Source organism: Hydractinia symbiolongicarpus, chromosome 14 (genome assembly GCF_029227915.1).
Source record: "Hydractinia symbiolongicarpus strain clone_291-10 chromosome 14, HSymV2.1, whole genome shotgun sequence".
In the NCBI taxonomy this organism is placed as follows: Eukaryota; Metazoa; Cnidaria; class Hydrozoa; order Anthoathecata; family Hydractiniidae; genus Hydractinia; species Hydractinia symbiolongicarpus.
The window spans coordinates 20,683,631-20,755,719 of NC_079888.1; positions in this window are offsets into that span (position 1 = coordinate 20,683,631).

Here is a 72,089-nt window from a genome sequence, read left to right on the forward strand (position 1 = left end):
GCATCGCTTTTAACTATGAAACGATTGACTGTGGGACTTAATTGAGCTAACTTTGGACTGTCACATGAAAAATGTGATAAATGAGACAATTGGACTCCAAGAAAAAACATTCTTCTTAATTTGACATGATTGCCGGAACTCAGCGATTACACTGGGCTTTGTGGTAGCGCTTCATTTAAGAATTAAGATAAAAAAGTCATTTTTTTAATGTGGGACCAATCCTACCCGTTATCGCGCGTTGAAGAAATAGCGACAGTTTCAAAAACTACATTTCATTGACTTTCTAACGGTGTCAGTCCGTTTGGGTTACAACGGTTGGGTAACATATTCGTACCAACATGTATTTAGCGATATTTTTCTGATATTACTAGGTTGCATGGCTTTTAACAATGAAACGATTGACTGTGGGACTTAATTGAGCTAACTTTGGACTGTCACCTGATAAATGTGATAAATGAGACAATTGGACTCCAAGAAAAAACATTCTTCTTAATTTGAAATGATTGCCGGAACTCAGCGATTACACTGGGCTCTGTGGTAGCGCTTCATTTAAGAATTAAGATAAAAAAGTCATTTTTTTATTGTGGGACCAATCCTACCCGTTATCGCGCGCTGAAGAAATAGCGACAGTTTCAAAAACTACATTTCATTGACTTTCTAACGGTGTCAGTCCGTTTGAGTTACAACGGTTGGGTCACACATTCGTACCAACATGTAGTTAGCGATATTTTTCTGATATTACCAGGTTGCATCGCTTTTAACTATGAAACGATTAACTGTGGGACTTAATTGAGCTAACTTTGGACTGTCACCTGATAAATGTGATAAATGAGACAATTGGACTCCAAGAAAAAACATTCTTCTTAATTTGACATGATTGCCGAAACTCAGCGATTACACTGGGCTCTGTGGTAGCGCTTCATTTAAGAATTATAATAAAAAAGTCATTTTTTTATTGTGGGACCAATCCTAGCCATTATTCTGCGCAGAGGAAATAGCGACAGCTTCAAAAACTACATTTCATTGACTTTCTCACGGGGTCAGTCCGTTTGAGTTTTAACGGTTGTGTCACATATTCGTACCAACATGTATTTAGCGATATTTTTTTGATATTACTAGGTTGCATCGCTTTTAACAATGAAACGTTGACTGTGGGACTTAATTGAACTAACTTTGGACTGTGACCTGATAAATGTGATAAATGAGACAATTGGACTCCAAGAAATAACATTCTTGTTAATTTGACGTGATTGCCGGAACTCAGCGATTACACTGGGCACTGTGGTAGCAGTTCATTTAAAAATTAAGCAAAAAAAAGTCATTTTTTTACTGTGGGACCTATCCTAGCCGTTAGCGCGCGTTGAAGAAAAAGCGACAGTTTCAAAAACTACATTTCATTGACTTTCTAACGGTGCCAGTCCGTTTGAGTTACAATGGTTGGGTCACATATTCGTACCAACATTTATTTAGCGATATTTTTTCTGATATTACCAGGTTGCATCGTTTTTAACTATGAAACGTTGACTGTGGGACTTAATTGAACTAACTTTGGACTGTGACCTGATAAATGTGATAAATGAGACAATTGGACACCAAGAAATAACATTCTTCTTAATTTGACATGATTGCCGAAACTCAGCGATTACACTGGGCTCTGTGGTAGCGCTTCATTTAAGAATTAAGTTAAAAAAAGTCGTTTTTTTATTGTGCAACCAATCTTAGACGTTATCGCGCGCTGAGGAAATAGCGACAGTTTCAAAAACTACATTTCATTGTCTTTCTAACGGTGTCAGTCCGTTTGAGTTTCAACGGTTGTGTCACATATTCGTACCAACATGTATTTAGCGATATTTTTTTTATATTACTAGGTTGCATCGCTTTAAACAATGAAACAATTGACTGTGGGACTTAATTGAACTAACTTTGGACTGTGACCTGATAAATGTGAAAAATGAGATAATTGGACTCCAAGAAATAACATTCTTCATAATTTGACGTGATTGCCGGAACTCAGCGAATACACTGGCCGCTGGGGTAGCGCTTCATTTAAGGGTTTAGATAAATAAGTCATTTTTTACTGTGGGACCAATCCTATCCGTTTTCGCGCGCTGAAGAAATAGCTACAGTTTCAAAAACTACATTTCATTGACTTTCTAACGGTGTCAGTCTCTTTCACTTACAACGGTTTGGTCACAAATACGTACCAACATGTATTTAGCGATATTTTTCTGATATTACTAGGTTGCGTCGCTTTTAGCTATGAAACGATTGACTGTGGGACTTAATTGAACTAACTTTGGATTGTGACCTGATAAATGTGATAAATGAGACAATTGGACTCCAAGAAATACCATTCTTGTTAATTTGACGTGATTGCCGGAACTCAGCGATTACATTGGGCACTGTGGTAGCACTTCATTTAAAAATTAAGCAAAAAAAGTCATTTTTTTACTGTGGGACCTATCCTAGCCGTTAGCGCGCGTTGAAGAAAAAGCGACAGTTTCAAAAACTACATTTCATTGACTTTCTAACGGTGTCAGTCCGTTTGAGTTACAACGGTTGGGTCACATATTCGTACCAACATGTATTTAGCGATATTTTTCTAATATTACCAGGTTGCATCGTTTTTAACTATGAAACGTTGACTGTGGGACTTAATTGAACTAACTTTGGACTGTGACCTGATAAATGTGAAAAATGAGATAATTCGACTCCAAGAAATAACATTCTTCTTAATTTGACGTGATTGCCGGAACTCAGCGATTACACTGGCCGCTGGGGTAGCGCTTCATTTAAGGGTTTAGATAAATAAGTCATTTTTTACTGTGGGACCAATCCTATCCGTTTTCGCGCGCTGAAGAAATAGCGACAGTTTCAAAAACTACATTTCATTGACTTTCTAACGGTGTCAGTCTCTTTCACTTACAACGGTTTGGTCACAAATACGCACCAACATGTATTTAGCGATATTTTTCTGATATTACTAGGTTGCGTCGCTTTTAGCTATGAAACGATTGACTGTGGGACGTAATTGAACTAACTTTGGACTGTCTCCTGATAAATGTGATAAGGGAGACAATTGGACTCCAAGAAATAACATTCTTGTTAACTTGACATGATTGCCAAAACTCAGCGATTACACTGGGCTCTGTGGTAGCGCTTCATTTAAGAATTAAGATAAAAAAAGTCATTTTTTTATTGTGGGACCAATCCTAGCCGTTATCGCGCGCTAAAGAAATAGCGACAGTTTCAAGAACTACATTTCATTGACTTTCTAACGGTGTCAGTCCGTTTGAGTTACAACGGTTGGGTCACATATTCGTACCAACATGTATTTAGCGATATTTTTCTGATATTACCAGGTTGCATCGCTTTTAACTATGAAACGATTGACTGTGGGACTTAATTGAGCTAACTTTGGACTGTCACATGAAAAATGTGATAAATGAGACAATTGGACTCCAAGAAAAAACATTCTTCTTAATTTGACATGATTGCCGGAACTCAGCGATTACACTGGTCTTTGTGGTAGCGCTTCATTTAAGAATTAAGATAAAAAAGTCATTTTTTTAATGTGGGACCAATCCTACCCGTTATCGCGCGTTGAAGAAATAGCGACAGTTTCAAAAACTACATTTCATTGACTTTCTAACGGTGTCAGTCCGTTTGGGTTACAACGGTTGGGTAACATATTCGTACCAACATGTATTTAGCGATATTTTTCTGATATTACTAAGTTGCATGGCTTTTAACAATGAAACGATTGACTGTGGGACTTAATTGAGCTAACTTTGGACTGTCACCTGATAAATGTGATAAATGAGACAATTGGACTCCAAGAAAAAACATTCTTCTTAATTTGAAATGATTGCCGGAACTCAGCGATTACACTGGGCTCTGTGGTAGCGCTTCATTTAAGAATTAAGATAAAAAAGTCATTTTTTTATTGTGGGACCAATCCTACCCGTTATCGCGCGCTGAAGAAATAGCGACAGTTTCAAAAACTACATTTCATTGACTTTCTAACGGTGTCAGTCCGTTTGAGTTACAACGGTTGGGTCACACATTCGTACCAACATGTAGTTAGCGATATTTTTCTGATATTACCAGGTTGCATCGCTTTTAACTATGAAACGATTAACTGTGGGACTTAATTGAGCTAACTTTGGACTGTCACCTGATAAATGTGATAAATGAGACAATTGGACTCCAAGAAAAAACATTCTTCTTAATTTGAAATGATTGCCGGAACTCAGCGATTACACTGGGCTCTGTGGTAGCGCTTCATTTAAGAATTAAGATAAAAAAGTCATTTTTTTATTGTGGGACCAATCCTACCCGTTATCGCGCGCTGAAGAAATAGCGACAGTTTCAAAAACTACATTTCATTGACTTTCTAACGGTGTCAGTCCGTTTGGGTTACAACGGTTGGGTCACATATTCGTACCAACATGTATTTAGCGATATTTTTCTGATATTACTAGGTTGCATGGCTTTTAACAATGGAACGATTGACTGTGGGACTTAATTGAGCTATCTTTAGACTGTGACCTGATAAATGTGATAAATGAGACAATTGCACTCCAAAAAATAACATTCTTGTTAACTTGACGTGATTGCCGGAACTCAGCGATTACACTGGGCACTGTGGTAGCGTTTCATTTAAAAATTAAGCTAAAAAAAGTCATTTTTTTATTGTGGGACCAATCCTAGCCATTATCGCGCGCTGAAGAAATAGCGACAGTTTCAAAAACTACATTTCATTGACTTTCTAACGGTGTCAGTCCGTTTGGGTTACAACGGTGGGGTAACATATTGGTGCCAACATGTATTTAGCGATATTTTTCTGATATTACTAGGTTGCATGGCTTTTAACAATGAAACGATTGACTGTGGGACTTAATTGAGCTAACTTTAGACTGTGACCTGATAAATGTGATAAATAAGACAATTGGACTCCAAGAAATAACATTCTTCTTAATTTGACGTGATTGCCGGAACTCAGCGATTACATTGGGCACTGTGGTAGCACTTCATTTAAAAATTAAGCAAAAAAAGTCATTTTTTTACTGTGGGACCTATCCTAGCCGTTAGCGCGCGTTGAAGAAAAAGCGACAGTTTCAAAAACTACATTTCATTGACTTTCTAACGGTGTCAGTCCGTTTGAGTTACAACGGTTGGGTCACATATTCGTACCAACATGTATTTAGCGATATTTTTCTAATATTACCAGGTTGCATCGTTTTTAACTATGAAACGTTGACTGTGGGACTTAATTGAACTAAATTTGGACTGTGACCTGATAAATGTGAAAAATGAGATAATTCGACTCCAAGAAATAACATTCTTCTTAATTTGACGTGATTGCCGGAACTCAGCGATTACACTGGCCGCTGGGGTAGCGCTTCATTTAAGGGTTTAGATAAATAAGTCATTTTTTACTGTGGGACCAATCCTATCCGTTTTCGCGCGCTGAAGAAATAGCGACAGTTTCAAAAACTACATTTCATTGACTTTCTAACGGTGTCAGTCTCTTTCACTTACAACGGTTTGGTCACAAATACGTACCAACATGTATTTAGCGATATTTTTCTGATATTACTAGGTTGCGTCGCTTTTAGCTATGAAACGATTGACTGTGGGACGTAATTGAACTAACTTTGGACTGTCTCCTGATAAATGTGATAAGGGAGACAATTGGACTCCAAGAAATAACATTCTTGTTAACTTGACATGATTGCCAAAACTCAGCGATTACACTGGGCTCTGTGGTAGCGCTTCATTTAAGAATTAAGATAAAAAAAGTCATTTTTTTATTGTGGGACCAATCCTAGCCGTTATCGCGCGCTAAAGAAATAGCGACAGTTTCAAGAAATACATTTCATTGACTTTCTAACGGTGTCAGTCCGTTTGAGTTACAACGGTTGGGTCACATATTCGTACCAACATGTATTTAGCGATATTTTTCTGATATTACCAGGTTGCATCGCTTTTAACTATGAAACGATTGACTGTGGGACTTAATTGAGCTAACTTTGGACTGTCACATGAAAAATGTGATAAATGAGACAATTGGACTCCAAGAAAAAACATTCTTCTAAATTTGACATGATTGCCGGAACTCAGCGATTACACTGGGCTTTGTGGTAGCGCTTCATTTAAGAATTAAGATAAAAAAGTCATTTTTTTAATGTGGGACCAATCCTACCCGTTATCGCGCGTTGAAGAAATAGCGACAGTTTCAAAAACTACATTTCATTGACTTTCTAACGGTGTCAGTCCGTTTGGGTTACAACGGTTGGGTAACATATTCGTACCAACATGTATTTAGCGATATTTTTCTGATATTACTAGGTTGCATGGCTTTTAACAATGAAACGATTGACTGTGGGACTTAATTGAGCTAACTTTGGACTGTCACCTGATAAATGTGATAAATGAGACAATTGGACTCCAAGAAAAAACATTCTTCTTAATTTGAAATGATTGCCGGAACTCAGCGATTACACTGGGCTCTGTGGTAGCGCTTCATTTAAGAATTAAGATAAAAAAGTCATTTTTTTATTGTGGGACCAATCCTACCCGTTATCGCGCGCTGAAGAAATAGCGACAGTTTCAAAAACTACATTTCATTGACTTTCTAACGGTGTCAGTCCGTTTGAGTTACAACGGTTGGGTCACACATTCGTACCAACATGTAGTTAGCGATATTTTTCTGATATTACCAGGTTGCATCGCTTTTAACTATGAAACGATTAACTGTGGGACTTAATTGAGCTAACTTTGGACTGTCACCTGATAAATGTGATAAATGAGACAATTGGACTCCAAGAAAAAACATTCTTCTTAATTTGAAATGATTGCCGGAACTCAGCGATTACACTGGGCTCTGTGGTAGCGCTTCATTTAAGAATTAAGATAAAAAAGTCATTTTTTTAATGTGGGACCAATCCTACCCGTTATCGCGCGCTGAAGAAATAGCGACAGTTTCAAAAACTACATTTCATTGACTTTCTAACTGTGTCAGTCCGTTTGGGTTACAACGGTTGGGTCACATATTCGTACCAACATGTATTTAGCGATATTTTTCTGATATTACTAGGTTGCATGGCTTTTAACAATGGAACGATTGACTGTGGGACTTAATTGAGCTATCTTTAGACTGTGACCTGATAAATGTGATAAATGAGACAATTGCACTCCAAAAAATAACATTCTTGTTAACTTGACGTGATTGCCGGAACTCAGCGATTACACTGGGCACTGTGGTAGCGTTTCATTTAAAAATTAAGCTAAAAAAAGTCATTTTTTTATTGTGGGACCAATCCTAGCCGTTATCGCGCGCTGAAGAAATAGCGACAGTTTTAAAAACTACATTTCATTGACTTTCTAACGGTGTCAGTCCGTTTGGGTTACAACGGTGGGGTAACATATTGGTGCCAACATGTATTTAGCGATATTTTTCTGATATTACTAGGTTGCATGGCTTTTAACAATGAAACGATTGACTGTGGGACTTAATTGAGCTAACTTTAGACTGTGACCTGATAAATGTGATAAATAAGACAATTGGACTCCAAGAAATAACATTCTTCTTAATTTGACGTGATTGCCGGAACTCAGCGATTACACTGGGCTCTGTGGTAGCGCTTCATTTAAGAATTAAGATAAAAAAGTCATTTTTTTATTGCGGGACCAATCCTAGCAATTATCTCGCGCTGAAGAAATAGCGGCAGTTTCAAAAACTACATTTCATTGACTTTCTAACGGTGTCAGTCCGTTTGGGTTACAACGGTGGGGTAACATATTTGTACCAACATGTATTTAGCGATATTTTTCTGATATTACTAGGTTGCGTCGCTTTTAGCTATGAAACGATTGACTGTGGGACTTAATTGAGCTAACTTTGGACTGTCACCTGATAAATGTGATAAATGAGACAATTGGACTCCAAGAAAGAACATTCTTCTTAATTTGACATGATTGCCGAAACTCAGCGATTACACTGGGCTCTGTGGTAGCGCTTCATTTAAGAATTAAGTTAAAAAAAGTCGTTTTTTTATTGTGGGACCAATCCTAGACGTTATCGCGCGCTGAGGAAATAGCGACAGTTTCAAAAACTACATTTCATTGACTTTCTAACGGTGTCAGTCTCTTTCACTTACAACGGTTTGGTCACAAATACGTACCAACATGTATTTAGCGATATTTTTCTGATATTACTAGGTTGCGTCGCTTTTAGCTATGAAACGATTGACTGTGGGACTTAATTGAGCTAACTTTGGACTGTCACCTGATAAATGTGATAAATGAGACAATTGGACTCCAAGAAAGAACATTCTTCATAATTTGACGTGATTGCCGGAACTCAGCGATTACACTGGCCGCTGGGGTAGCGCTTCATTTAAGGGTTTAGATAAATAAGTCATTTTTTACTATGGGACCAATCCTATCCGTTTTCGCGCGCTGAAGAAATAGCGACAGTTTCAAAAACTACATTTCATTGACTTTCTAACGGTGTCAGTCTCTTTCACTTACAACGGTTTGGTCACAAATACGTACCAACATGTATTTAGCGATATTTTTCTGATATTACTAGGTTGCGTCGCTTTTAGCTATGAAACGATTGACTGTGGGACTTAATTGAGCTAACTTTGGACTGTCACCTGATAAATGTGATAAATGAGACAATTGGACTCCAAGAAAGAACATTCTTCTTAATTTGACATGATTGCCGAAACTCAGCGATTACACTGGGCTCTGTGGTAGCGCTTCATTTAAGAATTAAGTTAAAAAAGTCGTTTTTTTATTGTGGGACCAATCCTAGACGTTATCGCGCGCTGAGGAAATAGCGACAGTTTCAAAAACTACATTTCATTGTCTTTCTAACGGTGTCAGTCCGTTTGAGTTTCAACGGTTGTGTCACATATTCGTACCAACATGTATTGAGCGATATTTTTTTTATATTACTAGGTTGCATCGCTTTTAACAATGAAACAATTGACTGTGGGACTTAATTGAACTAACTTTGGACTGTGACCTGATAAATGTGAAAAATGAGATAATTGGACTCCAAGAAATAACATTCTTCATAATTTGACGTGATTGCCGGAACTCAGCGATTACACTGGCCGCTGGGGTAGCGCTTCATTTAAGGGTTTAGATAAATAAGTCATTTTTTACTGTGGGACCAATCCTATCCGTTTTCGCGCGCTGAAGAAATAGCTACAGTTTCAAAAACTACATTTCATTGACTTTCTAACGGTGTCAGTCTCTTTCACTTACAACGGTTTGGTCACAAATACGTACCAACATGTATTTAGCGATATTTTTCTGATATTACTAGGTTGCGTCGCTTTTAGCTATGAAACGATTGACTGTGGGACTTAATTGAACTAACTTTGGACTGTGACCTGATAAATGTGATAAGGGAGACAATTGGACTCCAAGAAATAACATTCTTCATAATTTGACGTGATTGCCGGAACTCAGCGATTACACTGGCCGCTGGGGTAGCGCTTCCTTTAAGGGTTTAGATAAATAAGTCATTTTTTACTGTGGGACCAATCATATCCGTTTTCGCGCGCTGAAGAAATAGCGACAGTTTCAAAAACTACATTTCATTGACTTTCTAACGGTGTCAGTCCGTTTGGGTTACAACGGTGGGGTAACATATTTGTACCAACATGTATTTAGCGATATTTTTCTGATATTACCAGGTTGCATCGCTTTTAACTATGAAACGATTGACTGTGGGACTTAATTGAGCTAACTTTGGACTGTCACCTGATAAATGTGATAAATGAGACAATTGGACTCCAAGAAAGAACATTCTTCTTAATTTGACATGATTGCCGAAACTCAGCGATTACACTGGGCTCTGTGGTAGCGTTTCATTTAAGAATTAAGTTAAAAAAAGTCGTTTTTTTATTGTGGGACCAATCCTAGACGTTATCGCGCGCTGAGGAAATAGCGACAGTTTCAAAAACTACATTTCATTGTCTTTCTAACGGTGTCAGTCCGTTTGAGTTTCAACGGTTGTGTCACATATTCGTACCAACATGTATTTAGCGATATTTTTTTTATATTACTAGGTTGCATCGCTTTTAACAATGAAACAATTGACTGTGGGACTTAATTGAACTAACTTTGGACTGTGACCTGATAAATGTGAAAAATGAGATAATTGGACTCCAAGAAATAACATTCTTCATAATTTGACGTGATTCCCAGAACTCAGCGATTACACTGGCCGCTGGAGTAGCGCTTCATTTAAGGGTTTAGATAAATAAGTCATTTTTTACTGTGGGACCAATCCTATCCACTTTCGCGCGCTGAAGAAATAGCTACAGTTTCAAAAACTACATTTCATTGACTTTCTAACGGTGTCAGTCTCTTTCACTTACAACGGTTTGGTCACAAATACGTACCAACATGTATTTAGCGATATTTTTCTGATATTACTAGGTTGCGTCGCTTTTAGCTATGAAACGATTGACTGTGGGACTTAATTGAACTAATTTTGGACTGTGACCTGATAAATGTGATAAATGAGACAATTGGACTCCAAGAAATAACATTCTTGTTAATTTGACGTGATTGCCGGAACTCAGCGATTACATTGGGCACTGTGGTAGCACTTCATTTAAAAATTAAGCAAAAAAAGTCATTTTTTTACTGTGGGACCTATCCTAGCTTAAAAATTAAGCTAAAAAAAGTCATTTTTTTACTGTCGGACCTATCCTAGCCGTTAGCGCGCGTTGTAGAAAAAGCGACAGTTTCAAAAACTGCATTTCATTGACTTTCTAACGGTGTAAGTCCGTTTGAGTTACAACGGTTGGGTCACATATTCGTACCAACATGTATTTAGCGATATTTTTCTGATATTACTAGGTTGCATCGCTTTTAACTATGAAACGAATGACTGTGGGACTTATTTGAGCTAACTTTGGACTGTCACCTGATAAATGTGATAAAGGAGACAATTGGACTCCAAGAAAAAACATTCTTCTTAATTTGACATGATTGCCGAAACTCAGCGATTACACTCGGCTCTGTGGTAGCGCTTCATTTAGAAATTATGATAAAAAAGTCATTTTTTTATTGTGGGACCAATCCTAGCCATTATCGCGCCCTGAGGAAATAGCGACAGTTTCAAAAACTACCTTTCATTGACTTTCTAACGGTGTCAGTCCGTTTGAGTTACAACGGTTGTGTCACATATTCGTACCAACATGTATTTAGCGATATTTTCTGGATATTACTAGGTTGCATCGCTTTTAACAATGAAACGTTGACTGTGGGACTTAATTGAACTAACTTTGGACTGTGACCTGATAAATGTGATAAATGAGACAATTGGACTCCAAGAAATAACATTCTTCTTAATTTGACGTGGTTGCCGGAACTCAGCGATTACACTGGGCTCTGTGGTAGCGCTTCATTTAAGAATTAAGATAAAAAGTCATTTTTTTATTGTGGGACCATTTCTAGCCAATATCTCGCGCTGAAGAAATAGCGACAGTTTCAAAAACTACATTTCATTGACTTTCTAACAGTGTCAGTCCGTTTGAGTAACAACGGTTGGGTCACATATTAGTACCAACATGTATTTAGCGATATTTTTTTGATATTACTAGGTTGCATCGCTTTTAACAATGAAACGTTGACTGTGGGACTTAATTGAACTAACTTTGGACTGTGACCTGATAAATGTGATAAATGAGACAATTGGACTCCAAGAAATAACATTCTTGTTAATTTGACGTGATTGCCGGAACTCAGCGATTACACTGGGCACTGTGGTAGCAGTTCATTTAAAAATTAAGCAAAAAAAAGTCATTTTTTTACTGTGGGACCTATCCTAGCCGTTAGCGCGCGTTGAAGAAAAAGCGACAGTTTCAAAAACTACATTTCATTGACTTTCTAACGGTGCCAGTCCGTTTGAGTTACAACGGTTGGGTCACATATTCGTACCAACATTTATTTAGCGATATTTTTTCTGATATTACCAGGTTGCATCGTTTTTAACTATGAAACGTTGACTGTGGGACTTAATTGAACTAACTTTGGACTGTGACCGGATAAATGTGATAAATGAGACAATTGGACACCAAGAAATAACATTCTTGTTAATTTGACGTGATTGCCGGAACTCAGCGATTACATTGGGCACTGTGGTAGCACTTCATTTAAAAATTAAGCAAAAAAAGTCATTTTTTTACTGTGGGACCTATCCTAGCTTAAAAATTAAGCTAAAAAAAGTCATTTTTTTACTGTCGGACCTATCCTAGCCGTTAGCGCGCGTTGTAGAAAAAGCGACAGTTTCAAAAACTGCATTTCATTGACTTTCTAACGGTGTCAGTCCGTTTGAGTTACAACGGTTGAGTCACATATTCGTACCAACATGTATTTAGCGATATTTTTCTGATATTACTAGGTTGCATCGCTTTTAACTATGAAACGAATGACTGTGGGACTTATTTGAGCTAACTTTGGACTGTCACCTGATAAATGTGATAAAGGAGACAATTGGACTTCAAGAAAAAACATTCTTCTTAATTTGACATGATTGCCGAAACTCAGCGATTACACTCGGCTCTGTGGTAGCGCTTCATTTAGAAATTATGATAAAAAAGTCATTTTTTTATTGTGGGACCAATCCTAGCCATTATCGCGCGCTGAGGAAATAGCGACAGTTTCAAAAACTACCTTTCATTGACTTTCTAACGGTGTCAGTCCGTTTGAGTTACAACGGTTGTGTCACATATTCGTACCAACATGTATTTAGCGATATTTTCTGGATATTACTAGGTTGCATCGCTTTTAACAATGAAACGTTGACTGTGGGACTTAATTGAACTAACTTTGGACTGTGACCTGATAAATGTGATAAATGAGACAATTGGACTCCAAGAAATAACATTCTTCTTAATTTGACGTGATTGCCGGAACTCAGCGATTACACTGGGCTCTGTGGTAGCGCTTCATTTAAGAATTAAGATAAAAAGTCATTTTTTTATTGTGGGACCATTTCTAGCCAATATCTCGCGCTGAAGAAATAGCGACAGTTTCAAAAACTACATTTCATTGACTTTCTAACAGTGTCAGTCCGTTTGAGTAACAACGGTTGGGTCACATATTAGTACCAACATGTATTTAGCGATATTTTTTTGATATTACTAGGTTGCATCGCTTTTAACAATGAAACGTTGACTGTGGGACTTAATTGAACTAACTTTGGACTGTGACCTGATAAATGTGATAAATGAGACAATTGGACTCCAAGAAATAACATTCTTGTTAATTTGACGTGATTGCCGGAACTCAGCGATTACACTGGGCACTGTGGTAGCAGTTCATTTAAAAATTAAGCAAAAAAAAGTCATTTTTTTACTGTGGGACCTATCCTAGCCGTTAGCGCGCGTTGAAGAAAAAGCGACAGTTTCAAAAACTACATTTCATTGACTTTCTAACGGTGCCAGTCCGTTTGAGTTACAACGGTTGGGTCACATATTCGTACCAACATTTATTTAGCGATATTTTTTCTGATATTACCAGGTTGCATCGTTTTTAACTATGAAACGTTGACTGTGGGACTTAATTGAAATAACTTTGGACTGTGACCGGATAAATGTGATAAATGAGACAATTGGACACCAAGAAATAACATTCTTCTTAATTTGACATGATTGACGAAACTCAGCGATTACACTGGGCTCTGTGGTAGCGCTTCATTTAAGAATTAAGTTAAAAAAAGTCGTTTTTTTATTGTGGGACCAATCCTAGACGTTATCGCGCGCTGAGGAAATAGCGACAGTTTCAAAAACTACATTTCATTGTCTTTCTAACGGTGTCAGTCCGTTTGAGTTTCAACGGTTGTGTCACATATTCGTACCAACATGTATTTAGCGATTTTCTTTTTATATTACTAGGTTGCATCGCTTTTAACAATGAAACAATTGACTGTGGGACTTAATTGAACTAACTTTGGACTGTGACCTGATAAATGTGAAAAATGAGATAATTGGACTCCAAGAAATAACATTCTTCATAATTTGACGTGATTGCCGGAACTCAGCGATTACACTGGCCGCTGGGGTAGCGCTTCATTTAAGGGTTTAGATAAATAAGTCATTTTTTACTGTGGGACCAATCCTATCCGTTTTCGCGCGCTGAAGAAATAGCTACAGTTTCAAAAACTACATTTCATTGACTTTCTAACGGTGTCAGTCTCTTTCACTTACAACGGTTTGGTCACAAATACGTACCAACATGTATTTAGCGATATTTTTCTGATATTACTAGGTTGCGTCACTTTTAGCTATGAAACGATTGACTGTGGGACTTAATTGAACTAACTTTGGACTGTGACCTGATAAATGTGATAAATGAGACAATTGGACTCCAAGAAATACCATTCTTGTTAATTTGACGTGATTGCCGGAACTCAGCGATTACATTGGGCACTGTGGTAGCACTTCATTTAAAAATTAAGCAAAAAAAGTCATTTCTTTACTGTGGGACCTATCCTAGCCGTTAGCGCGCGTTGAAGAAAAAGCGACAGTTTCAAAAACTACATTTCATTGACTTTCTAACGGTGTCAGTCCGTTTGAGTTACAACGGTTGGGTCACATATTCGTACCAACATGTATTTAGCGATATTTTTCTGATATTACCAGGTTGCATCGTTTTTTACTATGAAACGTGACTGTGGGACTTAATTGAACTAACTTTGGACTGTGACCTGATAAATGTGAAAAATGAGATAATTCGACTCCAAGAAATAACGTTCTTCTTAATTTGACGTGATTGCCGGAACTCAGCGATTACACTGGCCGCTGGGGTAGCGCTTCATTTAAGGGTTTAGATAAATAAGTCATTTTTTACTGTGGGACCAATCCTATCCGTTTTCGCGCGCTGAAGAAATAGCGACAGTTTCAAAAACTACATTTCATTGACTTTCTAACGGTGTCAGTCTCTTTCACTTACAACGGTTTGGTCACAAATACGTACCAACATGTATTTAGCGATATTTTTCTGATATTACTAGGTTGCGTCGCTTTTAGCTATGAAACGATTGACTGTGGGACTTAATTGAGCTAACTTTGGACTGTCACCTGATAAATGTGATAAATGAGACAATTGGACTCCAAGAAAGAACATTCTTCTTAATTTGACATGATTGCCGAAACTCAGCGATTACACTGGGCTCTGTGGTAGCGCTTCATTTAAGAATTAAGTTAAAAAAAGTCGTTTTTTTATTGTGGGACCAATCCTAGACGTTATCGCGCGCTGAGGAAATAGCGACAGTTTCAAAAACTACATTTCATTGTCTTTCTAACGGTGTCAGTCCGTTTGAGTTTCAACGGTTGTGTCACATATTCGTACCAACATGTATTTAGCGATATTTTTTTTATATTACTAGGTTGCATCGCTTTTAACAATGAAACAATTGACTGTGGGACTTAATTGAACTAACTTTGGACTGTGACCTGATAAATGTGAAAAATGAGATAATTGGACTCCAAGAAATAACATTCTTCATAATTTGACGTGATTGCCGGAACTCAGCGATTACACTGGCCGCTGGGGTAGCGCTTCATTTAAGGGTTTAGATAAATAAGTCATTTTTTACTGTGGGACCAATCCTATCCGTTTTCGCGCGCTGAAGAAATAGCTACAGTTTCAAAAACTACATTTCATTGACTTTCTAACGGTGTCAGTCTCTTTAACTTACAACGGTTTGGTCACAAATACGTACCAACATGTATTTAGCGATATTTTTCTGATATTACTAGGTTGCGTCGCTTTTAGCTATGAAACGATTGACTGTGGGACTTAATTGAACTAACTTTGGACTGTGACCTGATAAATGTGATAAGGGAGACAATTGGACTCCAAGAAATAACATTCTTCATAATTTGACGTGATTGCCGGAACTCAGCGATTACACTGGCCGCTGGGGTAGCGCTTCATTTAAGGGTTTAGATAAATAAGTCATTTTTTACTGTGGGACCAATCCTATCCGTTTTCGCGCGCTGAAGAAATAGCGACAGTTTCAAAAACTACAATTCATTGACTTTCTAACGGTGTCAGTCTCTTTCACTTACAACGGTTTGGTCACAAATACGTACCAAGATGTATTTAGCGATATTTTTCTGATATTACTAGGTTGCGTCGCTTTTAGCTATGAAACGATTGACTGTGGGACGTAATTGAACTAACTTTGGACTGTCTCCTGATAAATGTGATAAGGGAGACAATTGGACTCCAAGAAATAACATTCTTGTTAACTTGACATGATTGCCGAAACTCAGCGATTACACTGGGCTCTGTGGTAGCGCTTCATTTAAGAATTAAGTTAAAAAAAGTCATTTTTTTATTGTGGGACCAATCCTAGCCGTTATCGCGCGCTAAAGAAATAGCGACAGTTTCAAGAACTACATTTCATTGACTTTCTAACGGTGTCAGTCCGTTTGAGTTACAACGGTTGGGTCACATATTCGTACCAACATGTATTTAGCGATATTTTTCTGATATTACCAGGTTGCATCGCTTTTAACTATGAAACGATTGACTGTGGGACTTAATTGAGCTAACTTTAGACTGTGACCTGATAAATGTGATAAATGAGACAATTGGACTCCAAAAAATAACATTCTTGTTAACTTGACGTGATTGCCGGAACTCAGCGATTACACTGGGCACTGTGGTAGCGCTTCATTTAAAAATTAAGCTAAAAAAAGTCATTTTTTTATTGTGGGACCAATCCTAGCCATTATCGCGCGCTGAAGAAATAGCGACAGTTTCAAAAACTACATTTCATTGACTTTCTAACGGTGTCAGTCCTTTTGGGTTACAACGGTGGGGTAACATATTTGTACCAACATGTATTTAGCGATATTGTTCTGATATTACTAGGTTGCATGGCTTTTAACAATGAAACGATTGGCTGTGGGACTTAATTGAGCTAACTTTAGACTGTGACCTGATAAATGTGATAAATGAGACAATTGGACTCCAAGAATTAACATTCTTCTTAATTTAACGTGATTGCCGGAACTCAGCGATTACACTGGGCTCTGTGGTAGCGCTTCATTTAAGAATTAAGATAAAAAAGTCATTTTTTTATTGCGGGACCAATCCTAGCAATTATCTCGCGCTGAAGAAATAGCGGCAGTTTCAAAAACTACATTTCGTTGACTTTCTAACGGTGTCAGTCCGTTTGAGTTACAACGGTTGGGTCACATATTCGTACCAACATGTATTTAGCGATATTTTTCTGATATTACCACGTTGCATCGCTTTTAACTATGAAACGATTGACTGTGGGACTTAATTGAGCTAACTTTAGACTGTGACCTGATAAATGTGATAAATGAGACAATTGGACTCCAAGAAAGAACATTCTTTTTAATTTGACATGATTGCCGAAACTCAGCGATTACACTGGGCTCTGTGGTAGCGCTTCATTTAAGAATTAAGTTAAAAATAGTTGTTTTTTTATTGTGGGACCAATCCTAGACGTTATCGCGCGCTCAGAAAATAGCGACAGTTTCAAAAACTACATTTCATTGTCTTTCTAACGGTGTCAGTCAGTTTGAGTTTCAACGGTTGTGTCACACATTCGTACCAACATGTATTTAGCGATATTTTTCTGATATTACTAGGTTGCATCGCTTTTAACAATGAAACAATTGACTGTGGGACTTAATTGAGCTAACTTTGGAATGTCACCTGATAAATGTGATAAATGAGACAATTGGACTCCAAGAAATAACATTCTTGTTAACTTGACATGATTGCCGAAACTCAGCGATTACACTGGGCTCTGTGGTAGCGCTTCATTTAAGAATTAAGTTAAAAAAAGTCATTTTTTTATTGTGGGACCAATCCTAGCCGTTATCGCGCGCTAAAGAAATAGCGACAGTTTCAAGAACTACATTTCATTGACTTTCTAACGGTGTCAGTCCGTTTGAGTTACAACGGTTGGGTCACATATTCGTACCAACATGTATTTAGCGATATTTTTCTGATATTACCAGGTTGCATCGCTTTTAACTATGAAACGATTGACTGTGGGACTTAATTGAGCTAACTTTAGACTGTGACCTGATAAATGTGATAAATGAGACAATTGGACTCCAAAAAATAACATTCTTGTTAACTTGACGTGATTGCCGGAACTCAGCGATTACACTGGGCACTGTGGTAGCGCTTCATTTAAAAATTAAGCTAAAAAAAGTCATTTTTTTATTGTGGGACCAATCCTAGCCATTATCGCGCGCTGAAGAAATAGCGACAGTTTCAAAAACTACATTTTATTGACTTTCTAACGGTGTCAGTCCGTTTGGGTTACAACGGTGGGGTAACATATTTGTACCAACATGTATTTAGCGATATTTTTCTGATATTACTAGGTTGCATGGCTTTTAACAATGAAACGATTGGCTGTGGGACTTAATTGAGCTAACTTTAGACTGTGACCTGATAAATGTGATAAATGAGACAATTGGACTCCAAGAATTAACATTCTTCTTAATTTAACGTGATTGCCGGAACTCAGCGATTACACTGGGCTCTGTGGTAGCGCTTCATTTAAGAATTAAGATAAAAAAGTCATTTTTTTATTGCGGGACCAATCCTAGCAATTATCTCGCGCTGAAGAAATAGCGGCAGTTTCAAAAACTACATTTCGTTGACTTTCTAACGGTGTCAGCCCATTTGAGTTACAACGGTTGGGTCACATATTCGTACCAACATGTATTTAGCGATATTTTTCTGATATTACCACGTTGCATCGCTTTTAACTATGAAACGATTGACTGTGGGACTTAATTGAGCTAACTTTAGACTGTGACCTGATAAATGTGATAAATGAGACAATTGGACTCCAAGAAAGAACATTCTTTTTAATTTGACATGATTGCCGAAACTCAGCGATTACACTGGGCTCTGTGGTAGCGCTTCATTTAAGAATTAAGTTAAAAATAGTCGTTTTTTTATTGTGGGACCAATCCTAGACGTTATCGCGCGCTGAGAAAATAGCGACAGTTTCAAAAACTACATTTCATTGTCTTTCTAACGGTGTCAGTCCGTTTGAGTTTCAACGGTTGTGTCACATATTCGTACCAACATGTATTTAGCGATATTTTTCTGATATTACTAGGTTGCATCGCTTTTAACAATGAAACAATTGACTGTGGGACTTAATTGAACTAACTTTGGACTGTGACCTGATAAATGTGAAAAATAAGATAATTGGACTCCAAGAAATAACATTCTTCATAATTTGACGTGATTCCCGGAACTCAGCGATTACACTGGCCGCTGGGGTAGCGCTTCATTTAAGGGTTTAGATAAATAAGTCATTTTTTACTGTGGGACCAATCCTATCCGCTTTCGCGCGCTGAAGAAATAGCTACAGTTTCAAAAACTACATTTCATTGACTTTCTAACGGTGTCAGTCTCTTTCACTTACAACGGTTTGGTCACAAATACGTACCAACATGTATTTAGCGATATTTTTCTGATATTACTAGGTTGCGTCGCTTTTAGCTATGAAACGATTGACTGTGGGACTTAATTGAACTAACTTTGGACTGTGACCTGATAAATGTGATAAATGAGACAATTGGACTCCAAGAAATAACATTCTTGTTAATTTGACGTGATTGCCGGAACTCAGCGATTACATTGGGAACTGTGGTAGCACTTCATTTAAAAATTAAGCAAAAAAAGTCATTTTTTTACTGTGGGACCTATCCTAGCTTAAAAATTAAGCTAAAAAAAGTCATTTTTTTACTGTCGGACCTATCCTAGCCGTTAGCGCGCGTTGTAGAAAAAGCGACAGTTTCAAAAACTGCATTTCATTGACTTTCTAACGGTGTCAGTCCGTTTGAGTTACAACGGTTGGGTCACATATTCGTACCAACATGTATTTAGCGATATTTTTCTGATATTACTAGGTTGCATCGCTTTTAACTATGAAACGAATGACTGTGGGACTTATTTGAGCTAACTTTGGACTGTCACCTGATAAATGTGATAAAGGAGACAATTGGACTCCAAGAAAAAACATTCTTCTTAATTTGACATGATTGCCGAAACTCAGCGATTACACTCGGCTCTGTGGTAGCGCTTCATTTAGAAATTATGATAAAAAAGTCATTTTTTTATTGCGGGACCAATCCTAGCCATTATCGCGCGCTGAGGAAATAGCGACAGTTTCAAAAACTACCTTTCATTGACTTTCTAACGGTGTCAGTCCGTTTGAGTTACAACGGTTGTGTCACATATTCGTACCAACATGTATTTTGCGATATTTTCTGGATATTACTAGGTTGCATCGCTTTTAACAATGAAACGTTGACTGTGGGACTTAATTGAACTAACTTTGGACTGTGACCTGATAAATGTGATAAATGAGACAATTGCACTCCAAGAAATAACATTCTTCTTAATTTGACGTGATTGCTGGAACTCAGCGATTACACTGGGCTCTGTGGTAGCGCTTCATTTAAGAATTAAGATAAAAAGTCATTTTTTTATTGTGGGACCATTTCTAGCCAATATCTCGCGCTGAAGAAATAGCGACAGTTTCAAAAACTACATCTCATTGACTTTCTAACAGTGTCAGTCCGTTTGAGTAACAACGGTTGGGTCACATATTAGTACCAACATGTATTTAGCGATATTTTTTTGATATTACTAGGTTGCATCGCTTTTAACAATGAAACGTTGACTGTGGGACTTAATTGAACTAACTTTGGACTGTGACCTGATAAATGTGATAAATGAGACAATTGGACTCCAAGAAATAACATTCTTGTTAATTTGACGTGATTGCCGGAACTCAGCGATTACACTGGGCACTGTGGTAGCAGTTCATTTAAAAATTAGGCAAAAAAAAGTCATTTTTTTACTGTGGGACCTATCCTAGCCATTATCGCGCGCTGAGGAAAGAGCGACAGTTTCAAAAACTACCTTTCATTGACTTTCTAACGGTGTCAGTCCGTTTGAGTTACAACGGTTGTGTCACATATTCGTACCAACATGTATTTAGCGATATTTTCTGGATATTACTAGGTTGCATCGCTTTTAACAATGAAACGTTGACTGTGGGACTTAATTGAACTAACTTTGGACTGTGACCTGATAAATGTGATAAATGAGACAATTGGACTCCAAGAAATAACATTCTTCTTAATTTGACGTGATTGCCGGAACTCAGCGATTACACTGGGCTCTGTGGTAGCGCTTCATTTAAGAATTAAGATAAAAAGTCATTTTTTTATTGTGGGACCATTTCTAGCCAATATCTCGCGCTGAAGAAATAGCGACAGTTTTAAAAACTACATTTCATTGACTTTCTAACAGTGTCAGTCCGTTTGAGTAACAACGGTTGGGTCACATATTAGTACCAACATGTATTTAGCGATATTTTTTTGATATTACTAGGTTGCATCGCTTTTAACAATGAAACGTTGACTGTGGGACTTAATTAAACTAACTTTGGACTGTGACCTGATAAATGTGATAAATGAGACAATTGGACTCCAAGAAATAACATTCTTGTTAATTTGACGTGATTGCCGGAACTCAGCGATTACACTGGGCACTGTGGTAGCAGTTCATTTAAAAATTAAGCAAAAAAAAGTCATTTTTTTACTGTGGAACCTATCCTAGCCGTTAGCGCGCGTTGAAGAAAAAGCGACAGTTTCAAAAACTACATTTCATTGACTTTCTAACGGTGCCAGTCCGTTTGAGTTACAACGGTTGGGTCACATATTCGTACCAACATTTATTTAGCGATATTTTTTCTGATATTACCAGGTTGCATCGTTTTTAACTATGAAACGTTGACTGTGGGACTTAATTGAACTAACTTTGGACTGTGACCTGATAAATGTGATAAATGAGACAATTGGACACCAAGAAATAACTTTCTTCTTAATTTGACATGATTGACGAAACTCAGCGATTACACTGGGCTCTGTGGTAGCGCTTCATTTAAGAATTAAGTTAAAAAAAGTCGTTTTTTTATTGTGGGACCAATCCTAGACGTTATCGCGCGCTGAGGAAATAGCGACAGTTTCAAAAACTACATTTCATTGTCTTTCTAACGGTGTCCGTCCGTTTGAGTTTCAACGGTTGTGTCACATATTCGTACCAACATGTATTTAGCGATTTTCTTTTTATATTACTAGGTTGCATCGCTTTTAACAATGAAACAATTGACTGTGGGACTTAATTGAACTAACTTTGGACTGTGACCTGATAAATGTGAAAAAAGAGATAATTGGACTCCAAGAAATAACATTCTTCATAATTTGACGTGATTGCCGGAACTCAGCGATTACACTGGCCGCTGGGGTAGCGCTTCATTTAAGGGTTTAGATAAATAAGTCATTTTTTACTGTGGGACCAATCCTATCCGTTTTCGCGCGCTGAAGAAATAGCTACAGTTTCAAAAACTACATTTCATTGACTTTCTAACGGTGTCAGTCTCTTTCACTTACAACGGTTTGGTCACAAATACGTACCAACATGTATTTAGCGATATTTTTCTGATATTACTAGGTTGCGTCACTTTTAGCTATGAAACGATTGACTGTGGGACTTAATTGAACTAACTTTGGACTGTGACCTGATAAATGTGATAAATGAGACAATTGGACTCCAAGAAATACCATTCTTGTTAATTTGACGTGATTGCCGGAACTCAGCGATTACATTGGGCACTGTGGTAGCACTTCATTTAAAAATTAAGCAAAAAAAGTCATTTCTTTACTGTGGGACCTATCCTAGCCGTTAGCGCGCGTTGAAGAAAAAGCAACAGTTTCAAAAACTACATTTCATTGACTTTCTAACGGTGTCAGTCCGTTTGAGTTACAACGGTTGGGTCACATATTCTTACCAACATGTATTTAGCGATATTTTTCTGATATTACCAGGTTGCATCGTTTTTTACTATGAAACGTGACTGTGGGACTTAATTGAACTAACTTTGGACTGTGACCTGATAAATGTGAAAAATGAGATAATTCGACTCCAAGAAATTGCGTTCTTCTTAATTTGACGTGATTGCCGGAACTCAGCGATTACACTGGGCTCTGTGGTAGCGCTTCATTTAAGAATTAAGTTAAAAAAAGTCGTTTTTTTATTGTGGGACTAATCCTAGACGTTATCGCACGCTGAGGAAATAGCGACAGTTTCAAAAACTACATTTCATTGTCTTTCTAACGGTGTCCGTCCGTTTGAGTTTCAACGGTTGTGTCACATATTCGTACCAACATGTATTTAGAGATTTTCTTTTTATATTACTAGGTTGCATCGCTTTTAACAATGAAACAATTGACTGTGGGACTTAATTGAACTAACTTTGGACTGTGACCTGATAAATGTGAAAAAAGAGATAATTGGACTCCAAGAAATAACATTCTTCATAATTTGACGTGATTGCCGGAAGTCAGCGATTACACTGGCCGCTGGGGTAGCGCTTCATTTAAGGGTTTAGATAAATAAGTCATTTTTTACTGTGGGACCAATCCTATCCGTTTTCGCGCGCTGAAGAAATAGCGACAGTTTCAAAAACTACATTTCATTGACTTTCTAACGGTGTCAGTCTTTTTCACTTACAACGGTTTGGTCACAAATACCTACCAACATGTATTTAGCGATATTTTTCTGATATTACTAGGTTGCGTCGCTTTTAGCTATGAAACGATTGACTGTGGGACGTAATTGAACTAACTTTGGACTGTCTCCTGATAAATGTGATAAGGGAGACAATTGGACTCCAAGAAATAACATTCTTGTTAACTTGACATGATTGCCGAAACTCAGTGATTACACTGGGCTCTGTGGTAGCGCTTCATTTAAGAATTAAGATAAAAAAAAGTCATTTTTTTATTGTGGGACCAATCCTAGCCGTTATCGCGCGCTAAAGAAATAGCGACAGTTTCAAGAACTACATTTCATTGACTTTCTAACGGTGTCAGTCCGTTTGAGTTACAACGGTTGGGTCACATATTCGTACAAACATGTATTTAGCGATATTTTTCTGATATTACCAGGTTGCATCGCTTTTAACTATGAAACGATTGACTGTGGGACTTAATTGAGCTAACTTTGGACTGTCACATGAAAAATGTGATAAATGAGACAATTGGACTCCAAGAAAAAACATTCTTCTTAATTTGACATGATTGCCGGAACTCAGCGATTACACTGGGCTTTGTGGTAGCGCTTCATTTAAGAATTAAGATAAAAAAGTCATTTTTTTAATGTGGGACCAATCCTACCCGTTAGCGCGCGTTGAAGAAGAAGCGACAGTTTCAAAAACTACATTTCATTGACTTTCTAACGGTGTCAGTCCGTTTGAGTTACAACGGTTGGGTCACATATTCGTACCAACATGTATTTAGCGATATTTTTCTGATATTACTAGGTTGCATTGCTTTTAACTATGAAAAGATTGACTGTCGGACTTAATTGAGCTAACTTTGGACTGTCACCTGATAAATGTGATAAAAGAGACAATTGGACTCCAAGAAAAAACATTCTTCTTAATTTGAAATGATTGCCGGAACTCAGCGATTACACTGGGCTCTGTGGTAGCGCTTCATTTAAGAATTAAGATAAAAAAGTCATTTTTTTATTGTGGGACCAATCCTACCCGTTATCGCGCGCTGAAGAAATAGCGACAGTTTCAAAAACTACATTTCATTGACTTTCTAACGGTGTCAGTCCGTTTGGGTTACAACGGTTGCGTCACATATTCGTACCAACATGTATTTAGCGATATTTTTCTGATATTACTAGGTTTCATGGCTTTTAACAATGAAACGAGTGACTGTGGGACTTAATTGAGCTAACTTTAGACTGTGACCTGATAAATGTGATAAATGAGACAATTGGACTCCAAAAAATAACATTCTTGTTAACTTGACGTGATTGCCGGAACTCAGCGATTACACTGGGCACTGTGGTAGCGCTTCATTAAAAAATTAAGCTAAAAAAAGTCATTTTTTTACTGTGGGACTTATCCTAGCCGTAACGCGCGTTGAAGAAAAAGCGACAGTTTCAAAAACTACATTTCATGGACTTTCTAACGGTGTCAGTCCGTTTGAGTTACAACGGTTTGGTCACATATTCGTACCAACATGTATTTAGCGATATTTTTCTGATATTACTAGGTTGCTTTGCTTTTAACTATGAAAAGATTGACTGTGGGACTTAATTGAGCTAACTTTGGACTGTCACCTGATAAATGTGATAAAAGAGACAATTGACTCCAAGAAAAAACATTCTTCTTAATTTGACATTATTGCCGAAACTCAGCGATTACACTAGGCTCTGTGGTAGCGCTTCATTTAAGAATTATGATAAAAAAAGTCATTTTTTTATTGTGGGACCAATCCTAGCCGTTATCGCGCGCTGAAGAAATAGCGACAGTTTCAAAAACTACATTTCATTGACTTTCTAACGGTGTCAGTCCGTTTGGGTTACAGCGGTGGGGTAACATATTTGTACCAACATGTATTTAGCGATATTTTTCTGATATTACTAGGTTGCATGGCTTTTAACAATGAAACGATTGACTGTGGGACTTAATTGAGCTAACTTTAGACTGTGACCTGATAAATGTGATAAATGAGACAATTGGACTCCAAGAAATAACATTCTTCTTAATTTGACGTGATTGCCGGAACTCAGCGAATACACTGGGCTCTGTGGTAGCGCTTCATTTAAGAATTAAGATAAAAAAGTCATTTTTTTATTGCGGGAGCAATCCTAGCAATTATCTCGCGCTGAAGAAATAGCGGCAGTTTCAAAAACTACATTTCGTTGACTTTCTAACGGTGTCAGCCCGTTTGAGTTACAACGGTTGGGTCACATATTCGTACCAACATGTATTTAGCGATATTTTTGTGATATTACCAGGTTGCATCGCTTTTAACTATGAAACGATTGACTGTGGGACTTAATTGAGCTAACTTTGGACTGTCACCTGATAAATGTGATAAATGAGACAATTGGACTCCAAGAAAAAACATTCTTCTTAATTTGACATGATTGCCGGAACTCAGCGATTACACTGGGCTCTGTGGTAGCGCTTCATTTAAGAATTAAGATAAAAAAGTCATTTTTTTATTGTGGGACCAATCCTACCCGTTATCGCGCGCTGAAGAAATAGCGAGAGTTTCAAAAACTACATTTCATTGACTTTCTAACGGTGTTAGTCCGTTTGGGTTACAACGGTTGGGTAACATATTTGTACCAACATGTATTTAGCGATATTTTTCTGATAATACTAGGTTGCATGGCTTTTAACAATGAAAAGATTGACTGTGGGACTTTATTGAGCTAACTTTGGACTGTCACCTGATAAATGTGATAAAAGAGACAATTGGACTCCAAGAAAAAACATTCTTCTTAATTTGACATTATTGCCAAAACTCAGCGATTACACTGGGCTCTGTGGTAGCGCTTCATTTAAGAATTATAATAAAAAAAGTCATTTTTTTATTGTGGGACCAATCCTAGCCATTATCCTGCGCTGAGGAAATAGCGACAGTTTCAAAAACTACATTTCATTGACTTTCTGACGGTGTCAGTCCGTTTGAGTTTCAACGGTTGTGTCACATATTCGTACCAATATGTATTTAGCGATATTTTTCTGATGTTACTAGGTTGCATCGCTTTTAACAATGAAACGATTGACTGTGGGACTTAATTGAGCTAACTTTGGACTGTCACCTGATAAATGTGATAAATGAGACAATTGGACTCCAAGAAATAGCATTCTTCTTAATTTGACGTGATTGCCGGAACTCAGCGATTACACTGGGCACTACGGTAGCGCTTCATTTAAGAATTATGATAAAAAAAGTCATTTTTTTATTGTGGGACCAATCCTAGCCGTTATCGCGCGCTAAAGAAATAGCGACAGTTTCAAGAGCTACATTTCATTGACTTTCTAACGGTGTCAGTCCGTTTGAGTTACAACGGTTGGGTCACATATTCGTACCAACATGTATTTAGCGATATTTTTTTGATATTACTAGGTTGCATCGCTTTTAACAATGAAACGTTGACTGTGGAACTTAATTGAACTAACTTTGGACTGTCACCTGATAAATGTGATAAAGGAGACAATTGGACTCCAAGAAATAACATTCTTCTTAATTTGACATGATTGCCAGAACTCAGCGAAACCACTGGGCTCTGTGGTAGCGCTTCATTTAAGAATTAAGATAAAAAAAGTCATTTTTTTATTGTGGGACCAATCCTAGACGTTATCGCGCGCTGAGGAAATAGCGACAGTTTCAAAAACTACATTTCATAGACATTCTAAAAGTATCAATCCGTTTGAGTTACAACGGTTGGGTCACATAATCGTACCAACATGTATTTAGCGATAATTTTCTGATATTACTAGGTTGCATCGCTTTTAACTATGAAAAGATTGACTGTGGGACTTAATTGAGCTAACTTTGGACTGTCACCTGATAAATGTGATAAAAGAGACAATTGGACTCCAAGAAAAAACATTCTTCTTAATTTGACATTATTGCCGAAACTCAGCGATTACACTGGGCTCTGTGGTAGCGCTTCATTTAAGAATTATGATAAAAAAAGTCATTTTTTTATTGTGGGACCAATCCTAGCCATTATCCTGCGCTGAGGAAATAGCGACAGTTTCAAAAACTACATTTCAATGACTTTCTAACGGTGTCAGTCCGTTTGAGTTTCAACGGTTGTGTCACATATTCGTACCAATATGTATTTAGCGATATTTTTCTGATGTTACTAGGTTGCATCGCTATTAACAATGAAACGATTGACTGTGGGACTTAATTGAGCTAACTTTGGACTGTCACCTGATAAATGTGATAAATGAGACAATTGGACTCCAAGAAATAGCATTCTTCTTAATTTGACGTGATTGCCGGAACTCAGCGATTACACTGGGCACTGTGGTAGCGCTTCATTTAAGAATTATGATAAAAAAAGTCATTTTTTTATTGTGGGACCAATCCTAGCCGTTATCGCGCGCTAAAGAAATAGCGACAGTTTCAAGAGCTACATTTCATTGACTTTCTAACGGTGTCAGTCCGTTTGAGTTACAACGGTTGGGTCACTTATTCGTACCAACATGTATTTAGCGATATTTTTTTGATATTACTAGGTTGCATCGCTTTTAACAATGAAACGTTGACTGTGGAACTTAATTGAACTAACTTTGGACTGTGACCTGATAAATGTGATAAATGAGACAATTGGACTCCAAGAAATAACATTCTTCTTAATTTGACGTGATTGCCAGAACTCAGCGATACCACTGGGCTCTGTGGTAGCGCTTCATTTAAGAATTAAGATAAAAAGTCATTTTTTTATTGTGGGACCAATCCTACCCGTTATTGCGCGCTGAAGAAATAGCGACAGTTTCAAAAACTACATTTCATTGACTTTCTAACGGTGTCAGTCCGTTTGAGTTTCAACGGTTGTGTCACATATTCGTACCAACATGTATTTAGCGATATTTTTTTGATATTACTAGGTTGCATCGCTTTTAACAATGAAACGTTGACTGTGGGACTTAATTGAACTAACTTTGGACTGTGACCTGATAAATGTGATAAATGAGACAATTGGACTCCAACAAATAACATTCTTCTTAATTTGACGTGATTGCCGGAACTCAGCGATTACACTGGGCACTGTGGTAGCGCTTCATTTAAGAATTATGATAAAAAAAGTCATTTTTTTATTGTGGGACCAATCCTAGCCGTTATCGCGCGCTAAAGAAATAGCGACAGTTTCAAGAGCTACATTTTATTGACTTTCTAACGGTGTCAGTCCGTTTGAGTTACAACGGTTGGGTCACATATTCGTACCAACATGTATTTAGCGATATTTTTTTGATATTACTAGGTTGCATCGCTTTTAACAATGAAACGTTGACTGTGGAACTTAATTGAACTAACTTTGGACTGTGACCTGATAAATGTGATAAATGAGACAATTGGACTCCAAGAAATAACATTCTTCTTAATTTGACGTGATTGCCGGAACTCAGCGATACCACTGGGCTCTGTGGTAGCGCTTCATTTAAGAATTAAGATAAAAAAGTCATTTTTTTATTGTGGGACCAATTCTACCCGTTATCGCGCGCTGAAGAAATAGCGACAGTTTCAAAAACTACATTTCATTGACTTTCTAACGGTGTCAGTCCGTTTGGGTTACAACGGTTGGGTAACATATTCGTACCAACATGTATTTAGCGATATTTAACTGATATTACTAGGTTGCATCGCTTTTAACGGTGAAACGATTGACTGTGGGACTTAATTGAACTAACTTTGGACTGGACCTGATAAATGTGATAATTGAGACAATTGGACTCCAAGAAATAACATACTTCTTAATTTGACGTGATTGCCGGAACTCAGCTATTACACTGGGTGCTGTGGTAGCGCTTCATTTAAGAGTTTAGATAAATAAGTCATTTTTTACTGTGGGACCAATCCTATCCGTTATCGCGCGCTGAAGAAGTGGCGATAATTTCAAAAACTACATTTCATTGACTTTCTAACGGTGTCAGCACATTTGAGTTACAACGGTTGGGTCACATATTCGTACCAACATGTATTTAGCGATATTTTTCTATTATTACTAGGTTGCATCGCTTTTAACTATGAAACAATTGACTGTGGGACTTAATTGAGCTAACTTTGGACTGTCACCTGATAAATGTGATAAAAGAGACAATTGGACTCCAAGAAAAAACATTCTTCTTAATTTGACATTATTGCCGAAACTCAGCGATTACACTGGGCTCTGTGGTAGCGTTTCATTTAAGAATTATGATAAAATAAGTCATTTTTTTATTGTGGGACCAATCCTAGCCATTATCCTGCGCTGAGGAAATAGCGACAGTTTCAAAAACTACATTTCATTGACTTTCTAACGGTGTCAGTCCGTTTGAGTTTCAACGGTTGTGTCACATATTCGTACCAACATGTATTTAGCGATATTTTTTTGATATTACTAGGTTGCATCGCTTTTAACAATGAAACGTTGACTGTGGGACTTAATTGAACAAACTTTGGACTGTGACCTGATAAATGTGATAAATGAGACAATTGGACTCCAAGAAATAACATTCTTCTTAATTTGACGTGATTGCCGGAACTCAGCGATTACACTGGGCTCTGTGGTAGCGCTTCATTTAAGAATTAAGAAAAAAAAGTCATTTTTTTATTGTGGGACCAACCTACCCGTTACCGCGCACTGAAGAAATAGCGACAGTTTCAAAAACTACATTTCATTGACTTTCTAACGGTGTCAGTCCGTTTGGGTTACAACGGTTGGGTAACATATTCGTACCAACATGTATTTAGCGATATTTAACTGATATTACTAGGTTGCATCGCTTTTAACGGTGAAACGATTGACTGTGGGACTTAATTGAACTAACTTTGGACTGTGACCTGATAAATGTGATAATTGAGACAATTGGACTCCAAGAAATAACATACTTCTTAATTTGACGTGATTGCCGGAACTCAGCTATTACACTGGGTGCTGTGGTAGCGCTTCATTTAAGAGTTTAGATAAATAAGTCATTTTTTACTGTGGGACCAATCCTATCCGTTATCGCGCGCTGAAGAAGTGGCGATAATTTCAAAAACTACATTTCATTGACTTTCTAACGGTGTCAGCACATTTGAGTTACAACGGTTGGGTCACATATTCGTACCAACATGTATTTAGCGATATTTTTCTATTATTACTAGGTTGCATCGCTTTTAACTATGAAACAATTGACTGTGGGACTTAATTGAGCTAACTTTGGACTGTCACCTGATAAATGTGATAAAAGAGACAATTGGACTCCAAGAAAAAACATTCTTCTTAATTTGACATTATTGCCGAAACTCAGCGATTACACTGGGCTCTGTGGTAGCGTTTCATTTAAGAATTATGATAAAATAAGTCATTTTTTTATTGTGGGACCAATCCTAGCCATTATCCTGCGCTGAGGAAATAGCGACAGTTTCAAAAACTACATTTCATTGACTTTCTAACGGTGTCAGTCCGTTTGAGTTTCAACGGTTGTGTCACATATTCGTACCAACATGTATTTAGCGATATTTTTTTGATATTACTAGGTTGCATCGCTTTTAACAATGAAACGTTGACTGTGGGACTTAATTGAACAAACTTTGGACTGTGACCTGATAAATGTGATAAATGAGACAATTGGACTCCAAGAAATAACATTCTTCTTAATTTGACGTGATTGCCGGAACTCAGCGATTACACTGGGCTCTGTGGTAGCGCTTCATTTAAGAATTAAGAAAAAAAAGTCATTTTTTTATTGTGGGACCAACCTACCCGTTACCGCGCGCTGAAGAAATAGCGACAGTTTCAAAAACTACATTTCATTGACTTTCTAACGGTGTCAGTCCGTTTGGGTTAAAACGGTTGGGTAACATATTCGTACCAACATGTATTTAGCGATATTTAACTGATATTACTAGGTTGCATCGCTTTTAACGGTGAAACGATTGACTGTGGGACTTAATTGAACTAACTTTGGACTGTGACCTGATAAATGTGATAACTGAGACAATTGGACTCCAAGAAATAACATACTTCTTAATTTGACGTGATTGCCGGAACTCAGCGATTACACTGGGCGCTGTGGTAGCGCTTCATTTAAGAGTTTAGATAAATAAGTCATTTTTTACTGAGGGACCAATCCTATCCGTTATCGCGCGCTGAAGAAGTGGCGATAATTTCAAAAACTACATTTCATTGACTTTCTAACGGTGTCAGCTCATTTGAGTTACAACGGTTGGGTCACATATTCGTACCAACATGTATTTAGCAATATTTTTCTATTATTACTAGGTTGCATCGCTTTTAACTATGAAACAATTGACTGTGGGACTTAATTGAACCAATTTGGACTGTCACCTGATAAATGTGATAAAGGAGACAATTGAACACCAAGAAATAACATTCTTCTTAATTTGACATGATTGCCGAAACTCAGCGATTATACTTGGCTCTGTGGTAGCGCTTCATTTCAGAATTAAGATAAAAAAAGTCATTTTTTTATTGTGGGACCAATCCTAGACATTATCGCGCGCTGAGGAAATAGCGACAGTTTCAAAAACTACATTTCATAGCCATTCTAAAAGTATCAATCCGTTTGAGTTACAACGGTTGGGTCACATATTCGTACCAACATGTATTTAGCGATATTTTTCTGATATTACTAGGTTGCATCGCTTTTAACTATGAAAAGATTGACTGTGGGACTTAATTGAACTAACTTTGGACTGTGACCTGATAAATGTGATAAATGAGACAATTGGACTCCAAGAAATAACATTCTTCTTAATTTGACGTGATTGCCGGAACTCAGCGATTATACTGGGCTCTGTGGTAGCGCTTCATTTAAGAATTAAGATAAAAAAGTCATTTTTTTATTGCGGGACCAATCCTAGCCATTATCTCGCGCTGAAGAAATAGCGATAATTTCAAAAACTACATTTCATTGACTTTCTAACGGTGTCAGTCCGTTTGAGTTACAACGGTTGGGTCACATATTCGTACCAACATGTATTTAGCGATATTTTTCTGATATTACTAGGTTGCATCGCTTTTAACAATGAAACGATTGACTGTGGGACTTAATTAAGCTAACTTTGGACTGTCACCTGATAATTGTGATAAATGAGACAATTGGACTCCAAGAAATAGCATTCTTCTTAATTTGACGTGATTGCCGGAACTCAGCGATTACACTGGGCACTGTGGTAGCGCTTCATTTAAGAATTGTGATAAAAAAAGTCATTTTTTTATTGTGGGACCAATCCTAGCCGTTATCGCGCGCTAAAGAATTAGCGACAGTTTCAAGAGCTACATTTCATTGACTTTCTAACGGTGTCAGTCCGTTTGAGTTACAACGGTTGGGTCACATATTCGTACCAACATGTATTTAGCGATATTTTTCTGATATTACTAGGTTGCATAGCTTTTAACAATGAAAAGATTGACTGTGGGACTTAATTGAACTAACTTTGGACTGTGACCTGATAAATGTGATAAATGAGTCAATTGGACTCCAATTTGACGTGATTGCCGGAACTCAGCGATTACACTGGGCTCTGTGGTAGCGCTTCATTTAAGAATTAAGATAAAAAAGTCATTTTTTTATTGCGGGACCAATCCTACCCGTTATCTCGCGCTGAAGAAATAGCGGCAGTTTCAAAAACTACATTTCGTTGACTTTCTAACGGTGTCAGTCCGTTTTAGTTACAACGGTTGGGTCACATATTCGTACCAACATGTATTTAGCGATATTTTTTTGATATTACTAGGTTGCATCGCTTTTAACAATGAAACGATTGACTGTGGGACTTAATTAAGCTAACTTTGGACTGTCACCTGATAAATGTGGTAAATGAGACAATTGGACTCCAAGAAATAGCATTCTTCTTAATTTGACGTGATTGCCGGAACTCAGCGATTACACTGGGCACTGTGGTAGCGCTTCATTTAAGAATTGTGATAAAAAAAGTCATTTTTTTATTGAGGGACCAATCCTAGCCGTTATCGCGCGCTAAAGAAATAGCGACAGTTTCAAAAACTACATTTCATTGACTTTCTAACGGTGTCAGTCCGTTTGAGTTACAACGGTTGGGTCACATATTCGTACCAACATGTATTTAGCGATATTTTTTGATATTACTAGGTTGCATCGCTTTTAACGGTGAAACGATTGACTGTGGGACTTAATTGAACTAACTTTGGACTGTGACCTGATAAATGTAATAATTGAGACAATTGGACTCCAAGAAATAAGCTACTTCTTAATTTGACGTGATTGCCGGAACTCAGCGATTACACTAGGTGCTGTGGTAGCGCTTCTTTTAAGAGTTTAGATAAATAAGTAATTTTTTACTGTGGGACCAATCCTATCCGTTTTCGCGCGCTGAAGAAATAGCGATAATTTCAAAAACTACATTTCATTGAATTTCTAACGGTGTCAGCCCATTTGAGTTACAACGGTTGGGTCACATATTCGTACCAACATGTATTTAGCGATATTTTTCTATTATTACTAGGTTGCATCGCTTTTAACTATGAAACGATTGACTGTGGGACTTAATTGAACTAATTTGGATTGTCACCTGATAAATGTGATAAAGGAGACAATTGGACTCCAAGAAATAACATTCTTCTTAATTTGACATGATTGCCGAAACTCAGCGATTACACTGGGCTGTGTGGTAGCGCTTCATTTAAGAATTAAGATAAAAAAAGTCATTTTTTTATTGTGGGATCAATCCTAGACGTTATCGCGCGCTGAGGAAATAGCGACAGTTTCAAAAACTACCTTTCATAGACATTCTAAAAGTATCAATCCGTTTGAGTTACAACGGTTGAGTCACATATTCGTACCAACATGCATTTGGCGATAATTTTCTGATATTACTAGGTTGCATCGCTATTAATTATGAAACGATTGACTATGGGACTTAATTTAACTAACTTTGGACTGCCACCTGATAAATGTGATAAAGGAGACAATTGGTCTCCAAGAAAAAACAATCTTGTTAATTTGACATGATTGCCGAAACTTAGCGATTACACTGGGCTCTGTGGTAGCGCTTCATTTAAAAATTAAGATACAAAAAGTCATTTTTTTATTGTGGGACCAATCCTAGCCGTTATCGCGCGCTAAAGAAATAGTGACAGTTTCAAGAACTACATTTCATTGACTTTCTAACTGTGTCAGCCCATTTGAGTTACAACGGTTGGGTCACATATTCGTATCAACATGTATTTAGCGATATTTTTCTATTATTACTAGGTTGCATCGCTTTTAATTATGAAACGATTGACTATGGGACTTAATTTAATTAACTTTGGACTGCCACCTGATAAACGTGATAAAGGAGACAATTGGACTCCAAGAAAAAACATTCTTCTTAATTTGACATGATTGCCGAAACTTAGCGATTACACTGGGCTCTGTGGTAGCGCTTCATTTAAAAATTAAGATACAAAAAGTAATTTTTTTATTGTGGGACTAATCCTAGCCGTTATCGCGCGCTAAAGAAATAGTGACAGTTTCAAGAACTACATTTCATTGACTTTCTAACGGTGTCAGTCCGTTTGAGTTTCAACGGTTGTGTCACATATTCGTACCAACATGTATTTAGCGATATTTTTTTGATATTACTAGGTTGCATCGCTTTTAACAATGAAACGATTGACTGTGGGACTTGATTGAGCTAACTTTGGACTGTGACCTGATAAATGTGATAAATGAGACAATTGGACTTTAAGAAAAAACATTCTTGTTAATTTGACGTGATTTCCGGAACTCAGCGATTAAACTGGGCACTGTGGTAGCGCTTTATTCAAAAATTAAGATACAAAAAGTCGTTTTTTTATTGTGGGACCAATCCTAGCAGTTATCGCGCGCAAAAAAATAGTGACAGTTTCAAGAACTACATTTCATTGACTTTCTAACGGTGTCAGTCCGTTTGAGTTACAACGGTTGGGTCACATATTCGTACCAACATGTATTTAGCGATATTTTTCTGATATTACTAGGTTGCATCGCTTTTAACTATGAAACGATTGACTGTGGGAATTAATTGAGCTAACTTTGGACTGTCACCTGATAAATGTGATAAAAGAGACAATTAGACTCCAAGAAAAAACATTCTTCTTAATTTCACATGATTGCCGAAACTCAGCGATTACACTGGGCTCTGTGGTAGCGCTTCATTTAAGAATTATGATAAAAAAAGTCATTTTTTTATTGTGGGACCAATCCTAGCCATTATTGCGCGCTGAGGAAATAGCGACAGTTTCAAAAACTACATTTCATTGACTTTCTAACGGTGTCAGTCCGTTTGAGTTTCAACGGTTGTGTCACATATTCGTACCAACATGTATTTAGCGATATTTTTTTGATATTACTAGGTTGCATCGCTTTTAACAATGAAACGATTGACTGTGGGACGTAATTGAGCTAACTTTGGACTGTGACCTGATAAATGTGATAAATGAGACAATTGGACTCCAAGAAATAACATTCTTGTTAATTTGACGTGATTTCCGGAACTCAGCGATTACACTGGGCACTGTGGTAGCGCTTTATTTAAAAATTAAGATACAAAAAGTCATTTTTTATTGTGGGACCAATCCTAGCAGTTATCGCGCGCTAAATAAATAGCGAAAGTTTCAAGAACTACATTTCATTGACTTTCTAACGATGTCAGTCCGTTTGAGTTACAACGGTTGGGACACATATTCGTACCAACATGTATTTAGCGATATTTTTCTGATATTACTAGGTTGCATCGCTTTTAACAATGAAACGATTGACTGTGGGACTTAATTGAGCTAACTTTGGACTGTGACCTGATAAATGTGACAAATGAGACAATTGGACTCCAAGAAATAACATTCTTGTTAATTTGACGTGATTTCCGGAACTCAGCGATTACACTGGGCACTGTTGTAGCGCTTTATTTAAAAATTAAGATACAAAAAGTCATTTTTTTATTGTGGGACCAATCCTAGCAGTTATCGCGCGCTAAAGAAATAGCGACAGTTTCAAGAACTACATTTCATTGACTTTCTAACGGTGTCAGTCCGTTTGAGTTACAACGGTTGGGTCACATATTCGTACCAACATGTATTTAGCGATATTTTTCTGATATTACTAGGTTGCATCGCTTTTAACAATGAAACGATTGACTGTGGGACTTAATTAAGCTAACTTTGGACTGTCACCTGATAAATGTGATAAATAAGACAATTGGACCCCAAGAAATAGCATTCTTCTTAATTTGACGTGATTGCCGGAACTCAGCGATACCACTGGGCTCTGTGGTAGCGCTTCATTTAAGAATTAAGATAAAAAAGTCATTTTTTTATTGTGGGACCAATCCTACCCGTTATCGCGCGCTGAAGAAATAGCGACAGTTTCAAAAACTACATTTCATTGACTTTCTAACGGTGTCAGTCCGTTTGGGTTACAACGGTTGGGTAACATTTTCGTACCAACATGTTTTTAGCCATATTTAACTGATATTACTAGGTTGCATCGCTTTTAACGGTGAAACGATTGACTGTGGGACTTAATTGAACTAACTTTGGACTTTGACCTGATAAATGTGATAATTGAGACAATTGGACTCCAAGAATAAACATACTTCTTAATTTGACGTGATTGCCGGAACTCAGCGATTACACTGGGTGCTGTGGTAGCGCTTCATTTAAGAGTTTAGATAAATAAGTCATTTTTTACTGTGGGACCAATCCTATCCGTTATCGCGCGCTGAAGAAATAGCGATAATTTCAAAAACTACATTTCATTGACTTTCTAACGGTGTCAGCCCATTTGAGTTACAACGGTTGGGTCACATATTCGTACCAACATGTATTTAGCGATATTTTTCTATTATTACTAGGTTGCATCGCTTTTAATTATGAAACGATTGACTATGGGACTTAATTTAACTAACTTTGGACTGCCACCTGATAAACGTGATAAAGGAGACAATTGGACTCCAAGAAAAAACATTCTTCTTAATTTGACATGATTGCCGAAACTTAGCGATTACACTGGGCTCTGTGGTAGCGCCTCATTTAAAAATTAAGATACAAAAAGTCATTTTTTTATTGTGGGACCAATCCTAGCCGTTATCGCGCGCTAAAGAAATAGTGACAGTTTCAAGAACTACATTTCATTGACTTTCTAACGGTGTCAGTCCGTTTGAGTTTCAACGGTTGTGTCACATATTCGTACCAACATGTATTTAGCGATATTTTTTTGATATTACTAGGTTGCATCGCTTTTAACAATGAAACGATTGACTGTGGGACTTGATTGAGCTAACTTTGGACTGTGACCTGATAAATGTGATAAATGAGACAATTGGACTCCAAGAAAAAACATTCTTGTTAATTTGACATGATTTCCGGAACTCAGCGATTACACTGGGCACTGTGGTAGCGCTTTATTCAAAAATTAAGATACAAAAAGTCGTTTTTTTATTGTGGGACCAATCCTAGCAGTTATCGAGCGCTAAAAAATAGTGACAGTTTCAAGAACTACATTTCATTGACTTTCTAACGGTGTCAGTCCGTTTGAGTTACAACGGTTGGGTCACATATTCGTACCAACATGTATTTAGCGATATTGTTCTGATATTACTAGGTTGCATCGCTTTTAACTATGAAACTATTGACTGTGGGAATTAATTGAGCTAACTTTGGACTGTCACCTGATAAATGTGATAAAAGAGACAATTGGACTCCAAGAAAAAACATTCTTCTTAATTTCACATGATTGCCGAAACTCAGCGATTACACTGGGCTCTGTGGTAGCGCTTCATTTAAGAATTATGATAAAAAAAGTCATTTTTTTATTGTGGGACCAATCCTAGCCATTATCGCGCGCTGAGGAAATAGCGACAGTTTCAAAAACTACATTTCATTGACTTTCTAACGGTGTCAGTCCGTTTGAGTTTCAACGGTTGTGTCACATATTCGTACCAACATGTATTTAGCGATATTTTTTTGATATTACTAGGTTGCATCGCTTTTAACAATGAAACGATTGACTGTGGGACTTAATTGAGCTAACTTTGGACTGTGACCTGATAAATCTGATAAATGAGACAATTGGACTCCAAGAAATAACATTCTTGTTAATTTGACGTGATTTCCGGAACTCAGCGATTACACTGGGCACTGTGGTAGCGCTTTATTTAAAAATTAAGATACAAAAAGTCATTTTTTATTGTGGGAATAATCCTAGCAGTTATCGCGCGCTAAAGAAATAGCGACAGTTTCAAGAACTACATTTCATCGACTTTCTAACGGTGTCAGTCCGTTTGAGTTACAACGGTTGGGTCTCATATTCGTACCAACATGTATTTAGCGATATTTTTTTGATATTACTAGGTTGCATCACTTTTAACAATGAAACGTTGACTGTGGAACTAAATTGAACTAACTTTGGACTGTGACCTGATAAATGTGATAAATGAGACAATTGGACTCCAAGAAGTAACATTCTTCTTAATTTGACGTGATTGCCGGAACACAGCGATACCACTGGGCTCTGTGGTAGCGCTTCATTTAAGAATTAAGATAAAAAAGTCATTTTTTTATTGTGGGACCAATCCTACCCGTTATCGCGCGCTGAAGAAATAGCGACAGTTTCAAAAACTACATTTCATTGAATTTCTAACGGTGTCAGTCCGTATGGGTTACAACGGTTGGGTCACATATTCGTACCAACATGTTTTTAGCGATATTTAACTGATATTACTAGGTTGCATCGCTTTTAACTATGAAACGATTGACTGTGGGACTTAATTGAACTAATTTGGATTGTCACCTGATAAATGTGATAAAGGAGACAATTGGACTCCAAGAAAAAACATTCTTGTTAATTTGACATGATTGCCGAAACTTAGCGATTACACTGGGCTCTGTGGTAGCGCTTCATTTAAAAATTAAGATACAAAAAGTCATTTTTTTATTGTGGGACCAATCCTAGCCGTTATCGCGCGCTGAGGAAATAAAAAAAAAATAAAAGGAAATAAAAAACGGTTGAGTCACATATTCGTACCAACATGGATTTGGCGATATTTTTCTGATATTACTAGGTTGCATCGCTTTTAATTATGAAACGATTGACTATGGGACTTAATTTAACTAACTTTGGACTGCCACCTGATAAACGTGATAAAGGAGACAATTGGACTCCAAGAAAAAACATTCTTGTTAATTTGACATGATTGCCGAAACTTAGCGATTACACTGGGCTCTGTGGTAGCGCTTCATTTAAAAATTAAGATACAAAAAGTCATTTTTTTATTGTGGGACCAATCCTAGCCGTTATCGCGCGCTAAAGATATAGTGAGCGTTTCAAGAACTACATTTCATTGACTTTCTAACGGTGTCAGTCCGTTTGAGTTTCAACGGTTGTGTCACATATTCGTACCAACATGTATTTAGCGATATTTTTCTGATATTACTAGGTTGCATCGCTTTTAACAATGAAACGATTGACTGTGGGACTTAATTGAGCTAACTTTGGACTGTGACCTGATAAATGTGATAAATGAGACAATTGGACTTCAAGAAAAAACATTCTTGTTAATTTGACGTGATTTCCGGAACTCAGCGATTACACTGGGCACTGTGGTAGCGCTTTATTTAAAAATTAAGATACAAAAAGTCATTTTTTTATTGTGGGACCAATCCTAGCAGTTATCGCGCGCTAAAGAAATAGCGACAGTTTCAAGAACTACATTTCATTGACTTTCTAACGGTGTCAGTCCGTTTGAGTTACAACGGTTGGGTCACATATTCGTACCAACATGTATTTAGCGATATTTTTCTGATATTACTAGGTTGCATCGCTTTTAACAATGAAAAGATTGACTGTGGGACTTAATTGAACTAACTTTGGACTGTGACCTGATAAATGTGATAAATGATACAATTGGACTCCAAAAAAATAACATTCTTCTTAATTTGACGTGATTGCCGGAACTCAGCGATTACACTGGGCTGTGTGGTAGCGCTTCATTTAAGAATTAAGATAAAAAAAGTCATTTTTTTATTGTGGGATCAATCCTAGACGTTATCGCGCGCTGAGGAAATAGCGACAGTCTCAAAAACTACCTTTCATAGACATTCTAAAAGTATCAATCCGTTTGAGTTACAACGGTTGAGTCACATATTCGTACCAACATGCATTTGGCGATAATTTTCTGATATTACTAGGTTGCATCGCTATTAATTATGAAACGATTGACTATGGGACTTAATTTAACTAACTTTGGACTGCCACCTGATAAATGTGATAAAGGAGACAATTGGTCTCCAAGAAAAAACAATCTTGTTAATTTGACATGATTGCCGAAACTTAGCGATTACACTGGGCTCTGTGGTAGCGCTTCATTTAAAAATTAAGATACAAAAAGTCATTTTTTTATTGTGGGACCAAACCTAGCCGTTATCGCGCGCTAAAGAAATAGTGACAGTTTCAAGAACTACATTTCATTGACTTTCTAACTGTGTCAGTCCGTTTGAGTTACAACGGTTGGGTCACATATTCGTACCAACATGTATTTAGCGATATTTTTCTGATATTACTAGGTTGCATCGCTTTTAACAATGAAAAGATTGACTGTGGGACTTAATTGAACTAACTTTGGACTGTCACCTGATAAATGTGATAAATGATGCAATTGGACTCCAAGAAATAACATTCTTCTTAATTTGACGTGATTGCCGGAACTCAGCGATTACACTGGGCTGTGTGGTAGCGCTTCATTTAAGAATTAAGATAAAAAAAAGTCATTTTTTTATTGTGGGATCAATCCTAGACGTTATCGCGCGCTGAGGAAATAGCGACAGTTTCAAAAACTACCTTTCATAGACATTCTAAAAGTATCAATCCGTTTGAGTTACAACGGTTGAGTCACATATTCGTACCAACATGCATTTGGCGATAATTTTCTGATATTACTAGGTTGCATCGCTATTAATTATGAAACGATTGACTATGGGACTTAATTTAACTAACTTTGGACTGCCACCTGATAAATGTGATAAAGGAGACAATTGGTCTCCAAGAAAAAACAATCTGGTTAATTTGACATGATTGCCGAAACTTAGCGATTACACTGGGCTCTGTGGTAGCGCTTCATTTAAAAATTAAGATACAAAAAGTCATTTTTTTATTGTGGGACCAATCCTAGCCGTTATCGCGCGCTAAAGAAATAGTGACAGTTTCAAGAACTACATTTCATTGACTTTCTAACTGTGTCAGTCCGTTTGAGTTAAAACGGTTGGGTCACATATTCGTACCAACATGTATTTAGCGATATTTTTCTGATATTACTAGGTTGCATCGCTTTTAACTATGAAACGATTGACTGTGGGAATTAATTGAGCTAACTTTGGACTGTCACCTGATAAATGTGATAAAAGAGACAATTGGACTCCAAGAAAAAACATTCTTCTTAATTTCACATGATTGCCGAAACTCAGCGATTACACTGGTCTCTGTGGTAGCGCTTCATTTAAGAATTATGATAAAAAAAGTCATTTTTTTATTGTGGGACCAATCCTAGCCATTATCGCGCGCTGAGGAAATAGCGACAGTTTCAAAAACTACATTTCATTGACTTTCTAACGGTGTCAGTCCGTTTGAGTTTCAACGGTTGTGTCACATATTCGTACCAACATGTATTTAGCGATATTTTTTTGATATTACTAGGTTGCATCGCTTTTAACAATGAAACGATTGACTGTGGGACTTAATTGAGCTAACTTTGGACTGTGACCTGATAAATGTGACAAATGAGACAATTGGACTCCAAGAAATAACATTCTTGTTAATTTGACGTGATTGCCGGAACTCAGCGATTACACTGGGCACTGTGGTAGCGCTTCATTTAAGAATTATGATAAAAAAGTCATTTTTTTATTGTGGGACCAATCCTACCCGTTATCGCGCGCTGAAGAAATAGCGACAGTTTCAAAAACTACATTTCATTGACTTTCTAACGGTGTCAGTCCGTTTGGGTTACAACGGTTGGGTAACATTTTCGTACCAACATGTTTTTAGCCATATTTAACTGATATTACTAGGTTGCATCGCTTTTAACGGTGAAACGATTGACTGTGGGACTTAATTGAACTAACTTTGGACTGTGACCTGATAAATGTGATAATTGAGACAATTGGACTCCAAGAAATAACATACTTCTTAATTTGACGTGATTGCCGGAACTCAGCGATTACACTGGGTGCTGTGGTAGCGCTTCATTTAAGAGTTTAGATAAATAAGTCATTTTTTACTGTGGGACCAATCCTATCCGTTATCGCGCGCTGAAGAAATAGCGATAATTTCAAAAACTACATTTCATTGACTTTCTAACGGTGTCAGCCCATTTGAGTTTCAACGGTTGGGTCACATATTCGTACCAACAGGTATTTAGCGATATTTTTCTATTATTACTAGGTTGCATCGCTTTTAATTATGAAACGATTGACTATGGGACTTAATTTAACTAACTTTGGACTGCCACCTGATAAACGTGATAAAGGAGACAATTGGACTCCAAGAAAAAACATTCTTCTTAATTTGACATGATTGCCGAAACTTAGCGATTACACTGGGTGCTGTGGTAGCGCTTCATTTAAGAGTTTAGATAAATAAGTCATTTTTTACTGTGGGACCAATCCTATCCGTTATCGCGCGCTGAAGAAATAGCGATAATTTCAAATACTACATTTCATTGACTTTCTAACGGTGTCAGCCCATTTGAGTTTCAACGGTTGGGTCACATATTCGTACCAACAGGTATTTAGCGATATTTTTCTATTATTACTAGGTTGCATCGCTTTTAATTATGAAACGATTGACTATGGGACTTAATTTAACTAACTTTGGACTGCCACCTGATAAACGTGATAAAGGAGACAATTGGACTCCAAGAAAAAACATTCTTCTTAATTTGACATGATTGCCGAAACTTAGCGATTACACTGGGCTCTGTGGTAGCGCTTCATTTTAAAATTCAGATACAAAAAGTCATTTTTTTATTGTGGGACCAATCCTAGCCGTTATCGCGCGCTAAAGAAATAGTGACAGTTTCAAGAACTACATTTCATTGACTTTCTAACGGTGTCAGTCCGTTTGAGTTTCAAAAGTTGTGTCACATATTCGTACCAACATGTATTTAGCGATATTTTTTTGATATTACTAGGTTGCATCGCTTTTAACAATGAAACGATTGACTGTGGGACTTAATTGAGCTAACTTTGGACTGTGACCTGATAAATGTGATAAATGAGACAATTGGACTCCAAGAAAAAACATTCTTGTTAATTTGACGTGATTTCCGGAACTCAGCGATTACACTGGGCACTGTGGTAGCACTTCATTTAAGAATTATGATAAAAAAAGTCATTTTTTTATTGTGGGAACAATCCTAGCCATTATCGCCCGCTGAGGAAATAGCGACAGTTTCAAAAACTACATTTCATTGACTTTCTAACGGTGTCAGTCCGTTTGAGTTTCAACGGTTGTGTCACATATTCGTACCAACATGTATTTAGCGATATTTTTTTGATATTACTAGGTTGCATCGCTTTTAACAATGAAACGATTGACTGTGGGACTTAATTGAGCTAACTTTGGACTGTGACCTGATAAATGTGATAAATGAGACAATTGGACTCCAAGAAATAACATTCTTGTTAATTTGACGTGATTTCCGGAACTCAGCGATTACACTGGGCACTGTGGTAGCGCTTTATTTAAAAATTAAGATACAAAAAGTCATTTTTTATTGTGGGACCAATCCTAGCAGTTATCGCGCGCTAAAGAAATAGCGACAGTTTCAAGAACTACATTTCATTGACTTTCTAACGGTGTCAGTCCGTTTGAGTTACAACGGTTGGGTCACATATTCGTACCAACATGTATTTAGCGATATTTTTCTGATATTACTAGGTTGCATCGCTTTTAACAATGAAACGATTGACTGTGGGACTTAATTAAGCTAACTTTGGACTGTCACCTGATAAATGTGATAAATGAGACAATTGGACTCCAAGAAATAGCATTCTTCTTAATTTGACGTGATTGCCGGAACTCAGCGATTACACTGGGCACTGTGGTAGCGCTTCATTTAAGAATTATGATAAAAAAGTTATTTTTTTATTGTGGGACCAATCCTAGCCGTTATCGCGCGCTAAAGAAATAGCGACAGTTTCAAGAGCTACATTTCATTGACTTTCTAACGGTGTCAGTCCGTTTGAGTTACAACGGTTGGGTCACATATTCGTACCAACATGTATTTAGCGATATTTTTTTGATATTACTAGGTTGCATCACTTTTAACAATGAAACGTTGACTGTGGAACTTAATTGAACTAACTTTGGACTGTGACCTGATAAATGTGATAAATGAGACAATTGGACTCCAAGAAGTAACATTCTTCTTAATTTGACGTGATTGCCGGAACTCAGCGATACCACTGGGCTCTGTGGTAGCGCTTCATTTAAGAATTAAGATAAAAAAAGTCATTTTTTTATTGTGAGACCAATCCTACCCGTTATCGCGCGCTGAAGAAATAGCGACAGTTTCAAAAACTACATTTCATTGACTTTCTAACGGTGTCAGTCCGTTTGGGTTACAACGGTTGGGTAACATATTCGTACCAACATGTTTTTAGCGATATTTAACTGATATTACTAGGTTGCATCGCTTTTAACGGAGAAACGATTGACTGTGGGACTTAATTGAACTAACTTTGGACTGTGACCTGATAAATGTGATAATTGAGACAATTGGACTCCAAGAAATAACATTCTTCTTAATTTGACATGATTGTCGAAACTCAGCGATTACACTGGGCGCTGTGGTAGCGCTTCATTTAAGAATTAAGATAAAAAAGTCTTTTTTTTATTGTGGGACCAATCCTACCCGTTATCGCGCGCTAAAGAAATAGCGACAGTTTCAAAAACTACATTTCATTGACTTTCTAACGGTGTCAGTCCGTTTGGGTTACAACGGTTGGGTAACATATTCGTACCAACATGTTTTTAGCGATATTTAACTGATATTACTAGGTTGCATCGCTTTTAACGGTGAAACGATTGACTGTGGGACTTAATTGAACTAAATTTGGACTGTGACCTGATAAATGTGATAATTGAGACAATTGGACTCCAAGAAATAACATACTTCTTAATTTGACGTGATTGCCGGAACTCAGCGATTACACTGGGTGCTGTGGTAGCGCTTCATTTAAGAGTTTAGATAAATAAGTCATTTTTTACTGTGGGACCAATCCTATCCGTTCTCGCGCGCTGAAGAAATATCGATAATTTCAAAAACTACATTTCATTGACTTTCTAACGGTGTCAGCCCATTTGAGTTACAACGGTTGGGCCACATATTCGTACCAACATGTATTTAGCGATATTTTTCTATTATTACTAGGTTGCATCGCTTTTAACTATGAAACGATTGACTGTGGGACTTAATTGAACTAATTTGGATTGTCACCTGATAAATGTGATAAAGGAGACAATTGGACTCCAAGAAATAACATTCTTCTTAATTTGACATGATTGCCGAAACTCAGCGATTACACTGGGCGCTGTGGTAGCGCTTCATTTAAGAATTAAGATAAAAAAAGTCATTTTTTTATTGTGGGACCAATTCTAGACGTTATCGCGCGCTGAGGAAATAAAAAAAAAAATAAAAGGAAATAAAAAACGGTTGAGTCACATATTCGTACCAACATGGATTTGGCGATATTTTTCTGATATTACTAGGTTGCATCGCTTTTAATTATGAAACGATTGACTATGGGACTTAATTTAACTAACTTTGGACTGCCACCTGATAAACGTGATAAAGGAGACAATTGGACTCCAAGAAAAAACATTCTTGTTAATTTGACATGATTGCCGAAAATTAGCGATTACACTGGGCTCTGTGGTAGCGCTTCATTTAAAAATTAAGATACAAAAAGTCATTTTTTTATTGTGGTACCAATCCTAGCCGTTATCGCGCGCTAAAGAAATAGTGACAGTTTCAAGAACTACATTTCATTGACTTTCTAACGGTGTCAGTCCGTTTGAGTTTCAACGGTTGTGTCACATATTCGTACCAACATGTATTTAGCAATATTTGTTTGATATTACTAGGTTGCATCGCTTTTAACAATGAAACGATTGACTGTGGGACTTATTTGAGCTAACTTTGGACTGCGACCTGATAAATGTGATAAATAAGACAATTGGACTCCAAGAAAAAACATTCTTGTTAATTTGACGTGATTTCCGGAACCCAGCGATTACACTGGGCACTGTGGTAGCGCTTTATTTAAAAATTAAGATACAAAAAGTCATTTTCTTATTGTGGGACCAATCCTAGCAGTTATCGCGCGCTAAAGAAAGAGCGACAGTTTCAAGAACTACATTTCATTGACTTTCTAACGGTGTCAGTCCGTTTGAGTTTCAACGGTTGTGTCACATATTCGTACCAACATGTATTTAGCGATATTTTTTTGATATTACTAGGTTGCATCGCTTTTAACAATGAAACGATTGACTGTGGGACTTAATTGAGCTAACTTTGGACTGTGACCTGATAAATGTGATAAATGAGACAATTGGACTCCAAGAAATAACATTCTTCTCAATTTGACGTGATTTCCGGAACTCAGCGATTACACTTGGCACTCTGGTAGCGCGTTATTTAAAAATTAAGATACAAAAAGTCATTTTTTTATTGTGGGACCAATCCTAGCAGTTATCGCGCGCTAAAGAAATAGCGACAGTTTCAAGAACTACATTTCATTGACTTTCTAACGGTGTCAGTCCGTTTGAGTTACAACGGTTGGGTCAAAGGTTGCATCGCTTTTAACAATGAAACGATTGACTGTGGGACTTAATTGAGCTAACTTTGGACTGTGACCTGATAAATGTGATAAATGAGACAATTGGACTCCAAGAAAAAACATTCTTGTTAATTTTACGTGATTTCCGGAACTCAGCGATTACACTGGGCACTGTGGCAGCGCTTTATTTAAAAATTAAGATACAAAAAGTCATTTTTTTATTGTGGGACCAATCCTAGCAGTTATCGCGCGCTAAAGAAATAGCGACAGTTTCAAGAATTACATTTCATTGACTTTCTAACGGTGTCAGTCCGTTTGAGTTACAACGGTTGTGTCACATATTCGTACCAACATGTATTTAGCGATATTTTTCTGATATTACTAGGTTGCATCGCTTTTAACGGTGAAACGATTGACTGTGGGACTTAATTGAACTAACTTTGGACTGTGACCTGATAAATGTGATAATTGAGACAATTGGACTCCAAGAAATAACATACTTCTTAATTTGACGTGATTGCCGGAACTCAGCGATTACACTGGGTGTTGTGGTAGCGCTTCATTTAAGAGTTTAGATAAATAAGTCATTTTTTACTGTGGGACCAATCCTATCCGTTATCGCGCGCTGAAGAAATATCGATAATTTCAAAAACTACATTTCATTGACTTTCTAACGGTGTCAGCCCATTTGAGTTACAACGGTTGGGCCACATATTCGTACCAACATGTATTTAGCGATATTTTTCTATTATTACTAGGTTGCATCGCTTTTAACTATGAAACGATTGACTGTGGGACTTAATTGAACTAATTTGGATTGTCACCTGATAAATGTGATAAAGGAGACAATTGGACTCCAAGAAATAACATTCTTCTTAATTTGACATGATTGCCGAAACTCAGCGATTACACTGGGCGCTGTGGTAGCGCTTCATTTAAGAATTAAGATAAAAAAGTCATTTTTTTATTGTGGGACCAATTCTAGACGTTATCGCGCGCTGAGGAAATAAAAAAAAAAATAAAAGGAAATAAAAAACGGTTGAGTCACATATTCGTACCAACATGGATTTGGCGATATTTTTCTGATATTACTAGGTTGCATCGCTTTTAATTATGAAACGATTGACTATGGGACTTAATTTAACTAACTTTGGACTGCCACCTGATAAACGTGATAAAGGAGACAATTGGACTCCAAGAAAAAACATTCTTGTTAATTTGACATGATTGCCAAAACTTAGCGATTACACTGGGCTCTGTGGTAGCGCTTCATTTAAAAATTAAGATACAAAAAGTCATTTTTTTATTGTGGGACCAATCCTACCCGTTATCGCGCGCTGAAGAAATAGCGACAGTTTCAAAAACTACATTTCATTGACTTTCTAACGGTGTCAGTCCGTTTGGGTTACAACGGTTGGGTAACATATTCGTACCAACATGTATTTAGCGATATTTTTTTGATATTACTAGGTTGCATCGCTTTTAACAATGAAACGATTGACTGTGGGACTTAATTGAGCTAACTTTGGACTGTCACCTGATAAATGTGATAAATGAGACAATTGGACTCCAAGAAAAAACATTCTTGTTAATTTGACGTGATTTCCGGAACTCAGCGATTACACTGGGCACTGTGGTAGCGCTTTATTTAAAAATTAAGATACAAAAAGTCATTTTTTTATTGTGGGACCAATCCTAGCAGTTATCGCGCGCTAAAGAAATAGCGACAGTTTCAAGAACTACATTTCATTGACTTTCTAACGGTGTCAGTCCGTTTGAGTTACAACGGTTGGGTCACATATTCGTACCAACATGTTTTTAGCGATATTTAACTGATATTACTAGGTTGCATCGCTTTTAACGGTGAAACGATTGACTGTGGGACTTAATTGAACTAACTTTGGACTGTGACCTGATAAATGTGATAATTGAGACAATTGGACTCCAAGAAATAACATACTTCTTAATTTGACGTGATTGCCGGAACTCAGCGATTACACTGGGTGCTGTGGTAGCGCTTCATTTAAGAGTTTAGATAAATAAGTCATTTTTTACTGTGGGACCAATCCTATCCGTTATCGCGCGCTGAAGAAATATCGATAATTTCAAAAACTACATTTCATTGACTTTCTAACGGTGTCAGTCCGTTTGAGTTACAACGGTTGGGTCACATATTCGTACCAACATGTATTTAGCGATATTTTTCTGATATTACTAGGTTGCATCGCTTTTAACTATGAAACGATTGACAGTGGGACTTAATTGATCTAACTTTGGACTGTCACCTGATAAATGTGATAAAGGAGACAATTGGACTCCAATAAAAAACATTCTTCTTAATTTGACATGATTGCCGGAACTCAGCGATTACACTGGCCTCTGTGGTAGCGCTTCATTTAAGAATTATGATAAAAAAAGTCATTTTTTTATTGTGGGACCAATCCTAGCCATTATCGCGCGCTGAGGAAATAGCGACAGTTTCAAAAACTACATTTCATTGACTTTCTAACGGTGTCAGTCCGTTTGAGTTACAACGGTTGTGTCACATATTCGTACCAACATGTATTTAGCGATATTTTTCTGATATTACTAGGTTGCATCGCTTTTAACAATGAAACGATTGACTGTGGGACTTAATTAAGCTAACTTTGGACTGTCACCTGATAAATGTGATAAATGAGACAATTGGACTCCAAGAAATAGCATTCTTCTTAATTTGACGTGATTGCCGGAACTCAGCGATTACACTGGGCACTGTGGTAGCGCTTCATTTAAGAATTATGATAAAAAAGTTATTTTTTTATTGTGGGACCAATCCTAGCCGTTATCGCGCGCTAAAGAAATAGCGACAGTTTCAAGAGCTACATTTCATTGACTTTCTAACGGTGTCAGTCCGTTTGAGTTACAACGGTTGGGTCACATATTCGTACCAACATGTATTTAGCGATATTTTTTTGATATTACTAGGTTGCATCACTTTTAACAATGAAACGTTGACTGTGGAACTTAATTGAACTAACTTTGGACTGTGACCTGATAAATGTGATAAATGAGACAATTGGACTCCAAGAAGTAACATTCTTCTTAATTTGACGTGATTGCCGGAACTCAGCGATACCACTGGGCTCTGTGGTAGCGCTTCATTTAAGAATTAAGATAAAAAAGTCATTTTTTTAATGTGGGACCAATCCTACCCGTTATCGCGCGCTGAAGAAATAGCGACAGTTTCAAAAACTACATTTCATTGACTTTCTAACGGTGTCAGTCCGTTTGGGTTACAACGGTTGGGTAACATATTCGTACCAACATGTTTTTAGCGATATTTAACTGATATTACTAGGTTGCATCGCTTTTAACGGTGAAACGATTGACTGTGGGACTTAATTGAACTAACTTTGGACTGTGACCTGATAAATGTGATAATTGAGACAATTGGACTCCAAGAAATAACATACTTCTTAATTTGACGTGATTGCCGGAACTCAGCGATTACACTGGGTGCTGTGGTAGCGCTTCATTTAAGAGTTTAGATAAATAAGTCATTTTTTACTGTGGGACCAATCCTATCCGTTATCGCGCGCTGAAGAAATATCAATAATTTCAAAAACTACATTTCATTGACTTTCTAACGGTGTCAGCCCATTTGAGTTACAACGGTTGGGCCACATATTCGTACCAACATGTATTTAGCGATATTTTTCTATTATTACTAGGTTGCATCGCTTTTAACTATGAAACGATTGACTGTGGGACTTAATTGAACTAATTTGGATTGTCACCTGATAAAGGTGATAAAGGAGACAATTGGACTCCAAGAAATAACATTCTTCTTAATTTGACATGATTGCCGAAACTCAGCGATTACACTGGGCGCTGTGGTAGCGCTTCATTTAAGAATTAAGATAAAAAAAGTCATTTTTTTATTGTGGGACTAATTCTAGACGTTATCGCGCGCTGAGGAAATAAAAAAAAAAATAAAAGGAAATAAAAAACGGTTGAGTCACATATTCGTACCAACATGGATTTGGCGATATTTTTCTGATATTACTAGGTTGCATCGCTTTTAATTATGAAACGATTGACTATGGGACTTAATTTAACTAACTTTGGACTGCCACCTGATAAACGTGATAAAGGAGACAATTGGACTCCAAGAAAAAACATTCTTGTTAATTTGACATGATTGCCGAAACTTAGCGATTACACTGGGCTCTGTGGTAGCGCTTCATTTAAAAATTAAGATACAAAGAGTCATTTTTTTATTGTGGGACCAATCCTAGCCGTTATCGCGCGCCAAAGAAATAGTGACAGTTTCAAGAACTACATTTCATTGACTTTTTAACGGTGTCAGTCCGTTTGAGTTTCAACGGTTGTGTCACATATTCGTACCAACATGTATTTAGCGATATTTTTTTGATATTACTAGGTTGCATCGCTTTTAACAATGAAACGATTGACTGTGGGACTTAATTGAGCTAACTTTGGACTGTGACCTGATAAATGTAATAAATGAGACAATTGGACTCCAAGAAAAGACATTCTTTTTAATTTGACGTGATTTCCGGAACTCAGCGATTACACTGGGCACTGTGGTAGCGCTTTATTTAAAAATTAAGATACAAAAAGTCATCTTTTTATTGTGGGACCAATCCTAGCAGTTATCGCGCGCTAAAGAAATAGCGACAGTTTCAAGAACTACATTTCATTGACTTTCTAACGGTGTCAGTCCGTTTGAGTTTCAACGGTTGTGTCACATATTCGTACCAACATGTATTTAGCGATATTTTTTTGATATTACTAGGTTGCATCGCTTTTAACAATGAAACGATTGACTGTGGGACTTAATTGAGCTAACTTTGGACTGTGACCTGATAAATGTGATAAATGAGACAATTGGACTCCAAGAAATAACATTCTTCTCAATTTGACGTGATTTCCGGAACTCAGCGATTACACTGGGCACTCTGGTAGCGCGTTATTTAAAAATTAAGATACAAAAAGTCATTTTTTTATTGTTGGACCAATCCTAGCAGTTATCGCGCGCTAAAGAAATAGCGACAGTTTCAAAAACTACATTTCATTGACTTTCTAACGGTGTCAGTCCATTTGAGTTACAACGGTTGGGTCAAAGGTTGCATCGCTTTTAACAATGAAACGATTGACTGTGGGACTTAATTGAGCTAACTTTGGACTGTGACCTGATAAATGTGATAAATGAGACAATTGGACTCCAAGAAATGACATTCTTGTAAATTTTACGTGATTTCCGGAGCTCAGCGATTACACTGGGCACTGTGGTAGCGCTTTATTTAAAAATTAAGATACAAAAAGTCATTTTTTTATTGTGGGACCAATCCTAGCAGTTATCGCGTGCTAAAGAAAAAGCGACAGTTTCAAGAATAACATTTCATTGACTTTCTAACGGTGTCAGTCCGTTTGAGTTACAACGGTTGGGTCACATATTCGTACCAACATGTATTTAGCGATATTTTTCTGATATTACTAGGTTGCATCGCTTTTAACTATGAAACGATTGACAGTGGGACTTAATTGATCTAACTTTGGACTGTCACCTGATAAATGTGACAAAGGAGACAATTGGACTCCAATAAAAAACATTCTTCTTAATTTGACATGATTGCCGGAACTCAGCGATTACACTGGCCTCTGTGGTAGCGCTTCATTTAAGAATTATGATAAAAAAAGTCATTTTTTTATTGTGGGACCAATCCTAGCCATTATCGCGCGCTGAGGAAATAGCGACAGTTTCAAAAACTACATTTCATTGACTTTCTAACGGTGTCAGTCCGTTTGAGTTTCAACGGTTGTGTCACATACTCGTACCAACATGTATTTAGCGATATTTTTTTGATATTACTAGGTTGCATCGCTTTTAACAATGAAACGTTGACTGTGGGACTTAATTGAACTAACTTTGGACTGTGACCTGATAAATGTGATAAATAAGACAATTGTACTCCAAGAAATAACATTCTTGTTAATTTGACGTGATTGCCGGAACTCAGCGATTACACTGGGCACTGTGGTAGCGCTTCATTTAAAAATTAAGCTAAAAAAAGTCACTTTCTTACTGTGGGACCTATCCCAGCCGTTAGCGCGCGTTGTAGAAAAAGCGACAGTTTCAAAAACTACATTTCATTGACTTTCTAACGGTGTCAGTCCGTTTGAGTTTCAACGGTTGTGTCACATATTCGTACCAACATGTATTTAGCGATATTTTTTTGATATTACTAGGTTGCATCGCTTTTAACAATGAAACGTTGACTGTGGGACTTAATTGAACTAACTTTGGACTGTGACCTGATAAATGTGATAAATGAGACAATTGGACTCCAAGAAATAACATTCTTATTAATTTTACGTGATTTCCGGAACTCAGCGATTACACTGGGCACTGTGGTAGCGCTTTATTTAAAAATTAAGATACAAAAAGTCATTTTTTTATTGTGGGACCAATCCTAGCCATTATCTCACGCTGAAGAAATAGCGGCAGTTTCAAAAACAACATTTCATTGACTTTCTAACGGTGTCAGTCCGTTTGAGTTACAACGGTTGTGTCACATATTCGTACCAACATGTATTTAGCGATATTTTTCTGATATTACTAGGTTGCATCGCTTTTAACTATGAAACGATTGACTGTGGGACTTAATTGATCTAACTTTGGACTGTCACCTGATAAATGTGATAAATGAGACAATTGGACTCCAATAAAAAACATTCTTCTTAATTTGACATGATTGCCGAAACTCAGCGATTACACTGGCCTCTGTGGTAGCGCTTCATTTAAGAATTATGATAAAAAAAGTCATTTTTTTATTGTGGGACCAATCCTAGCCATTATCGCGCGCTGAGGAAATAGCGACAGTTTCAAAAACTACATTTCAGTGACTTTCTAACGGTGTTAGTCGGTTTGGGTTTCAACGGTTGTGTCACATATTCGTACCAACATGTATTTAGCGATATTTTTTTGATATTACTAGGTTGCATCGCTTTTAACAATGAAACGTTGACTGTGGGACTTAATTGAACTAACTTTGGACTGTGACCTGATAAATGTGATAAATAAGACAATTGTACTCCAAGAAATAACATTCTTGTTAATTTGAAGTGATTGCCGGAACTCAGCGATTACACTGGGCACTGTGGTAGCGCTTCATTTAAAAATTAAGCTAAAAAAGTCACTTTTTTACTGTGGGACCTATCCTAGCCGTTAGCGCGCGTTGTAGAAAAAGCGACAGTTTCAAAAACTACATTTCATTGACTTTCTAACGGTGTCAGTCCGTTTGAGTTACAACGGTTGGGTCACATATTCGTACCAACATGTATTTAGCGATATTTTTCTGATATTACTAGGTTGCATCGCTTTTAACTATGAAACGATTGACTGTGGGACTTAATTGATCTAACTTTGGACTGTCACCTGATAAATGTGATAAATGAGACAATTGGACTCCAATAAAAAACATTCTTCTTAATTTGACATGATTGCCGAAACTCAGCGATTACACTGGCCTCTGTGGTAGCGCTTCAATTAAGAATTATGATAAAAAAAGTCATTTTTTTATTGTGGGACCAATCCTAGCCATTATCGCGCGCTGAGGAAATAGCGACAGTTTCAAAAACTACATTTCATTGACTTTCTAACGGTGTTAGTCCGTTTGAGTTTCAACGGTTGTGTCACATATTCGTACCAACATGTATTTAGCGATATTTTTCTGATATTACCGGGTTGCATCGCTTTTAACTATGAAACGATTGACTGTGGGACTTAATTGAGCTAACTTTGGACTGTCACCTGATAAATGTGATAAATGAGACAATTGGACTGCAAGAAAAAACATTATTCTTAATTTGACATGATTGCCGGAATTCAGCGATTACACTGTGCTCTGTGGTAGCGCTTCATTTAAGAATTAAGATAAAAAAGTCATTTTTTTATTGTGGGACCAATCCTACCCGTTATCGCGCGCTGAAGAAATAGCGACAGTTTCAAAAACTACATTTCATTGACTTTCTAACGGTGTCAGTCCGTTTGGGTTACAACGGTTGGGTCACATATTCGTACCAACATGTATTTAGCGATATTTTTCTGATATTACTAGGTTGCATCGCTTTTAACAATGAAACGATTGACTGTGGGACTTATTTGAGCTAACTTTGGACTGTCACCTGATAAATGTGATAAAGGAGACAATTGGACTCCAAGAAAAAACATTCTTCTTAATTTGACATGATTGCCGAAACTCAGTGATTACACTGGGCTCTGTGGTAGCGCTTCATTTAGAAATTATGATAAAAAAGTCATTTTTTTATTGTGGGAGCAATCCTAGACATTAGCCATTATTGCGCGCTGAGGAAATAGCGACAGTTTCAAAAACTACATTTCATTGACTTTCTAACGGTGTCAGTCCGTTTGAGTTACAACGGTTGTGTCACATATTCGTACCAACATGTATTTAGCGATATTTTTTTGATATTACTAGGTTGCATCGCTTTTAACAATGAAACGTTGACTGTGGGACTTAATTGAACTAACTTTGGACTGTGACCTGATAAATGTGATAAATGAGACAATTGGACTCCAAGAAATAACATTCTTCTTAATTTGACGTGATTGCCGGAACTCAGCGATTACACTGGGCTCTGTGGTAGCACTTCATTTAAGAATTAAGATAAAAAGTCATTTTTTTAATGTGGGACCAATCCTAGCCATTATCGCGCGCTGAGGAAATAGCGACAGTTTCAAAAACTACATTTCATTGACTTTCTAACGGTGTCAGTCCGTTTGAGTTTCAACGGTTGTGTCACATATTCGTACCAACATGTATTTAGCGATAATTTTTTGATATTACTAGGTTGCATCGCTTTTAACAATGAAACGTTGACTGTGGGACTTAATTGAACTAACTTTGGACTGTGACCTGATAAATGTGATAAATAAGACAATTGTACTCCAAGAAATAACATTTTGTTAATTTGACGTGATTGCCGGAACTCAGCGATTACACTGGGCACTGTGGTAGCGCTTCATTTAAAAATTAAGCTAAAAAAGTCACTTTTTTACTGTGGGACCTATCCTAGCCGTTAGCGCGCGTTGTAGAAAAAGCGACAGTTTCAAAAAGTACATTTCATTGACTTTCTAACGGTGTCAGTCCGTTTGAGTTTCAACGGTTGGGTCACATATTCTTACCAACATGTATGTAGCGATATTTTTTGATATTACTAGGTTGCATCGCTTTTAACAATGAAACGTTGACTGTGGGACTTATTTGAACTAACTTTGGACTGTGACCTGATAAATGTGATAAATGAGACAATTGGACACCAAGAAATAACATTCTTCTTAATTTGATGTGATTGCCGGAACTCAGCGATTACACTGGGCTCTGTGTTAGCGCTTCCATTAAGAATTAAGATAAAAAGTCATTTTTTTATTGTGGGACCAATCCTAGCCAATATCTCGCGCTGAAGAAATAGCGACAGTTTCAAAAACTGCATTCCATTGACTTTCTAACGGTGTCAGTCCGTTTGAGTTTCAACGGTTGTGTCACATATTCGTACCAACATGTATTTAGCCATAATTTTTTGATATTACTAGGTTGCATCGCTTTTAACAATGAAACAATTGACTGTGGGACTTAATTGAACTAACTTTGGACTGTGGCCTGATAAATGTGAAAAATGAGACAATTGGACTCCAAGAAATAACATTCTTCTTAATTTGACGTGATTGCCGGAACTCAGCGATTACACTGGCCGCTGTGGTAGCGCTTCATTTAAGAGTTTATATAAATAAGTCATTTTGTACTGTGGGACCAATCCTATCCGTTTTCGCGCGCTGAAGAAATAGCGACAGTTTCAAAAACTACATTTCATTGACTTTCTAACGGTGTCAGTCCCTTTCACTTACAACGGTTTGGTCGCAAATACGTACCAACATGTATTTGGCGATATTTTTCTGATATTACTAGGTTGCGTCGTATTTAACTATGAAACGATTGACTGTGGGACTTAATTGAACTAACATTGGACTGTCTTCTGATAAATGTGATAAAGGAGACAATTGGACTCCAAGAAATAACATTCTTGTTAACTTGACATGATTGCCGAAACTCAGCGATTACACTGGGCTCTGTTGTAGCGTTTCATTTAAGAATTAAGATAAAAAAAGTCATTTTTTTATTGTGGGACCAATCCTAGCCGTTATCGCGCGCTAAAGAAATAGCGACAGTTTCAAGAACTACATTTCTTGACTTTCTAACGGTGTCAGTCCGTTTGAGTTACAACGGTTGGGTTACATATTCGTACCAACATGTATTTAGCGATATTTTTCTGATATTACCGGGTTGCATCGCTTTTAACTATGAAACGATTGACTGTGGGACTTAATTGAGCTAACTTTGGACTGTCACCTGATAAATGTGATAAATGAGACAATTGGACTGCAAGAAAAAACATTATTCTTAATTTGACATGATTGCCGGAACTCAGCGATTACACTGTGCTCTGTGGTAGCGCTTCATTTAAGAATTAAGATAAAAAAGTCATTTTTTTATTGTGGGACCAATCCTACCCGTTATCGCGCGCTGAAGAAATAGCGACAGTTTCAAAAACTACATTTCATTGACTTTCTAACGGTGTCAGTCCGTTTGGGTTACAACGGTTGGGTCACATATTCGTACCAACATGTATTTAGCGATATTTTTCTGATATTACTAGGTTGCATCGCTTTTAACAATGAAACGATTGACTGTGGGACTTATTTGAGCTAACTTTGGACTGTCACCTGATAAATGTGATAAAGGAGACAATTGGACTCCAAGAAAAAACATTCTTCTTAATTTGACATGATTGCCGAAACTCAGTGATTACACTGGGCTCTGTGGTAGCGCTTCATTTAGAAATTATGATAAAAAAGTCATTTTTTTATTGTGGGAGCAATCCTAGACATTAGCCATTATCGCGCGCTGAGGAAATAGCGACAGGTTCAAAAACTACATTTCATTGACTTTCTAACGGTGTCAGTCCGTTTGAGTTACAACGGTTGTGTCACATATTCGTACCAACATGTATTTAGCGATATTTTTTTGATATTACTAGGTTGCATCGCTTTTAACAATGAAACGTTGACTGTGGGACTTAATTGAACTAACTTTGGACTGTGACCTGATAAATGTGATAAATGAGACAATTGGACTCCAAGAAATAACATTCTTCTTAATTTGACGTGATTGCCGGAACTCAGCGATTACACTGGGCTCTGTGGTAGCGCTTCATTTAAGAATTAAGATAAAAAGTCATTTTTTTATTGTGGGACCAATCCTAGCCATTATCGCGCGCTGAGGAAATAGCGACAGTTTCAAAAACTACATTTCATTGACTTTCTAACGGTGTCAGTCCGTTTGAGTTTCAACGGTTGTGTCACATATTCGTACCAACATGTATTTAGCGATAATTTTTTGATATTACTAGGTTGCATCGCTTTTAACAATGAAACGTTGACTGTGGGACTTAATTGAACTAACTTTGGACTGTGACCTGATAAATGTGATAAATAAGACAATTGTACTCCAAGAAATAACATTTTGTTAATTTGACGTGATTGCCGGAACTCAGCGATTACACTGGGCACTGTGGTAGCGCTTCATTTAAAAATTAAGCTAAAAAAGTCACTTTTTTACTGTGGGACCTATCCTAGCCGTTAGCGCGCGTTGTAGAAAAAGCGACAGTTTCAAAAAGTACATTTCATTGACTTTCTAACGGTGTCAGTCCGTTTGAGTTTCAACGGTTGGGTCACATATTCTTACCAACATGTATGTAGCGATATTTTTTGATATTACTAGGTTGCATCGCTTTTAACAATGAAACGTTGACTGTGGGACTTATTTGAACTAACTTTGGACTGTGACCTGATAAATGTGATAAATGAGACAATTGGACACCAAGAAATAACATTCTTCTTAATTTGATGTGATTGCCGGAACTCAGCGATTACACTGGGCTCTGTGTTAGCGCTTCATTTAAGAATTAAGATAAAAAGTCATTTTTTTATTGTGGGACCAATCCTAGCCAATATCTCGCGCTGAAGAAATAGCGACAGTTTCAAAAACTGCATTCCATTGACTTTCTAACGGTGTCAGTCCGTTTGAGTTTCAACGGTTGTGTCACATATTCGTACCAACATGTATTTAGCCATATTTTTTTGATATTACTAGGTTGCATCGCTTTTAACAATGAAACAATTGACTGTAGGACTTAATTGAACTAACTTTGGACTGTGGCCTGATAAATGTGAAAAATGAGACAATTGGACTCCAAGAAATAACATTCTTCTTAATTTGACGTGATTGCCGGAACTCAGCGATTACACTGGCCGCTGTGGTAGCGCTTGATTTAAGAGTTTATATAAATAAGTCATTTTGTACTGTGGGACCAATCCTATCCGTTTTCGCGCGCTGAAGAAATAGCGACAGTTTCAAAAACTACATTTCATTGACATTCTAACGGTGTCAGTCCGTTTGAGTTTCAACGGTTGGGTCACATATTCTTACCAACATGTATGTAGCGATATTTTTTGATATTACTAGGTTGCATCGCTTTTAACAATGAAACGTTGACTGTGGGACTTATTTGAACTAACTTTGGACTGTGACCTGATAAATGTGATAAATGAGACAATTGGACACCAAGAAATAACATTCTTCTTAATTTGATGTGATTGCCGGAACTCAGCGATTACACTGGGCTCTGTGTTAGCGCTTCATTTAAGAATTAAGATAAAAAGTCATTTTTTTATTGTGGGACCAATCCTAGCCAATATCTCGCGCTGAAGAAATAGCGACAGTTTCAAAAACTGCATTCCATTGACTTTCTAACGGTGTCAGTCCGTTTGAGTTTCAACGGTTGTGTCACATATTCGTACCAACATGTATTTAGCCATATTTTTTTGATATTACTAGGTTGCATCGCTTTTAACAATGAAACAATTGACTGTGGGACTTAATTGAACTAACTTTGGACTGTGGCCTGATAAATGTGAAAAATGAGACAATTGGACTCCAAGAAATAACATTCTTCTTAATTTGACGTGATTGCCGGAACTCAGCGATTACACTGGCCGCTGTGGTAGCGCTTGATTTAAGAGTTTATATAAATAAGTCATTTTGTACTGTGGGACCAATCCTATCCGTTTTCGCGCGCTGAAGAAATAGCGACAGTTTCAAAAACTACATTTCATTGACTTTCCAACGGTGTCAGTCCCTTTCACTTACAACGGTTTGGTCGCAAATACGTACCAACATGTATTTGGCGATATTTTTCTGATATTACTAGGTTGCGTCGTATTTAACTATGAAACGATTGACTGTGGGACTTAATTGAACTAACATTGGACTGTCTTCTGATAAATGTGATAAAGGAGACAATTGGACTCCAAGAAATAACATTCTTGATAACTTGACATGATTGCCGAAACTCAGCGATTACACTGGGCTCTGTTGTAGCGTTTCATTTAAGAATTAAGATAAAAAAAGTCATTTTTTTATTGTGGGACCAATCCTAGCCGTTATCGCGCGCTAAAGAAATAGCGACAGTTTCAAGAACTACATTTCTTGACTTTCTAACGGTGTCAGTCCGTTTGAGTTACAACGGTTGGGTTACATATTCGTACCAACATGTATTTAGCGATATTTTTCTGATATTACCGGGTTGCATCGCTTTTAACTATGAAACGATTGACTGTGGGACTTAATTGAGCTAACTTTGGACTGTCACCTGATAAATGTGATAAATGAGACAATTGGACTGCAAGAAAAAACATTATTCTTAATTTGACATGATTGCCGGAACTCAGCGATTACACTGTGCTCTGTGGTAGCGCTTCATTTAAGAATTAAGATAAAAAAGTCATTTTTTTATTGTGGGACCAATCCTACCCGTTATCGCGCGCTGAAGAAATAGCGACAGTTTCAAAAACTACATTTCATTGACTTTCTAACGGTGTCAGTCCGTTTGGGTTACAACGGTTGGGTAACATATTCGTACCAACATGTATTTAGCGATATTTTTCTGATATTACTAGGTTGCATCGCTTTTAACTATGAAACGATTGATTGTGGGACTTAATTGAGCTAACTTTGCACTGTCACCTGATAAATGTGATAAAAGAGACAATTGGACTCCAAGAAAAAACATTCTTCTTAATTTGACATTATTGCCGAAACTCAGCGATTACACTGGGCTCTGTGGTAGCGCTTCATTCAAGAATTATGATAAAAAGTCATTTTTTTATTGTGGGACCAATCCTAGCCATTATCCTGCGCTGAGGAAATAGCGACATTTTTAAGAACTACATTTCATTGATTTTCTAACGGGGACAGTCCGTTTGAGTTTCAACGGTTGTGTCACATATTCGTACCAACATGTATTTAGCGATATTTTTTTGATATTACTAGGTTGCATCGCTTTTAACAATGAAACGTTGACTGTGGGACTTAATTGAACTAACTTTGGACTGTGACCTGATAAATGTGATAAATGAGACAATTGGACTCCAAGAAATAACATTCTTCTTAATTTGACGTGATTGCCGGAACTCAGCGATTACACTGGGCTCTGTGGTAGCGCTTCATTTAAGAATTAAGATAAAAAGTCATTTTTTTATTGCGGGACCAATCCTAGCCATTATCTCGCGCTGAAGAAATAGCGGCAGTTTCAAAAACTACATTTCGTTGACTTTCTAACGGTGTCAGTCCGTTTGAGTTACAACGGTTTGGTCACATATTCGTACCAACATGTATTTAGCGATATTTTTCTGATATTACTAGGTTGCATCTGTGGGACTTAATTGAGCTAACTTTGGACTGTCACCTGATAAATGTGATAAATGAGACAATTGGACTCCAAGAAATAACATTCTTGTTAACTTGACATAATTGCCGAAACTCAGCGATTACACTGGGCTCTGTGGTAGCGCTTCATTTAAGAATTAAGATAAAAAAAGTCATTTTTTTATTGTGGGACCAATCCTAGCCGTTATCGCGCGCTAAAGAAATAGCGACAGTTTCAAGAACTACATTTCTTGACTTTCTAACGGTGTCAGTCCGTTTGAGTTACAACGGTTGGGTCACATATTCGTACCAACATGTATTTAGCGATAGTTTTCTGATATTGCCGGGTATCATCGCTTTTAACTATGAAACGATTGACTGTGGGACTTAATTGAGCTAACTTTGGACTGTCACCTGATAAATGTGATAAATGAGACAATTGGACTGCAAGAAAAAACATTCTTCTTAATTTGACATGATTGCCGGAACTCAGCGATTACACTGTGCTCTGTGGTAGCGCTTCATTTAAGAATTAAGATAAAAAAGTCATTTTTTTATTGTGGGACCAATCCTACCCGTTATCGCGCGCTGAGGAAATAGCGACAGTTTCAAAAACTACATTTCATTGACTTTCTAACGGTGTCAGTCCGTTTGGGTTACAACGGTTGGGTAACATATTCGTACCAACATGTATTTAGCGATATTTTTTTGATATTACTAGGTTGCATCGCTTTTAACAATGAAACGTTGACTGTGGGACTTAATTGAACTAACTTTGGACTGTGACCTGATAAATGTGATAAATGAGACAATTGGACTCCAAGAAATAACATTCTTCTTAATTTGACGTGATTGCCGGAACTCAGCGATTACACTGGGCTCTGTGGTAGCGCTTCATTTAAGAATTAAGATAAAAAAGTCATTTTTTTATTGCGGGACCAATCCTAGCCATTATCTCGCGCTGAAGAAATAGCGGCAGTTTCAAAAACTACATTTCGTTGACTTTCTAACGGTGTCAGTCCGTTTGAGTTACAACGGTTGGGTCACATATTCGTACCAACATGTATTTAGCGATATTTTTCTGATATTACTAGGTTGCATCTGTGGGACTTAATTGAGCTAACTTTGGACTGTCACCTGATAAATGTGATAAAAGAGACAATTGGACTCCAAGAAAAAACATTGTTCTTAATTTTACGTTATTGCCGAAACTCAGCGATTACACTGGGCTCTGTGGTAGCGCTTCATTTAAGAATTTTGATAAAAAAAGTCATTTTTTTATTGTGGGACCAATCCTAGCCATCATTCTGCGCAGAGGAAATAGCGACAGCTTCAAAAACTACATTTTATTGACTTTCTCACGGGGTCAGTCCGTTTGAGTTTCAACGGTTGTGTCACATATTCGTACCAACATGTATTTAGCGATATTTTTTTGATATTACTACGTTGCATCGCTTTTAACAATGAAACGATTGACTGTGGGACTTAATTGAGCTAACTTTGGACTGTCACCTGATAAATGTGATAAATGAGACAATTGGACTCCAAGAAATAGCATTCTTCTTAATTTGACGTGATTGCCGGAACTCAGCGATTACACTGGGCACTGTGGTAGCGCTTCATTTTAGAATTATGATAAAAAAGTCATTTTTTCATTGTGGGACCAATCCTAGCCGTTATCGCGCGCTAAAGAAATAGCGACAGTTTCAAGAGCTACATTTCATTGACTTTCTAACGGTGTCAGTCCGTTTGGGTTACAACGGTTGGGTCACATATTCGTACCAACATGTATTTAGCGATAGTTTTCTGATATTGCCGGGTATCATCGCTTTTAACTATGAAACGATTGACTGTGGGACTTAATTGAGCTAACTTTGGACTGTCACCTGATAAATGTGATAAATGAGACAATTGGACTGCAAGAAAAAACATTCTTCTTAATTTGACATGATTGCCGGAACTCAGCGATTACACTGTGCTCTGTGGTAGCGCTTCATTTAAGAATTAAGATAAAAAAGTCATTTTTTTATTGTGGGACCAATCCTACCCGTTATCGCGCGCTGAGGAAATAGCGACAGTTTCAAAAACTACATTTCATTGACTTTCTAACGGTGTCAGTCCGTTTGGGTTACAACGGTTGGGTAACATATTCGTACCAACATGTATTTAGCGATATTTTTTTGATATTACTAGGTTGCATCGCTTTTAACAATGAAACGTTGACTGTGGGACTTAATTGAACTAACTTTGGACTGTGACCTGATAAATGTGATAAATGAGACAATTGGACTCCAAGAAATAACATTCTTCTTAATTTGACGTGATTGCCGGAACTCAGCGATTACACTGGGCTCTGTGGTAGCGCTTCATTTAAGAATTAAGATAAAAAAGTCATTTTTTTATTGCGGGACCAATCCTAGCCATTATCTCGCGCTGAAGAAATAGCGGCAGTTTCAAAAACTACATTTCGTTGACTTTCTAACGGTGTCAGTCCGTTTGAGTTACAACGGTTGGGTCACATATTCGTACCAACATGTATTTAGCGATATTTTTCTGATATTACTAGGTTGCATCTGTGGGACTTAATTGAGCTAACTTTGGACTGTCACCTGATAAATGTGATAAAAGAGACAATTGGACTCCAAGAAAAAACATTGTTCTTAATTTTACGTTATTGCCGAAACTCAGCGATTACACTGGGCTCTGTGGTAGCGCTTCATTTAAGAATTTTGATAAAAAAAGTCATTTTTTTATTGTGGGACCAATCCTAGCCATCATTCTGCGCAGAGGAAATAGCGACAGCTTCAAAAACTACATTTTATTGACTTTCTCACGGGGTCAGTCCGTTTGAGTTTCAACGGTTGTGTCACATATTCGTACCAACATGTATTTAGCGATATTTTTTTGATATTACTACGTTGCATCGCTTTTAACAATGAAACGATTGACTGTGGGACTTAATTGAGCTAACTTTGGACTGTCACCTGATAAATGTGATAAATGAGACAATTGGACTCCAAGAAATAGCATTCTTCTTAATTTGACGTGATTGCCGGAACTCAGCGATTACACTGGGCACTGTGGTAGCGCTTCATTTTAGAATTATGATAAAAAAGTCATTTTTTCATTGTGGGACCAATCCTAGCCGTTATCGCGCGCTAAAGAAATAGCGACAGTTTCAAGAGCTACATTTCATTGACTTTCTAACGGTGTCAGTCCGTTTGGGTTACAACGGTTGGGTAACATATTCGTACCAACATGTATTTAGCGATATTTAACTGATATTACTAGGTTGCATCGCTTTTAACGGTGAAACGATTGACTGTGGGACTTAATTGAACTAATTTGGACTGTCACCTGATAAATGTGATAAAGGAGACAATTGGACTCCAAGAAATAACATTCTTCTTACTTTGACATGATTGCCGAAACTCAGCAATTACACTGGGCTCTGTGGTAGCGCTTCATTTAAGAATTAAGATAAAAAAGTCATTTTTTTATTGTGGGACCAATCCTAGACGTTATCGCGCGCTGAGGAAATAGCGACAGTTTCAAAAACTACATTTCATAGACATTCTAAAAGTATCAATCCGTTTGAGTTACAACGGTTGAGTCACATATTCGTACCAACATGCATTTGGCGATATTTTTCTGATATTATTAGGTTGCATCGCTTTTTAATTATGAAACGGTTGACTGTGGAACTTAATTGAACTAACTTTGGACTGTTACCTGATAAATGTGATAAATGAGACAATTGGACTCCAAGAAATAACATTCTTCTTAATTTGACGTGATTGCCGGAACTCAGCGATTACACTGGGCTCTGTGGTAGCGCTTCATTTAAGAATTAAGATAAAAAAGTCATTTTTTTTATTGCGGGACCAATCCTAGCCATTATCTCGCGCTGAAGAAATAGCGGAAGTTTCAGAAAACTACATTTCGTTGACTTTTTAACGGTGTCAGTGCGTTTGAGTTACAACGGTTGGGTCACATATTTGTACCAACATGTATTTAGCGATATTTAACTGATATTACTAGGTTGCATCGCTATTAACGGTGAAACGATTGACTGTGGGACTTAATTGAACTAACTTTGGACTGTGACCTGATAAATGTGATAATTGAGACAATTGGACTCCAAGAAATAACATACTTCTTAATTTGACGTGATTGCGGGAACTCAGCGATTACACTGGGCGCTGTGGTAGCGCTTCATTTAAGAGTTTAGATAAATAAGTCATTTTTTACTGTGGGACCAATCCTATCCGTTATCGCGCGCTGAAGAAATAGCGATAGTTTCAAAAACTACATTTCTATGACTTTCTAACGGTGTCAGCCCATTTGAGTTACAACGGTTGGATCACATATTCGTACCAACATGTATTTAGCGATATTTTTCTATTATTACTAGGTTGCATCGCTTTTAACTATGAAAGGATTGACTGTGGGACTTAATTGAACTAATTTGGACTGTCACCTGATAAATGTGATAAAGGAGACAATTGGACTCCAAGAAATAACATTCTTCTTAATTTGACGTGATTGCCGGAACTCAGCGATTACACTTGCCGCTGTGGTTGCGCTTTATTTAAGAGTTTAGATAAATAAGTCATTTTTTACTGTGGGACCAATCCTATCCGTTATCGCGCGCTGAAGAAATAGCGACAGTTTCAAAAACTACATTTCATCGACTTTCTTACGGTGTCAGTCCCTTTCACTTTCAACGGTTTGGTCACAAATACGTACCAACATGTATTTAGCGATATTTTTCTGATATTACTAGGTTGCGTCGCTTTTAACTATGAAACGATTGACTGTGGGACTTAATTGAACTAACTTTGGACTGTCTCCTGATAAATGTGATAAAGGAGACAATTGGACTCCAAGAAATAACATTCTTGTTAACTTGACATGATTGGCGAAACTCAGCGATTACACTGGGCTCTGTGGTAGCGCTTCATTTAAGAATTAAGATAAAAAAAGTCCTTTTTTTATTGTGGGACCAATCCTAGACGTTATCGCGCGCTGAGGAAATAGCGACAGTTTCAAAAACTACATTTCATAGACATTCTAAAAGTATCAATCCGTTTGAGTTACAACGGTTGAGTCACATATTCGTACCAACATGCATTTGGCGATATTTTTCTGATATTATTAGGTTGCATCGCTTTTAATTATGAAACGATTGACTGTGGAACTTAATTGAACTAACTTTGGACTGTGACCTGATAAATCTGATAAATGAGACAATTGGACTCCAAGAAATAACATTCTTGTTAATTTGACGTGATTGCCGGAACTCAGCGATTACACTTGCCGCTGTGGTTGCGCTTTATTTAAGAGTTTAGATAAATAAGTCATTTTTTACTGTGGGACCAATCCTATCCGTTATCGCGCGCTGAAGAAATAGCGACAGTTTCAAAAACTACATTTCATCGACTTTCTTACGGTGTCAGTCCCTTTCACTTTCAACGGTTTGGTCACAAATACGTACCAACATGTATTTAGCGATATTTTTCTGATATTACTAGGTTGCGTCGCTTTTAACTATGAAACGATTGACTGTGGGACTTAATTGAACTAACTTTGGACTGTCTCCTGATAAATGTGATAAAGGAGACAATTGGACTCCAAGAAATAACATTTTTGTTAACTTGACATGATTGGCGAAACTCAGCGATTACACTGGGCTCTGTGGTAGCGCTTCATTTAAGAATTAAGATAAAAAAAGTCCTTTTTTTATTGTGGGACCAATCCTAGACGTTAACGCGCGCTGAGGAAATAGCGACAGTTTCAAAAACTACATTTCATAGACATTCTAAAAGTATCAATCCGTTTGAGTTACAACGGTTGAGTCACATATTCGTACCAACATGCATTTGGCGATATTTTTCTGATATTATTAGGTTGCATCGCTTTTAATTATGAAACGATTGACTGTGGAACTTAATTGAACTAACTTTGGACTGTGACCTGATAAATCTGATAAATGAGACAATTGGACTCCAAGAAATAACATTCTTGTTAATTTGACGTGATTGCCGGAACTCAGCGATTACACTGGGCTCTGTGGTAGCGCTTCATTTAAGAATTGAGATAAAAAAGTCATTTTTTTATTGTGGGACCAATCCTACCCGTTATCGTGCGCTGAAGAAATAGCGACAGTTTCAAAAACTACATTTCATTGACTTTCTAACGGTGTCAGTCCGTTTGGGTTACAACGGTTGGATAACATATTCGTACCAACATGTATTTAGCGATATTTTTCTGATATTACTAGGTTGCATGGCTTTTAACAATGAAACGAGTGACTGTGGGACTTAATTGAGCTAACTTTTGACTGTGACCTGATAAATGTGATAAATGAGACAAGTGGAATCAAAGAAATAATATTCTTGTTAACTTGACGTGATTGCTAGAACTCAGCGATTACACTGGGCACTGTGGTAGCGCTTCATTTAAAAATTAAGCTAAAAAAAGTCATTTTTTTATTGTGGGACCTATCCTAGCCGTTAGCGCGCATTGAATAAAAAGCGACAGTTTCAAAAACTACATTTCATTGACTTTCTAACGGTGTCAGTACGTTTGAGTTACAACGGTTGAGGCACATATTCGTACCAACATGTATTTAGCGATATTTTTCTGACATTACTAGGTTGCATCGCTTTTAACTATGAAACGATTGACTGTGGGACTTAATTGAGCTAACTTTGGACTGTCACCTGATAATTGTGATAAAAGAGACAATTGGACTCCAAGAAGAAACATTCTTCTTATTTTGACATGATTGCCGAAACTCAGCGATTACACTGGGCTCTGTGGTAGCGCTTCATTTAAGAAGTATGATAAAAAAAGTCATTTTTTTATTGTGGGACTAATCCTAGCCATTATCGCGCGCTGAGGAAATAGCGACAGTTTCAAAAACTACATTTCATTGACTTTCTAACGGTGTCAGTGCGTTTGAGTTTCAACGGTTGTGTTACATATTCGTACCAACATGTATTTAGCGTTATTTTTTTGATATTACTAGGTTGCATCGCTTTTAACAATGAAACGTTGACTGTGGGACTTAATTGAACTAACTTTGGACTGTGACCTGATAAATGTGATAAATGAGACAATTGGACTCCAAGAAAAAACATTCTTCTTAATTTGACATGATTGCCGAAACTCAGCGATTACATTGGGCTGTGTGGTAGCGCTTCATTTAAGAATTATGATAAAAAGAGTCATTTTTTTATTGTGGGACCAATCCTAGCCATTATCCTGCGCTGAGGAAATAGCGACAGATTCAAAAACTACATTTCATTGACTTTCTAACGGTGTCAGCCCGTTTGAGTTACAACGGTTGGGTCACATATTCGTACCAACATGTATTTAGCGATATTTTTCTGATATTACTAGGTTGCATCGCTTTTAACGGTGAAACGATTGACTGTGGGACTTAATTGAACTAACTTTGGACTGTGACCTGATAAATGTGATAATTGAGACAATTGGACTCCAAGAAATAACATACTTCTTAATTTGACGTGATTGCCGGAACTCAGCGATTACACTGGGCGCTGTGGTAGCGCTTCATTTAGGAGTTTACATAAATAAGTCATTTTTTACTGTGGGACCAATCCTATCCGTTATCGCGCGCTGAAGAAATGGCGATAATTTCAAAACTACATTTCATTGACTTTGTAACGGTGTCAGCCCATTTGAGTTACAACGGTTGGGTCACATATTAGTACCAACATGTATTTAGCGATATTTTTCTATTATTACTAGGTGGCATCGCTTTTAACTATGAAACAATTGACTGTGGGACTTAATTGAACTAATTTGGACTGTCACCTGATAAATGTGATAAAGGAGACAATTGGTCTCCAAGAAATAACTTTCTTCTTAATTTGACATGATTGCCGAAACTCAGCGATTACACTGGGCTCTGTGGTAGCGCTTCATTTAAGAATTAAGATAAAAAAAATCATTTTTTTATTGTGGGACCAATCCTAGACGTTATTGCGCGCTGAGGAAATAGCGACAGTTTCAAAAACTACATTTCATAGACATTCTAAAAGTATCAATCCGTTTGAGTTACAACGGTTGGGTCACATATTCGTACCAACATGTATTTAGCGATATTTTTCTGATATTACTAGGTTGCATCGCTTTTAACTATGAAAAGATTGACTGTGGGACTTAATTGAGCTAACTTTGGACTGTCACCTGATAAATGTGATAAAAGAGACAATTGGACTCCAAGAAAAAACATTCTTCTTAATTTGACATTATTGCCGAAACTCAGCGATTACTCTGGGCTCTGTGGTAGAGCTTTATTTAAGAATTATGATAAAAAAAGTCATTTTTTTATTGTGGGACCAATCTTAGCCGTTATCGCGCGCTAAGGAAATAGCGACAGTTTTAAGAGCTACATTTCATTGACTTTCTAACGGTGTCAGTCCGTTTGAGTTACAACGGTTGGGTCACATATTCGTACCAACATGTATTTAGCGATACTTTTTTGAGATTACTAGGTTGCATCGCTTTTAACAATGAAACGTTGACTGTGGAACTTAATTGAACTAACTTTGGACTGTGACCTGGTAAATGTGATAAATGAGACAATTGGACTCCAAGAAGTAACATTCTTCTTAATTTGACGTGATTGCCGGAACTCAGCGATTACACTGGGCGCTGTGGTAGCGCTTCATTTAAGAGTTTAGATAAATAAGTCATTTTTTACTGTGGGACCAATCCTATCCGTTATCGCGCGCTGAAGAAATAGCGATAATTTCAAAAACTACATTTCATTGACTTTCTAACGGTGTCAGCCCATATGAGTTACAACGGTTGGGTCACATATTCGTACCAACATGTATTTAGCGATATTTTTCTATTATTACTAGGTTGCATCGCTTTTAACTATGAAACGATTGACTGTGGGACTTAATTGAACTAATTTGGATTGTCACCTGATAAATGTGATAAAGGAGACAACTGGACTTCAAGAAATAACATTCTTCTTCATTTGACATGATTGCCGAAACTCAGCGATCACACTGGGCTCTGTGGTAGCGCTTCATTTAAGAATTAAGATAAAAAAAGTCATTTTTTTATTGTGGGACCAATCCTAGACGTTATCGCGCGTTGAGGAAAAAGCGACAGTTTCAAAAACTACATTTCATAGACATTCTAAAAGTGTCAATCCGTTTGAGTTACAACGGTGGAGTCACATATTCGTACCAACATGCGTTTGGCGATATTTTTCTGATATTACTAGGTTGCATCGCTTTTAATTATGAAACGATTGACTATGGGACTTAATTTAACTAACTTTGGACTGCCACCTGATAAATGTGATAAAGGAGACAATTGGACTCCAAGAAAAAACATTCTTGTTAATTTGACATGATTGCCGAAACTTAGCGATTACACTGGGCTCTGTGGTAGCGCTTCATTTAAAAATTAAGATACAAAAAGTCATTTTTTTATTGTGGGACCAATCCTAGCCGTTATCGCGCGCTAAAAAAATAGTGACAGTTTCAAGAATTACATTTCATTGACTTTCTAACGGTGTCAGTCCGTTTGAGTTACAACGGTTGGGTCACATATTCGTACCAACATGTATTTAGCGATATTTTTCTGATATTACTAGGTTGCATCGCTTTTAACTATGAAACGATTGACTGTGGGACTTAATTGAGCTAACTTTGGACTGTGACCTGATAAATGTGATAA